Below are 72,089 nucleotides of genomic sequence, written 5' to 3' on the forward strand. Positions count from 1 at the left end.
GTAGTCAAATTTTGGATTTAAAGATCGCAAAATTTTCTCACATATCGTCATGTATATGAGATTCTCTCCATTTCTCCTCAATTGGTTTGAGACAACCATTACCTAAGTATAGTACTAGGTAATGGACTCAAATGACTTCATTTGCAAGGATTCAAATTCACCTTATAGAGTTTGGAGGTGAATCCTCTTCACTTTGTCAGCTCCTTTGTATGTTCGGTGGAGAGTTTTCCTGACTTCTTGGGACGTCTTTGTGGAAGCGATGATTTCAAGGGTGGCCTCATCAAGGCCCTAGTATATTATGGACTTGGCTTTATAAGCCCTTTTCTAATTGGCGCGGAGTGTCGTTCGTTGAGTATCAGACATAGATGCTTTGGCTTCTTTTGATGGGGCTTCTTCGTAACCATTTTCAACTATGTTCATGACATCTTGAGCACCTAGTAGGGCTCCCATTTGAATGCACTAGTTGTCGTAGTTGTCCTTTGTTAGCTTTGGAATGAGCGCTTGTGCATTACCGTTCGCCATCAGGTTTGATAACACTAAACTGGCTAAAAAAGCATCCTGGACCGATTTTGGCTAGCTCGATTTTTTCCTAATGGTAGATTAATGGCATCATTTAAGGCCGTTAGGCCACGTGGCATCCTCTAGGCAAGCTGTGTGTCATGACGATCCACACACTTGGCTACGGGTTTGTCTCCTGGTCGAGTCGCATCTACGGTTCAGGTTGCTAGTTTCTGGGCTGGGTCATGAATCAAGTGTGGGTTTTTGGGTTGGGTTGTTTCAGTCGGGTGAAGAAGGTGTATGAGGTTGTCGGTCAACACCTGTGCCGGAGCATATAACGCATCTTGATGAGGCAGTACCAACAGGTGACCCGTGTGAATGCATGGGAAGGCCTCTTGACTCCATTTGAGACACAGTTTTCACCTATGGACTCATTTTAACGCATTCTACGTGATGGTATGCTCAAAAATTGATTTCTAATAACTTCAAATCTGGGAAAAAATTTGAAATCCTCCATGTTTGCATCTATTTGGAGAATTTTGGTAAACCTTGGTGCTCTAATACCACTGATGGGTGGAGGGAACACGCTCAATCATTGGTTGTGATTGAACTCAGTGAGAAAACACTCAATTGCACACAAAACACTTTTTGATTTCAATAATAAACTGAAAATTATAGAGGATTCTCAATACACAAATGTTTTTTTCTCTCATTGCTTACTCTTCCTCTACTATACCACATGAATTACACACACATTCTCTCTCTCTCTCTCTCTCTCTCTCTCTCTCTCTCTCTCTCTCTCTCTCTCTCTCTCTCTCTCTCTCTCTCTCTCTCTCTCTCTCTCTCTCTCTTTCTGTGTGTATATATCAGTGAATGGAATAGAAGGTGGAGATTAATTTCAACAAAAGTGGGCTTGTTGGTGGAGGTGGCTACCTGCCAAGTTTAATCTTCAAAAAAAATCATGATCTTTTAAGTTTGTTGTCTCAGACGGCAACCTAGGGGGGTGAATTGGGTTGAAGAGAAATTAATTAAGAAATTTTTAAAAAACTCAACAACATAAGCAATTCTACTCAAGTATTATAGAAATTGAAGAAAGAGTAGGAAAGATAGATGCAGACTTTATTTATAATGATTCCAATTAAGAAAAATTAAACCTTACTAATGACTAAAATCCAATTTTTTTTGTCCACTAATATGTTACATAATTTTTTCTTCACTTTCCTAGATAATTAAACATGAAAAAACATGTTTCTTTGAGTTTTCTTATTCATTTCCTTAAAGTTTTTCAAGTTTCTAAATGAGGCCTTAATTAATATACCGATATTTAGAAATTAAAATTTGAAAAATGCATATTAATTTCATGGCTACTTATTTAAGAGTATGTATTTCAGATCTTCAATATGAATTTGTGCATGCATAAATAGAATTTGATTGGAATTTTGTACTACATACTATACAAATCCATATAAATTAAATTCAAAACTAAAAATTTAGACTAGGTGGGAATTTTTCCCTTTCATATTTTGAGTTTTGAATTCAATGTCTGTGGATTTGTATAGAATATTGTACAAAGTTATATCAAGTTCTTAAAATTATATGCATACATAGTTTTATTTTTTCTATGAAAAATTGTCCTTCGTGCAAAAAATTGTGATGCATGAATTTGACATGGAGTCGGATAAAATAGACATTCTTGGTGAAATTTTAAAATGGTCATTGCCATATAATTTGGTTCTAGTTACAATTGGCAAAATCTTTTGCATAGTCATTTATTTTCCTATGACAACATATCTTCTTGTCAATCGTTCCACTCGAGAGTATATAGAGTCCAAAGGGAGGGGGGGGGGGGGGTGAATGGACTCTTTTCACGTATTTTCACTTTCCCTACAAAATAAAAACTCTTGGCAAGATTGCAAGCAATTGTATCACAATTTATGAAATGTAAATCAAGCACAAGACATAAATAAAAGAGCGATAGGAGAGAAAACTTAACACCAAAGATTTAATGTGGTTCGGCACCAAACCTATGTCCACGCTTTAGCACCAAGCCAAGGACTCCACAATCCACTATAAATACTCCTTAGACGATAGAGCAAGCCTTATAACTTGAATACCAAACCCTACACTCGGGAACAAATCCCTACCCACTGACAAAGAGCCTTTGCTTCACCAAGAATTTTCACCAAACAGTTCACAAAGAACCTTTACAACCTAGAAGATGATTACAATGGAATTCTCCTTAAATAAGCTGAAATCAATTACAAACAAATCCTTACACTACTCTCTCAATAAATGATTGAAACAAGATAAATAAGCAAGAGAGGATTGAGCACCTATGATGAATGACTAAAATGTAAAGTGCAAAGTGCTTAAGTTTTGGATAAAATGATATTTTTCACAAATATGATCAACAATGCTCAAAACCATGTCTAAACAATCCTAATAGATTTTATTTACAGCCAAAAAGCCAATATGAATGTTAACTAGTAGTTGGAAGTGAATCTTATGTGATTTTCTTGAGAACTAACCATTTTCTAGCTATCGGCGTCACTCTGCTTGTTGGACTCGTCGACTAGTGCCATGCAATTGTCGACTAGTTTCAACTAGTGACTCATCGACTAGTATCCCCCAATCATTGATGATCGCCTTGAATTAGAAACATTCATTAACATGAAAGTTGTGGGGTTTTTTCTTGGCTTTCCTAGGACACCAAGATCGTCCTTTTTGGACTTTTCTAGCAAAATTTATGTCTTAAATACCAAAGGATGTTCAGGAGACATTTGATAGGTGCATAACTTGGGTTTTAAACCCAACCAAAAAGCCTTTTAAACACTTAAAAAATATTTGGACAAAAGAACTTGAAATATATTAAGTCCAATTAAGTTAAATACCTGTCCAAAAGAGTTTCCCCATGAATATAAGATATCTTATTTATGAAAATACATTTGAAAGCTCGTTTTGATCTCTTATAACCTTCCATGTCCTTTATGAAAATATTCTTGGCTTTCATGAAGCTCTAGGACATAAAAACTGTTTTGTTAAAACCAAGACTAAGTATGAAGAATATTTTAAAACCAAGATGTTTAAAACTTGTCCTTTTGAAAAACAACTTTGAGTTTAGGATTCTTTTGACAAACTCTTTGAGTTAACTTTGAAAATCATGAATGTTGAGTTTGTGACTTTAGGTGAAATCCTATAAACTCATGTGTCGTAGTATGCATGCATTTGCTTAACTCTTACTCAAAAATCATGCAAGAAACACTACATCAAGAGTTTCAAAAATTTTTCTTGATGAGTCCCTAAAATGCATGATTTTAGACCCTCATTTACCTTTGTTTTGTCTTCTTTTATTATGTATATGCCCTTTGTTATCATAGTTCGGAGTTACACAAGGTTTTTTCATGTTTCAGGAAAAAACAGGTTAAAACCAAGGAGTTAGGCATTATGAGAAGTGAAAGGAGAATTTAGAAGATTTAAAGCACAACTTGGATGTTCAACCAAGTCCCTAGAGCCTCAAATCACCAAAAGGAAGAAAAGATCTTGATCGACCATGTGGTGCGACCAACTACACAGGGGCGACCAATGCAACATATGCAGATTCCAAGGCTCAGGCTTGAGATAGAAATACTGCAAGGGTCGACCAAGTGATCTACCAGGTGACCCTTTGGCACGACCTCATTTAATGTGTGAAGCTGATTGAGCCAGAAATACCGAGAGGATAGACGAAGTGGTCAACTAAGAAGACCATGAAGGGCGATGAAGTCGAGTTTCTGAGATTTCTTGAAGATCGAGATCCTGGAATTCTCGACCATTCTATTGACCACCAAGATCAAATGGTCCACCTATGTTGAAGAGATCTGATTTTGAATTCATTCTTTCTCAGTAGAATCGACTAGGGCACAACCATGGGAAAGTATGGATGCAACCTGGTTGGAACTGATGATCTGCGTTGCGAGATACTTGCAGTAGTTTCCATTTTTTGAATACCAAACCTTTTTAACCCTAATGGTTATATATAGTAGCTTTGAAAATGAGCTTAGGGCTCCTCTTTGGCCTCTCTTAGGTTTATGACAAACTTAAGACATCATTAAGAGCCAAGTTAGATTAGGACTAGAGTAGATTTTCAATACCTATTCTAGTTTATGCATGAAGTATTCAGAGACCTGTGACAACTAACGAAGCTCTTGTACTTTTCGTGTATATTAAATAGTCATTCAACTGTATTTTCTAGCGTTATTGATAGTCACTCTGATTACAAAGGAATTATCTTTTACTGCTTTCGTTTACTATTTTCATCGTTATATGCTTTCCTTACTACTTTATTTACTAGCTTTGCCACTTTTTATGTGTTGATTATGATGAAATATTATAGATAGGATAGAACTATTATTAATTTAGTCAAATATACATAGAAGGCTACGATTTCCTATAGAAGTTATCGTTGTCATTGTGATAGAGTATACTCCTATTCTCGGCTTTGCTCTAGATGGTTGGTGCACCCTTACTACCCTATGCCATCGAGTGGCTCCTTTAATCATCTAGCTTGATACGGATAATTAACCAAACATAATTTACGCACATGACATCCTAAGTTTGATTTATGATTGAGCATTGCTTTGTAGGAGTAGAGTTAACTTATACTTTACATGCTTTCATTAAGATTGTTAGAAAAATTCCACCTTTAAACTCTCATTTTACACAAGGCTATAATAAACTAATTTGGAAGTGGTTTGATTACTATGCTTTAAGTCCCTGAGGATCGACACTCGACTTCCCCCACTTTCTACTGAACTTGGGATTAGTTAGGTTCTATAAATATTATTTTTGGTAGTTAAAGACCCAAGCCTTGGCGAGCCTACCATTCATACCTCACACAACCCATATTACATATAGTTCAATTTAAAATATCCTTTGGTTGTACTTGGGTCCTTCTGAGTACGTGTCCATTTGGTTTTCCTATTTGAATGTCAACTTGGTCCGATCTTTGCCTTTGACTTGGTACTTTAAGTATTTGTCACTTGTACCTATACTAAACATGATCTGCAAAGATGGAATGCACTAGGAAAAATAAATAGGTTAATATCATCAAAACATATAAACCACGATAGTGTAGCCACCGAGGCTAACATTGTCCCCCTTTTTAATGATATCTAACCTATTAAGAATCTACTTAATCTTTGTAATTTAAGTTTGGCTTCCCATAACTTATTATGCAAAGATAAGCTTACATAGAATCACTAATGGGTTGTTGTCATCAAAACAAGACAATTAAGCTACGGTTATAAGCCAACTTCCATTTTAAAGTATTCTTGCTTTGTCTTTATTTGTTTTATTTTTATTTTTGCTTTTGTTTGCTTTTCTGAAGTCTTAATTTTGTGTACTTCAAGTGGGCATGCTTGGTCTATGTTCATTGGAGCCAGAGATAGTTTCCCTAGATCCTGAGATTGAGAGATCTCATAGGTCCTCTAAGAAACCTACCTCTAATCTTTACATAGTTGAGTCATCCGAACTTAAACTCATGGCTAAACAACCACCGATTCCCACTTATCAATTCCTGAAACCCTAAGTTCCCTGCCTACCTGTAGTGAGAGAGCAACAACTTTGGCCTCTTAAGGATTACTTTATGCCTAATGCATACACCTCGCTGCCTTGCATCCGATTCCCGGATGTTCAGGCGGCGCAATTCGAGATAAAGAATTCTATCATCTCGATGCTACCCACTTTTTATGGGAACTCCACTAAAAATCCTTACTAGCATCTAGATGAATTCTCGAAAATCTGTTCCACCATCCATATACCCAATTTTAGTGATTATGTCCTTCATCTAAGACTTTTCTTGTTCTCTTTGAAGGATAAGGCCAAATATTGGCTAATGTCCTTAGAGCCAAATTCGGTGGCCAATTGGGTCACCATGCAGCACAAGTTCCTAAAAAAGTATTTCCCAATTAGGAAGATGAACCAGCTTTGGAGAGCCATCAAGAGTTTCTCAAAGATGGATGGGGAACTCTTTTTCGAGACCTGCTGTCCACATCATTAGGTCCTTAATTGGCAATTAGTTCAGATTTTCTATGAAGGGTTAGCCGAGAGATAGAGGTCAATGGTAGATGCATCATGTAGAGGTACTTTCCTCACCAAGCATGAGAATGAAGCATTGGTTCTCTTTGAGAACCAAGCCGAAAACTCGTAGCAACATGTCGTTACTGCTCATAAACCCTCCATCCCTTCCACTTCCACATCCAAACCTAAGGGCGTTTACGAGCTAGCCGCAGGCCATGACCTTACACCCACTTTGCACACCATCATTTTAAAGCTAGATCAGTTATTGTCCTTAGGATAGCAACCACAACCTATGATGTGTGTAGAGGTGTGTGTCATTTGTCCTGATCATTCACCTACTTGCTACAATTGCCCTCATGCACCTTCTCAGCCTAAGCTTGTGCAAGAGGAAGTTAGGGATACCCACAATTGGTACGATAGGCCATCTAATTACCCATATTCAAACATGTACAATCTTGGGTGGAACAACATCCTAACTTCTCTTGGAGGCCACAAGCTCTGGGATTTCAATCCCAAAGACCTCAACAAAACCCTAATGCTCATCCTCTTCACCCATATCATAATTCTCAAAGTCATCCTAGTTCTGTTCCTAGAACTTCATCATTTCAGTAGCCATCTCCCACTCAACCTAAATATGATCCTTTCTAGGTGACGGTGTTGAAAGCCCTCAAGGGCTTTGAGGCGGATTTCCAGGTCAATCGGCAGCTCCTTCACTCTCACTCCCAATCCATTACAAAGCTAGAAGCCACTATGGGGCAACTGCTAGCACCTTGAGTCAGAGAGATGAGGGAAAGTTGTCAAATCAGCCCTTAGCGAACCCCAAGGGTCAATATGGGGTAGAATGTGAATCGGACATTGGGCCCTCGTCATATAACAAGCAGGCCCAGGCAGTGACCACTATTCAGGGTGGTAGGATGATAGACAATAGGGAAAAGGATCAATTAATAAATGGAGAGAATGAGGAGGAGAAGGGCATAGAACCTAATGTTGAAACATGTGCCACCTCCTCCTCTAGCTTGGGGAAAAGCCCTGATATTCCCTCACCTACTACTGGAGGGACGAAGCCACACTATGCACCTCATAAGGCATTTCATGTCTCTCCAGTATTAGACCCTGTAGCTCTTCAAGCACCTTCTTTATCTAAGAATGAGATTATCACTGAGTCCATCCAGGACATATTTAGACAAACTAAGGTCCACAAGCCTCTCTTAAATGATATTAAGCACACACTTGAGTATGCCAAAGTTCTTAAGGAATTGTACATGCTAAAGCAAAAATCGAGGTTGTATATGAATAAAAAAGTATAGTTGGACGAGCACATGCGCTCAATGGTACTAAGTGACCTCCCTCTTAAGTTGAAAGACCCCAGCACACCAACCATCTCGTGTGTGATTGGCACTCACACCATTGATAGGTGTAGAGACCCAAAAAATTGTAATTAATGAAATAATAAAGGAAATAAAGGAGTTGGTTTGGCACAGGTCTGAATCGTCAACGGTTTGAGGCGATTTCAGAAAATCGTCGACGGTTATAACAACCGAGAGCATTTTAAGTGCCAAACCATCGACGGTCTCGTCAAGCCAGGAAAATTGTCGACGATTTTGAGTTAATACGGTCAGGTAAAGGTAAAACAATAGAAATGGTTTGGTTAAAAGGCCAAACCATTGACGATTTCAGGGAAATCGTCGATGATTTCAGGGAAACCATCGACGGTTTCCCCTGAACCAGCAACCCTCTATAAAGAGTTTAAGTTCATTTTATGTTTAGAAGATCAAAACTTTATCCTCTCTCTCTCTCTCTCTCTCTCTCTCTCTCTCTCTCTCTCTCTCTCTCTCTCTCTCTTTCTCTTTCTCTCTCTAGTTTCAGATCCCTCTCTCACTCTCTCTCTCTTCGATTTTTCTCCCAAAACAAGCCTGACTCAACTAATAAACATCATTTCTAGAAACCTGCTACGATTCTCCGCTATTTAACCGGAGTGATTTCACTGTTCAGGTTCCTAGGCACCACTCCAAACCTGGTGTAAGGAAGCTATTTTTCAAGTTTAATTAATTATTGGAATATGTGGGCCTTGGGGATTTTAAAATGATAAATATACTGGGGTTGAAATGATTGAGTTAGGGTAAATGGATACAGGGTTTATGCGAGCACCGCAGGCATAGTTTTGGGATCCTTATAGGCATAACTCCAAGAAACAAGTAAGTGGAATAGGTTATGTTAGGTGTTTTTAGAAAATTTACTGAGTAAATTATCGAATGTGATTTCCATATAATATAGATATTTTATGAGTATACAGATTTGTAAAAATGGGAACTTTGGAAATTATATACAAACATATATGTTCCAAAATAGTTGGGTCATTGGGTTGAGTAAAACCCTAGAGATAGTCATAGGATTATTTTCAACAAAAAAGTATAGTATAAAGTATCACTCAATCCGTGTGGCATAAGTTTGAATGTATGTATTTTATGGAGATATACATATACAAAGATACGATTTTATACAGTACAAATTTCATACAGTATTATAGCATCCTATTAAGGACTACAATATAGATTTCATACAGTATTATACCGTCCTATTAAGGGCTGCAGTACAGATTTCATAGAGTATTACAATGTCCTATAAAAGACTACAACATTCTATATAGAACTACAGTACAACATTTGACACAGAAATGCAGAATGATAGTGTTCTATATAAAACTACGGTATTATAGTATTTTATACTAAATTACAGTATTTTAATGGTTTTATACAGATTTATAGTATAACAGATTATACTGATTTTTGAAATGAAATCATATGATTATATTGTTCTGGAAATCACATTATATGGTTTTAGAACCCTGATGGACCATAGCTAGGCATGGTATCGTAGCCCCATAGTTGTTAGTGCATCCACACTTCCTAGATAGAGTATTGGTGGCATAGTCGATTGTGCCATAGAAGTGTAGAGATTACCCCCTGGAGTTCGGACCAGCTGGGTAGGCCAATTGTACTCATAGTTACAAATACAGATACAGATATAGTTGACCTAGCCTAGTTAGGCCAACCATGGCTAGGTCCAGCCTTCGAGCTGCACAACTCGGATCATGCAAGGTTAATACATGACATTATTGTTTAACCATCCAGAGTAGTTCTTCTATGCATATATGCACATTTACTTACACAGAGTTATTGTTTTATACATAGTTATATGTTTTATACAGAGTATGATGAGAAAGGAAAGTATGTATTTCGAAATATATTTGTATATATGTGATTACATTTTTACATGATTTCACAGTGAAAAAAAAGAGTAAATAATGGTTTTGGAACACTAAAACTCGTATTGCCACACACTAATAATAACATATTCCCACTTACTAAGAGGTGTCTTACACAAAAAATTCAAACATTTCAGGACATCTAGACAAATGAGCGGAGTGAGCTTCGAGGTAGAGGAGGTTGTGCTACTGCCCTAGTTTCAGGATAAGTGTTTAAGCTAGGGAATATGTTTTTGTTTAATCCTGAGGACGTTTTATGGATTTTGGGGATATATATGTATAATTATGGAGATAGTAAAACTCTGGTATTGTATATAAGATTCAGGTACTTTACGTTTTTTGCTACATAGATAGTATGTATTTATGGATAGGTATATCCCTAGTACCCTACTTTGGGTTTGGGTTGACTTTGTTGATATTTTGTGGTACTAGAGTTTATTATTACAAAAAAAAATAATAATAATATAGTAGAAATTTTGGGTTGTTATAGTTTGGTATCAGAGCCTAGGTTGCTAGATTCTGTAAACTTTAATGCACAGCGGAAAAGCAATACCAGAGTATAGGAATGGTTCTTGATGAGAGTAGGAACTGGGTAGATTAGGATATCAATAAGTCGTTGTTGGAGGTTAAGATGAGAATTTAGGGTTTTGTCTTATAGCTTGGAGGCAGGAATTCCGTGACTGTTTCTGTGACTTTTCTAAAATGATAATTTTAGGAGAATCATGGTAAACTATCATTGGTTTTTGTTTCTAAGTGGTAAGACTAAACCTTAAATTAGGGATAAGCATGTTAAGTTGATTAATCATAAAACGATATTTTATGGTTCATAGTTAGATTAATGTATAAGTTGTGTTATGAAGGTAGGATTCTTAGACTATGTTGTTATATTTTCAAGATGAACCCTAGGAATGGCAATACTTATGCTGCTGGTGGTGATGATGCAAGGCTTTCTAGTATGGGCGGTAGAGATTCTGATGTAGTGTTACCTAGCAGCATCCAATAAGTAATGGCTGAGATAGCGAGAAATTCTAGGGAGCAGGGCTACCCACTAGCTCATCAAGGCTACACGATCGAGCAGTTCACTCAAATGAATCCCTCGACATTCTTTGGAGGAGCTAACTTGTTCATGGCAGATAACTGGGTTTAGAAGATTAAGGAGACGTTGTTAGTTCTCCCTTGCACTGAGGAGCAAAAAGTATCATTTGCCACTTTTAAGTTGACATAGGAGGCAAAACGATGGTAGAGGATAGTGAAATTGCTGGAGAAGCAGAGGCCGGTGCCTATAAATTTGACCTAGAGTCGCTTCGGGAGGTATTCTTCGAGCAGTATTTCCCCACTACTACCAGAAATGCTAAAGCGGCATAATTTCTAGATTTGACTTAGGGACATCTGACAGTACATCAATACATAGCCAGATTCATTGAGCTATCTTGGTTTGCCCTATACATGGTGTTAGATGAAAAGAAGAAGGCGAGGAAGTTTTAGGAGGGCTTGAGACAAAGCATTTATGAGTAGGTCGTGGCATTCCCGGTGCAGACTCTTTTAAAGCTAGTGGATAAAGCCATAGTGATAGAGACCAGCTTGGAGAGAGGTGCCAGAGTATAGAGTCAAAGGAAGAGGCCTATGCCTCCTAATATCCAAGCAAGCACCAGTCAGGGTCAGCGGAGGAGATATGATATGCGCCAGTGATAGGTTGGGGGATGTCGAGCCCCTGAGGGTAATCTAGCACCCCCTATTTGTACTAGGTGTGGTCGGAGGCATTAGGGGGATTGCCAAATCAGGTCGAATGGCTACTATCAGTGTGGTATGCCTGGCCATATTGTAAGGGATTGTTGTGTACCACCAGCTAATGCACCCACTCCTAATCGCTACCTGGGAAACAATTAAGCACCTCGACGCAACCAGCAAAGGAATACTGCCCCAATGCGCGTCTATGCACTGACACCGGGAAACGTAGAGGCGTCTGGCGACATGGTGAAAGGTATTATTTCTATATCTTCAAATAAAGTTGTTGTTTTGTTTGATTCAGAAGCCACACACTCTTTTGTATCTTTGGGGTACATTAAGTTGTGTGCAATAGAAACCTAGTTGTTAGACATCGAGTTATTAGTAGCCACACTAACAGGGTCAATGACGATATGTAGAAGGGTGCTTAAAGATTATCTAGTGGACATTCAAGGGAAAATGCTACCATCCAATCTAGTGGCATATTACATGCATGGATTCGATATGATTTTGGGAATGGACTAACTAGCTGCCAACTATGCTAGCATGGATTGTCATATGAAATAAGTAGTATACAGACCTCCTGGGGAGCGGGAGTGCAGATTTTTGGGGTCATGTGTGTGCTCCTCATCACAGCTATTATCAGCTATTCAGGCGAGGAGGCTACTATTAGATGGGTGCCAGGGATACTTAGCTTGTCTAAAGGAAGTGTCAGGAAAGGAATTGAAACTTGTAGGTATTCCAGTATTAAGGGAGTTCTCAAATATCTTTCGAGAAGATTTACTAGGATTGCCTCCCGACAGTGAGGTTGAATTTGTTATTGATCTACTTCTAGGGACGGCGTTTATATCTAAAGCTCCCTTTTGAATGGCTCCAGAAGAGTTGAGTGATTTAAAAGAATACTTGTAGGAATTACTAGATAAAGGGTTTATCAGACCTAGTGTATCGCCCTGTGGAGCACCACTTTTGTTTCTAAAGAAGAAATACAGGATGATGAGGATGTGTATCGATTGTAGAGAGAAAAATAAAGTGACAGTTAAGAACAAGTATCCTCTTCCCCATATTGATGATCTATTTGATCAGCTCCAAGGAACTCGGGTTTACTTAAAGCTTGATCTTTGATTCGGGTACCCTCAAGTGAAGGTATGAGTAGAGGATGTATCAAAGACAGTGTTCCAAACTTGGTATGACCATTATGAGTTTTTAGTCATGCCATTCGAACTGATGAATGCTCTTGCTGCATTCATGGACCTGATGAACTAGGTTTTCCATGAGTACCTAGATCAATTTGTAGTGGTTTTCATCGATGATATTCTGGTCTATTCAAAGAGTCCCAAGGAGCATGAGATACATTTGAGGATAGTTCTTTAGATATTGAGAGAAAGGAGGTTGTATGCCAAACTCAAGAAGTGTGAATTTTGGTTGGAATGAGTTAGTTTCTTAGGCATGTGATAACTGGGGATGGTATCTCTGTAGATCCAAGTAAGATAGAGGTAGTAGCTAATTGGGCGAGATTGAAGAATTTTTAAGAGATCAAAAATTTCTTCGGCCTGGTAGGATACTATCATAGGTTCATAGAGGGATTTTCTAGGCTATCAAGGGCTCTGACACGACTAACAAGGAAGAATGTTAAGTTTGAGTGGAATGATGATTGTGAGTAGAGCTTCTAGGAATTGAAGCAGCAACTCATCACTGCACCAATTTGGACTATTCCATCATAAGGTGGTGGATTTGTGATCTACAGTGACACATCTCAAAAAGGGCTTGGGTGTATATTGATGCAGCAGTGGAAGGGTATTGCATACGCTTCTCGGCAACTTAAAGAATATGAAAAGAACTACCCTACGCATAATTTAGATTTAGTTGTAGTGATGTATGCACTGAAAATCTGGAGGCATTATCTGTATGGTGGGAGTGTGAAATATTTACAAATCATCAAAAGTTTGAAATATTTCCTCACGTAGAAGGAGTTGAATATGAGGTAGAGGAGATGGCTGGAATTGATAAAACATTACGATTGCACCATCAGTTACCACATAGGAAAGGCTAATGTGATAGCTGATGCTTTGAACTAGAAGTCAAGAAGTGCCTCAATATCAGCAGTGATGAGGCAAAATCAGATCAGTATAGACTTGGAAAGACTTGGTGTGGAGCTAGTAGAGGGTAGCCATCAAGCGTTCATTGCTAATCTGGTACTTCAGCTGACTTTGCTAAAGAGAGTTAAGACTGCCCAGATGCAAGATGCGAAATTAGTAAGGATCAAAGATAGAATGCAGAGTGGATAGGGAGCCAATTTTAATATTTTAAATAATGGAGCTCTGAGGTTTCATAGTAGGTTTGTGTACCCGATGACGCTGAAATTAAAAGGACTATTTTGGAAGAGGAGCATCATTCTCTATAATCAGTACATCCAGGAAGTACGAAAATGTACAGAGATTTGTGGGTATCCTTATGGTGGAGCAATATGAAAAGAGAAATAGCCCAATATGTAGAGTGATATTTGACTTGTCAGCAGATAAAGGCTGAGCACCAGAGGCCAATAGGATCATTACAACCACTTCATATTTCGAAATGGAAGTGGGAGCATATTTCCATGGACTTTGTCACAGGATTACCACTAGCACATCTTGGGGAAAATGCCACATGGGTCGTTGTAGGTCAATTGACAAATACTGCCCATTTTCTTCCCATCATAGTTAACTACTCCATGGGTAGATTAGCAAGGCTATATATATAGGAGATAGTTAGACTACATGGCGTGCCTGTGTCCATCATTTCTAACCAATACCCGTGATTCACATCTCAGTTTTGGAAAAGCTTACAGAGAGCTTTGGGTTCCCAGTTGGCTTTTAGCACAACCTTTCATCCTCAAACCAAGGGATAGACAAAGAGGACCATACAAATGCTAGAAGATATGCTATGAGCCTATGTGTTAGATTTTGGAGACGACTAGATTCAGTATCTACCACTAGTGGAGTTTGCTTATAACAACAGCTATTAGACAAGTATTGAAATGGTACTATATAAAGCACTATATGCTCGAAGGTGTCGAACTTCACTATACTAGGATGAAGTGAGTGAAAGACAAATTTTTGGGCTAGAGATTGTACAACAAACTTATGAGAAAATCAAACTTATCTAGGAAAGAATTAAAACAACTCAGAGTTGACAAAAAAGCTACACAGACACCCACTGACGAGAGTTGGAATTTGGTGAGGAGATAATGTATTTTTGAGAATTGCACCGATGAAATGAGTAATGAGATTTAAGAAGAAGGGTAAGCTTAGTCCTAGGTACATTGGGCCATTTGAGATACTAAAAAGAATCATTCAGTTGTCTACAGGTTAGCATTACCCCCAGTGTTACCCAAAATCCATGATGTATTTCATGTATCTATGTTATAGAAATGTGTCCCATATCCATCACATATTATAAGTTACGAGGCTCTGGAGCTCAAAGAAACTTTATCGTATAAAGAAGTGTCAGTTCAGATCTTAGATCATAAAGAACAGGAGCTACGCACCAAGAAAATTCTACTGGTAAAAGTACTTTGAAGAAACCAGGTGGTTGAGGAAGCTTCATGGCATCTAGGGAGGAAATCCGTCAGAAGTACCCACATCTATTTAGTGGGGCCCAGCATTTTCCAGAAAAGGAAATGGTTCAGGTAAAGATTGTTGTAGGTAAGTAGGTTTTGTGCAAGTTAAGTAATTCAAGTGTGTTTAATGATAGATTTTCAAGTAATAGTTTTTTTTTTTTTTTGAATTTTGAATTGGTTTTGGGAGTTTTGATTTAGTTTATTGTAATCTCTTAGAGTCGTATATGTAACCACGGTATTCCTCTGCCATAAGTGGGGGAAATTAATAAAGATTTGGTGGTTTGTTTTTTAGTTGATGGTATAAGTGTCAATTAGCAAATTTTGAGGACGAAATTTTTATAAGGTGAGGAGGATGTAGAGACCCAAAAAATAGTAATTAATGAAATAATAAAGGAAAGAAAGGAGTTGGTTTGGCACATGTCCAAACCGTAAATGGTTTGAGGCCATCTCAGAAAATTGTCGATAGTTATAACAACTGAGAGCATTTTAAGTGCCAAACCATCGATGGTTTCGTCAAGCCTAGGAAAACCTTCGACGGTTTTGAGTTACTGAGGTCAGGTAAAGGTAAAACAGTAAAAATAGTTTAGTTAAAAGGCCAAACTATCGACGGTTTCCCTTGTGCCAGCAACCCTATATAAAGGGTTTAAGTTCATTTTATGTTTAGAAAATCAAAACTCTCTTCTCTCACACTTTGATTTTTCTCCCAAAACAAGCCTAAATCAGCTAATAAACATCATTTCGAGATCCTTGCTATGATTCTTCGCTGTTTAACTGGAGCAATTTTGTTGTTTAGGCTTCCCAGACACCACTCCAAACCTGGGGTAAATTATTTTTCAGGTTTAATTAATTATTGGAATATGTGGGCCTTGGGGATGTTAAAATGATTAATATTCTGGGGGTTGAACTCATTGAGTTAGGGTATATGGATACAAGGTTTGTGCGAGCACCATAGGCATAGTTTTGGGATCCCTACATGCATAGCTCTAGGAAACAGGTAAGGGGAATAGGTTATGTCAGGTGTTTTCATATATTTTCCTAAGTAAATTATAATATGTGATTTCTGAGTATACTGATTTGTGAAAAATGGGAACTTTGGAAATGATATACAAACATATATGTTTTGAGATAGTTGGGGTATTGGGTTGAGTAAAACCCTAGAGATAGTCATAGCATTATTTCTAATAGAAAAGTATAGTATAAAGTAGCACTCAATCTGTGTGGCATGAGTTTGAATGTATGTATAAATAAATTTTTAGTTTTTATGGAGAAATATATATATATATATATATATATTATAGTGTCCTATTAAGGACTACAGTATAGATTTCATACAGTATTATACCGTCCTATTAAGGAGTGCAGTACAGATTTCATAGAGTATTACAGTGTCCTATAAAAGACTATAGCGTTCTATATAGAACTACAGTACAACATTTGATATAGAAATACAAAATGATAGTGTTCTATATAAAACTATAGTATTATAGTATTTTATACTAAATTATAGTATTTTAGTGGTTTTATATAGATTTATAGTATAATAGATTATACTGTTTTGTGAAATGAAATCATGTGATTATATTTTTTTGGAAATCAAATTATATGGTTTTAGAACCCTAATGGACCATAGCTAGGCACAGTATCGTAGCCCCATAGTTGCTAGTGCAGCCACACTTCTTAAACAGAGTGTTGGTAGCATGGTCAATTGTGCCATAGAAGTGTAGAGATTACCCCCTGGAGTGCGGATCAGCTGGGTAGGCCAATCATACTCATAGTTACAAATATAGATGCAAATATAGTTGACTTAGCTTGGTTAGGCCAACCATGGCTAGGTCCATCCTTTGGGCCGCACAACTCAAATCATGCAGGGTTAATACGTAACATTGTTGTTATAACATCCCGGGCAGTTCTTCTTTGCATTTATGCACATTTACTTATACAGAGTTATTTTTTTATACATAGTTTTATGTTTTATATAGAGTATGATGAGAAAGGAAAGTATGTATTTTGAAATATATTTGTATATACGTGATTACAATTTTACATGATTTCACAGTGAAAGAAAAGGTAAATACTGGTTGTATATTTGGAACGCTAAAACTCATATTGTCACACACTGATAATAACATATTCCCACTTATTGAGAGGTGTCTCACCCCAAAAATTAAACATTTTAGGAGATCTAGACAGACAAGCGGAGCAAGCTCCGAGGTAGAGGAGGTTGTGGTACTGCCCTAGTTTCAGGGTAAGTATTTGAGTTGGGGAATATGTTTTTTGTGTAATCCTAAGGATGTTTAATGGATTTTGGGGATGTATATGTTTAATTATGGAGATATTTGAACTCTGGCAGTGTATATGAGATTCAAGCACTTTACGTTCTATGCTACATAGATAGTATGTATTTATGGACAGGTATATCCCTCGTACCCCACTTTGGGTCCGGGTTGAATTTGTTGATATTTTGTGGTATCAGAATTTATTATTATAAAAAAAAAATAATATAGCAAAGTTTTGGATCGTTACAATAGAGCTCTCTTAGATTTAGGATCGAGTGTGAACATCCTCTTGTACTTCATACACTAGCAATTTCACTTAGGAAAGTTGAAGCCCACCCTGGTCACCTTGTGTTTTGCAGGGCAATCAATAAAAAGGCCCTGGGGTGTAATGAAAGATGTGTTGATAAAAGTGGAAGAATGATAATACCTAGTAGATTACATCATCTTAGATATATAATCTTCCAACCTAGTCAATAATCCAATCTCTGTCCTTTTAGGACGTTTATTCTTAGCCATGGCTAACACCTGCATTCAATGTAGGATATGGATTAAGGATATTTCCTTTGGCTATATGCAACTCCAGATAAACGTATTCCATGACGCCCAATATCCTCTTAAAGTCATCCAAGTTGTGGACGATGACATGAACGATACATATGTTAAGGAGGCTGCTTCCTCAGTTCTGTGGAGGGACCCCTTTGCAAATACGCTTCAACGCGAGAGCCCATCTACATTTGGCCTAGAGAACTCCTATGAGCAAATTCTTGCAACTCATGATTTGACTTCTTGTTTAGAGGTCAAGTTGAGGGTATACTAGACAGGGTTTGATGAAGGAATGAGGGAGGACACTCTGAGCTCTGAACCTGACTGAGTTCGATAATGAGCTTTAATGCATCTGGCAGAAGACGGTAAAATTAGCACTTTCGAGAGGCAACCTAAGTATTTTTCTTTTCCTTCTGAGTCTGTCCGATGTACATATTAGGATAATTAGGGTATAAAGTCTTTAGGATAAGTCCTAGGTCACCTTGTGTCCCGCTCTGCCGGTGTATTGTGCTTCGGCACTTTTTTTGTTTTTATTTTCTTTTCTTTGTATTTTCTTCGGCGCCACCATGTTTTTTCAGATTGAATATGTGCTATTACTGCATCATCCGTAGTATACTGCCTTTGAATATTAATGAAATTACATGGCGCTTTTGGTTTATATCTCTTTTGTGTTGTGGTGTATCTATGCTTGTCTTTTTTTTTTTTTTTTTTCTTCTGGATTCTATATGATAATAACTGATGTAGGTACACCAATTGAGATTCATTGCACCACACCATGCAATGTCCTCTCCCATTCCCAGGTTTTTTTTCTTTTCTTTCCAAACTTCAGTGAGGACATTGAAGTTTTTAAGTTGAGGGTCGGGGGTAGGAAACACTACATGGCACATTTAACCACAAAAAAAAAAAAGACGAATTTAAAATTTGCAATGAACAATGTTTCTTTTATGCCATGCTAGCACTATTTATACCATTCACATACTTTTATATCACTTACATGTTACATGCATAAGCTTATCAGTTATATGAATTTGTTATGCTCATTAATGAAGTAGTGAGTTACTTCTGTTTGGTCTTACATAATATGGTCAATATATGTTTTGAAACTCTAGGATAATTCACTAATATATCATTCACTTTAATATGGTTGTGTAAAGGCTAGTATTACATGGTACTTCATGAGGCTAAAAGCACACTTCCACACGATTTGTAGCATTTAGGGTTCTTTGAGAGCACTAAGAGAACAATCGTGGCGACTATGACACTTTTTGAGGTATTGTTGAGTCGTTCGTTCATTTCTTGAGTTGTTAACGTCAAACTCTGAGTTTATAAAACTCAATTTTCCTTCTATTTTCTAGATATTCCTTGTACACTAGTATTTGTTCTTGCATTTTCTAGCCTTGAGATGACATTTAATGGGGAGATATAAACCTAGGTCTTGTAGCTTACTCAAGACATGAAAATTGAGCCACCCCTCGAGAAAAAATTATTTTATAGACTCCTGTTTGAGCATTAATTTCCATTGGTAGTATGAAGACGCCAAAAGAGTGTAATGATTGTCCAAGCTAACCATGAAAATAAAGGAAATGAAAAGAATGAGCAAAAGAAAGAAAAAGAGATACAGAAATGCAAAAGAATGAAATGAAAAATATATATACCTGCTCCAAATGAATATAAAAAGGTCAAGCTAGGGACGCAGCACCACACTTCTACACGTATGAAGAGTTTTTAGCTGACCAATGCATTTGTTGTATTCATGGCTATTCTATGCATAAGTCAATGTAGGGAGATCTTGGGTGGATGTGGTGAGTAACTGAGAAGATACTAGGGTGAAGGACTCGACACCTCATAAATAGGGTGGATTCCTTTCGAGACTAGTTCACTCCATATTTTAGTGTTGTTTCTTAAAATATGTGGGATGTTTGATAATGACACTATTCCTTATGTATGAGAGTGAACCTATTTTCTTGAAATTTTTTTAGGGTATACCAGTGAGGCTGAGTCTAGATGACCATTCTATAGGTGTCTGGGAATATCCTGAGTGTAACAAGTTATGCACTTTACACATGCCTTGTGATATTGCCTATTTATACTTGGATTTACATCTCTATATTAACTCTGAATTGCAATTGCTGGTTGATCATCTATGATTTATGTTTTTCTTGAAGACTATATTATGCTGAGGCTTGCATAAGTGATTCGTTTATGAGTTGTGTATATAATGAAGTCATATATGGAAGAACCTGTATGTAATTAGGTGATATATCTGTATGTAAAATGGTATGACTGTGTTGCATATGCTATTATTTGATGTTCATTGGAACTGCTGTTTGTTGGTATTGCCCTGGAAACCCTCACGAAACTACAAATCATCCACTAGGATCAACATAGGGGTCGAAAGCCTTATTGCATACGGTAAATGCAACCATGTTTCCCATGAAAGAGGAGGTAGATAGGATTTTGTAGTTTTCTTAGGTTTTGCTGACTAGCAAAGTGTAAGTTGGGGGTTGTGATGAGTCCCTAAAATGCATGATTTTAGACCTTTATTTACCTTTGTTTTATCTTCTTTTATCATGTATATGCCCTTTGTTATCATAGTTCAGAATTATGCAAGGTTTGTTCGTGTTTTAGGAAAAATAGGTTAAAACCAGGGAGTTAGGCATTATGATAAGCCAAGGGAGAATTGGGAAGACTTAAAGCTCAACTCGTATGTTTAATCAAGTCCCTAGAGTCCTGAATCATCAAAAGGAAGAAAAGATCTTGATCAACCATGTTGTGCAACCAACTACACAAAGGCGACCAAGGCAACATATGCAGATTCCAAGGTTCAGGCCTGAGACAGAAATACTGCAAGGGTCGACAAAGTGATCAACCAAGTGACCCTCTGGGGCTACCTCATCTAATTTCTGAAGTTAACTAAACCAGAACTACCAATACGATAGATGAGCTAGTCGACTTAGTAGACCATGAAGGACAACGAAGTCAAGTTCTTGAGATTTTACGAAGATTAAGATTTTGCAAGTCTCGACCATTCTACTGACCATCAAGACCCAATGGTGCCACTATGTTGACAAGATCTAATTTTGAATTCCTGCTTTCCAGGGAGAATCGATCGGGTGCATCCATAGGAAAGTATGGATGCGACCTATTCAGAACTGATGATCTGCATCATGAGACACATGCAGCAATTTCCATTTTTTGAATTCCAAACCTTGTAAACCCTAATGGGTATATATACTAACTTCGACAATAAGCTTAGGCCTCCTCTTTGGCCTCTCTTAGGTTAGTAACAGACTTAAGACATCATTGAGAGCCAAGTTAGAGAAGGAGTAGAGTAGATTTTCAATACATGTTCTGGTTTGTGCATGAAGTATTAAGAGGCATGTGACAACTGATGAAGCTTTTGTACTTTCTATGTATATTAAATGATCATTCGGTTGTATATTCTGGCATTAGTGATAGATGCTTTAATTGCAAAGGAATGATCTTTTATGGCTTACATTTACTGCTTTCATCTTTATATGCTTTCCTTACTGCTTTCTTTACCAGCTTTGCCACATTTTATGCTTTGATTATGATGAAGTCTTGGAGATAGGATAACATTATTATTGATTTAGTCAAATATACACATAAGGCTTCGGTTCCCGACCATGCTTCGAACGATTGGTGCACCCTTGCTACCCTATGCCATCGAATGGCTCCTTTAATTGTCTAACCTAATACAGATAATTGACCAAACAAAATTTATGCACATGACATCTTAAGTTTGATTAATAATTGAGTACTGCGCTCAATAATTGACTGAACATAATTTAAGCACAAGACATCTTAGGATCGACACCTAACTTCCCCCACTTTCTACTGAACTTGGGATTAGTTAGGTTCTATAAATATTATTTTTGGTAGTTAAGGATGCAAGCCATGGCGAGCCTACCATTCCTACCTCACACAACCCATATTACATATAATTCAATATACAACATCCTTGGGTTATACTTGGGTCCTTCCGACTACGTGTCCATTTAGTCTTCCTATTTGAATGTCAACTTGGTCCAATCTTTGTCTTTAACTTGGTACTTCAAGTATGTCACTTGTACCTATACTAAACATGATCTGCAAACATAGAATGCACTAGAAACAACAGATAGATTAATATCATCAAAATACATAAACCATGATAGTGTAGCCACCGAGGCTAACATTCTCCCCCTTTTTGATGATGTCTAACCTATTAAGAATCTACTTAATCTTTGCAATTTGAGTTTGACTTCCAACAACTTATTATGCTAAGATAAGCTTACCTAAAACCACTAATGGGTTGTTATCATCGAAACAAGACAATTAAGCTCATGTAGCCTCCAAAACTAACACCCTCCGCCTTTTTGATGATGACAAACCATTGGTGTTCTTTATAGGGTATGATTTAAAGATCCCCCTTAATTTATGCATATTTTTAAGTAAGACTAAAATATGCTCCCTCTTATTATATGTCATGCCCCGAACCCACAAATGGGTCCCATGGGTGAATATAGTAACCTAACCTATCTATGTATCAGTTAAAACATACATGATACAACACAATAAGAGGGTTTTACCCCATGGGGTACACAGATGCCCTATACACATACACAAATACATCCATACTCCTTAGTTACACAGCGAAAAATGCTTCATCTATCTATATAACATACCATACCAGAGTTTGTACAAAGTTAGGATACACAAACCCATACAACACTAAGGTATACAATCCTATAAATACCGTACATACTCTGGGTGTCTACAAAGACCATCATGACCACCCAGTTACAAAATCTCGTACCTAATCAAGTACTAACAGCAGCTAATGACACCCCCGCTTCCAATTGCTAGGATGCTAAACATGGCTACCTAATGGACCTGAAAACATTGTACGTACATTCGGGGTGAGACACCTCTCAGTAAGGAAGAAAGTAGGTTATATCAGTGTATGGCATACCAGTGTTATTTTACGCAAAACATAACACTATACAATACGATACAATTCAAAAACATTTCCATACAGTTCCAAACAGTTCTAGTATTTTCACAAATTCATTCCTATACATACGATACCCAAAATATATGGTCAGTGTCGTCACACTAATACGTAACTATGCTATGAAACCCGAAGCTTCACAGCGATTACATTGCCAATACGATGTAGCTCACACTAGTACACAACTACTCCATGAATCTAAAGCCTCATAACGATTACATTGCCCATACGCAACTACTCCATGAAACCCAAAACTTCACAGTGATTACATTGCCAATACAGTGTAGCTCACACCCCTCGGTGACCAGCCGGGATACGTAGTGATATTTCACACCCTCGGATATAGAGCCGGACACTCTCGCCCACGGTTTCCACACCGGTACATAGCACAGTGTACGGTAATTAGCCACCACATAGCTGTTTCTGTGTACGGTAATTAGCCGCCACTAGCCGATTTCACAAAACCTGGAATCATTTTGGAGCTCACACTCCTATACATTTCAGCATACGGTAATTAGCTGCCACATGACTTTTTTACAAAAATACCTGGAACAATTACATATAACCATACATACCACACTTATTTGGTTTACGGAAAATCATATCATTTTCCAATTCAAGTATACAGTTTCTACAAATATGGATAAGAATCATCTCAATAATATAGTTTAAACAAAACAAACGGTTTTCCAAACAAAATAGAGATGATACCCGAAATCCCCAAATTTTCTTGAAAACTGTAACTTGAAAATCCTGTATTTTTACTTGATAGATTTCCTCAAATAAGTTACCAAAACATACATACGATTGTAGTCTCCTGATTTCGAAAATAAACTGATATAAACTGAATCCCCTTACCTTAACCCAAATTCCAACTACGAATTCTACGGTCCCCAAAACTACGAACCGAGACTCAAAAACTTACAAACCACAATACAATACATGCTTACAACTCATACTACTACACATATTTCGAATTAGAAATAGAAACCGAGCCTTACCTCGATTTAGCCCAAAACCCAAAAATCCTGAATGAGATTTCGATCCACTAGAAACGTAGAGAATCCTTTCCTGATCCTCACAGTAATGTTAGATTTATGAATCAAGTGATGAATGGTGAAGGAAACTAGAGAGAGAGAGAGAGTTCTTCAAGTTCTAGAGAGAAAGGGAGAGGATATTTTTATATTACTTAGCTTAGAAGCAATAGAAACTGATATTTATAGCCCTTGACTCGACCGCCCTCATCGATGAATTGGTGTCCTCGTCGACAAGTCTACCATTACCTTCGTCAACGAGACGGTGGCCTTGTCGATGAGCTAAGGTTCTAGATTTTTCCCCCCTCATCAATGAGACACTGAATTTCGTCGCCGAGAATAGAAGGGACTTCATCAACGAACTTTAGCTTCGTTAATGAAGCTTGCCCAATTTACCACTTTACCCTTCTTTCAAATATTAAATCCACATACCACGGTTTAGGTTCTTACAACCTCTCCTTCTTAAAAAAATTTCGTCCTCGAAATTTACAATCTCTCATTACGAACATATTCATACTACTACATACATACACCCTCTGAGGTGAAACGGCGGCCATTTATACGCAGCCCCTCTACGATACATACATACTCTAAAGGAAATGGTGGCCATTTATACGCAACCCCGTTACGATACATACATACTCTAAGGAAAATGGCAGCCATTTATATGCAACCCGTCATGATAGATACATACATACTCTAGAGAAAACGGTGGCCATTTATACGCAGCCCCGTCGTGATACATACATACATATATACTATAGAGAAAATGGCGGCTATTTATACGCAGCTCCATCATGATACATACATACATACATACATACTCTAGAGAAAACGGCGGCCATTTATACGCAGCCCCATTGTGATACCTACATACCTACATACATTCCCTCACTTATGGCGGAGGAATACCGTGGTTACATACATACACGGTCTCAGGAGCTCACAATACTACAAGACTCTCCCAGAGACTAACCACTCAATACTAATACGATAATAGAGTATTACATACATACATACATACTTATACCACCCTGCTATCCAACTACTACTTCGAACAACTGAGGATACTTCCGGTGTATTTCTGCCTCTAATTCCCAAGAAGCTTGCTTAACCGCATGATTCCCCCACAATACCTTTACTAAGGGTATTTCCTTGGTACGCAACTTTTGAACCTTCCAGTTTACAATCTGAATAGGTACTTCCTCATATGCCAAAGTATCCCCAAGTCTCAAAGACTCGTAATTGATAACATGTGATGGATCTGACACGTACCTCCTCAACATGGATACGTGAAATACATCATGGATCCTCGAGAGCACATGGGGAAATGCAATCTAGTAGGCTACTGGACCCACTCCTTCTAGAATCTCGAATGGTCCGATAAACCTCAAGCTAAGCTTGCCCTGCTTTCTAAATCTCATCACTCCCTTCATCAGAGCAATTCTAAGGAATACCTTACCCCCCACCTTGAACTCCAACTCATGGCAGTGAACATCTACGTAACTCTTCTGCTAACTCTGAGTTGATCTAATCCTCTCACGGATTAAACCCACCTTCTCAGACGCCTACTGCATGAGTTTAGGTCCTAAAACCTGATGTTCACGAACCTCATCCCAATACAGAGGAGATCGTCACCTCCAACAATACAAAGCCTCGAACGGCGCCATCCTGATACTAGCCTGGAAGCTGTTGTTATAGGCAAACTCCACTAGTGGAAGAAACTAAATCTAATTACCACCGAGGTCTAATACACAAGCCCGTAACATATCCTCCAAGATCTGTATCGTCCTCTCCGACTCTCCATCATTCTGGGGGTGGAACGCTGTATTGAAAGTAAGCTTCATCCCCAGTGCTTCCTACAAGCTCTTCCAAAATCAAGAAGTAAACCTCAGATCCCGATTTAAAACATTGGACACTGGTACCTCGTGCGTTCTCACTATCTCATGCACATACTAGTCTGCTAACTTACTCAAAGGGTAGCTAACCTTTGTCGATACAAAGTGAGTAGATTTTGTTAACCTGTCCACGATTACCCAAATAGCATTCTGCCCTTGAAGCACTGGCGGCAATCTGGTAACAAAGTCCATGGAAATGTGCTCCCATTTCCACACTGGAATAGGCAAAGGTTGCAATGGCCCCGCCGACCTCTAATGCTCAACTTTCACCTGCTGACACGTCAGACATTGCTCCACGAACCGGACAATATCCCTTTTCATACCACTCCACCAAAAGGACTCGTGCAAATCCCGATACATCTTTATACTACCTGGATGTACCGTATACAAAGAACGATGCGCTTCCTACAGAATCATCCTTCTGATCTCATCATCATTTGGAACACACAGTCTGGTCCCAAACCTCAACACACCTCTGTCAGAGATGTTAAAATCCACAGTCAAACCCTACTGCACTTTCTCCACAATCTCAGCTAACTCTGCATCACTAGCCTGTGTGGCTTTAATACACTTAAACAAGGTCAGCTGGATCACCAAGCTAGCAATGAAAGCCTGATGATCACCAGTCACCAACTCCATGCCAAGGCTTTCCAGATCTTATCTGACATGATGCTGAGCTACAACTGCTGATACTACTGCATGTTCTGACTTCTGACTCAATGCATCCACTACCACATTAGCCTTCCTCGAGTGATAACTAATCGTGCAATCGTAGTCCTTAATCAACTCTAGCCACCACCTCTGCCTCATATTTAGCTCCTTCTATGTGAAAAAGTACCTGAGGCTTTTGTGGTCAGTGAAAATATCATACTAAACACCGTACAGGTAGTGTCGCCAGATCTTTAAGGCATAAATTACAGCAACCAATTCCAGATCATGTGTAGGGTAATTTTTCTCATACTCCTTAAGTTGCTGAGAAGCATAAGCTACCACCTTACCTTATTGCATTAGCACACATCCTAAACCCTTCAAGGACACGTCACTATAGATCACAAAACCCCTATCTCCCGAAGGAATGGTCAATACTGGAGCAGTAACCAGCTGATGCTTCAATCGAGAAAGCACTGCTCGCAATCACTAGTCCAATCAAACTTCACCCCCTTCTTAGTCAACCATGTCAGAGGTCCAGACAGTTTAGAGAAACCCTCTACGAACTGACGATAGTAACCTGCCAATCCTAGAAAACTCTGAACCTCCTACACACTCTTCGATCTCGCCTAGTTGACTACAGTTTCAACCTTGCTTGGATCAATTGAGATACCACCCTTAGACACCACATGGCCTAAGAACGCGACTTGATTCAACTAGAACTCACACTTCTTCAGCTTAGCATACAACTTTTTCTCTCGCATAATCTATAGCATTGTCCCTAGATGATTCTCATGCTTTTCTGGACTCCTCAAGTATACCAGAATGTCATCGATGAACACCACTACGAACTGATCCTGGTACTTATGAAACACCCTGTTCATCAGATCCATGAACACTGCCGGTGCATTGGTCAACCCAAACGGCATAACCAAGAACTTATAGTGGCCGTATCTGATTCGAAAAGCAATCTTCGCTACATCCTCAGATATAACCCTCGCCTAATGATACCCTGACCATAGGTCGATCTTCGAAAAGACCTGTGTTCCCTGCAACTGGTCAAAGAGATCATCTATACGAGGCAAAGGGTAATGGTTCTTCACCATCACTTTGTTGATCTCATGGTAGTTAATGCACATACGCATCGACCCGTCCTTCTTCTTCACAAAAAAAACTGGAGCTCTCAAGGAGAAACACTCGGTCAACTAAAACCCTAGTCTAGTAGTTCTTGCAACTACTCTTTGAACTCTTGAAGTTCTGTTGGAGCCATTCGGTATGAAGCTTTAGAGATCGGTGCCTTACTAGACAGCAACTCTATCGCAAACTCCACCTCACAATCCGGAGGTAAATTGGCTAAATCATCATGAAACACATTTGGAAATTCGTTGACTACTCGAATATCCTCGAGTCTCAACTCCTCCCGCGGCGATTCCTTCACGCAAGCTAGGTATCCCTAACATCCATCCAAGAGTAGCCTCCTCACCTGTAATGTTGATAGAATCTGTAGCATCAAACGCACACACGATCATACAAAATCGTACTCCTGCTCCCTAGGAGGTCTGAACACTACTACCTTCTTACGACAATCAATCACCGCAAAACTGGAGAATAGTAAATCGATCCCCAGTATGACATCAAAACCATACATGTTGTATACTACAAGATTCGCTGGTAGCAGTCTCCCCTAGATTCCTAATGGACAGTTCCTTAACATCTTACTACAGATCGTTACACCCCCAGTTGGCGTAGTCACAAACAACATCTCATTTATCACATAGGTTTCAGCCCCACACAACTTCACAAAACTAGCAGATATCAACGAATGGGTTGCCCCCGAATCAAATAAAACAACAGCTCTATTCAAAAGCAATAACATGGTACCTGTCACCACATTCCAAACATGTTCCGCATCTGCTAGAGTTAGTGAATATACCCTTGCCAGAGCCGTGGTTTCCTGGTAGTTCCCCCGAGGCATTTGATTACTCCCACGGTTCTGGTTCTTTGCAGGCGTATCTCTCCTCGGTGCCCGGTAACTCCGTGACATATGGCCTGACTTGCCATAGTTGTAGCAGTTTCCCCAGAACGGCTGACATTCACCATCGTGCCTTTTATGGCACTTGGCGCACAGGGCGAGAGATGGATCCCCCTAATAACTCTGCCACTCAGTGTTCTGCCGATAACTGGAACTGTAGCTCTTCTTCTTTTTGCACTATCCCTGCCGAGGACCACCCTAAGGACCAGAAGATACTGACCTCTTCCCCTAATCCTACACTACCTCATCTCCCAGAAGGTTGGTCTCAACTATGGTGGCTTTATCCACTAGGATAGAGAACTCACAGATCCGCAGCATCCTCATAAGATGGCAGATGTCTTTCCTCAGACCCCTCTCAAGCCTCCGAGCCTTCTCGTGCTTATTCAAAACCAAGTACGGCACGAATCGAGACAACTCGATAAACCTGGCAGCATACCTCTACACCGTCTGAGTTCCCTACATCAAGCCCGAGAACTCATCGGCCTTCGCATCTCGAGTGGAGACCGAAAAATATCTCTAAAAAAAAAACCTCTTTAAAGTGGCCCCACATCATACCGGATGGACTAGCTTTCTGCCTCTTAAGCAAACTCACCGCCGTCCACCAACGCCCTGCCTCCCCAGTCAGCTAGAAGGTAGCATACAAGACCTTCTGCTTCTCAATGCAGTGGAGGACTTCCAAAATCCTCTTGGTCTTCTTGACCCAGTCCTCTACCACTATCAGATCAGGTCCTCCCATAAATGTCAAAGGGTGCATGCGTGTGAACCTCTCGATGGTACACCTCGCATCAGTAGGAGAGCTTTTGCGTTGCCTAACACTTTGCCCAATCTCTTGGATCACCTGTCTTGCCAAACCATGAGACACAGAAGGAGACTCATCACTTGCCGTCTCCTTGGAACCACTCTCCAAGTTATTATCCTTGGGCTCCATTCTGAAAACAAAATAGGAATCGGTTAGACTTCCTATACCGTACACAGTGAACACAATTATAAGCCTAATCATGTCAACTATTACTCTCACCGGTGTAAGCCTGCCCGTCACACCGACATGAATCCATCAATTGTTTGCCCTGCCTTTACTGGAATCGTCATCCCAGGAAAAATACGAAATATCGTCGACAAATCCCGATTTAGCAACAGAACAACCCTTGACCAACACTACCCATTTCCTACATCCTATACTCTGGTATGTACACATCAATACTCCTAACCAAGTCTACAAGACCTAGTAACCTGGTTAGCTCTGATACCAAGTTGTCATGCCCCGAACTCGCAGATGGGTCCCAGGGGTGAATATAGTAACCTAACCTGTCTCTGTATCAATTAAAACATACATGATACAACATAATAAGAGGGTCCGACCCTGTGGGGTACACGGATGCCCTATACACATACACAAATATATCCATACTCCTCAGTTACACAGTGGAAAATGTTTCATCTATCTATATAACATACCATACCAGAATCTGTACAAAGCTAGGACACACGAACCCATACAATACTAAGGTATACAATCCCAGAAATACCATACATACTCTAGGTGTCTACAAAGACCATCACGACCACCGGGTTACAAAATCTCGTTCCTAATCAGATACTAACAGCAGCTAATGGCACCCCCACTTCCGATTTCTAGGATACTAAACACGGCTACCTGATGGACCTCAAAACATTGTACGTACATTTGGGGGTGAGACACCACTCAGTAAGGAAGAAAGCAGGTTATATCAGTGTGTGGCATACCAGTGTTATTTTACGTAAAACATAACACTATACAATATGATGTAGTTCGAAAACATTTCCATATAGTTCCATACAGTTCCAGTATTTTCAAAAATTCATTTTAGTACATACGATACCCCAAAACATACGGTCAGTGTCATCACACTAATATGCAACTACGCTTTGAAACCCAAGGCTTCACAGTGATTACATTGCCAATACGATGTAGCTCACACTAGTACGCAATTACTCCATGAATCCGAAGCCTCAAAACGATTACATTGCCCATACGCAACTACTCTGTGAAACATGAAACTTCATAGTGATTACACTACCAATACAGTATAGCTCACACCCCTCGGTGACCAGTCGGGATACGTAGTGATATTTCACACCTTCGAATATAGAGCCAGACACTATCGCCCACAATTTTCACATCGGTACATGGCACAGTATATGGTAATTAGCCACCACTAGCTGATTTCACAAAACCTGGAATCATTTTGGAGCTCACACTCCAATACATTTCAACTTCTGGTAATTAGCCACCACATAACAGTTTTACAAAATACCTTAAACAATTACATACAACCATACATACCACACTTATTTGGTTTACGGCAAATCATATCGTTTTCCAATTCAAGTATACATTTTCTACAAATATGGATAACAGTCATCTCAATACTACAGTTTAAACAAAACAAACGATTTTCCAAACAAAGTAGAGATGATACCCGAAATCCCCAAATTTTCCTGAAAACTGTACCCAAAAATCCCGTATTTTTACCCTATAGATTTCCCCAAACAAGTTACCAAAACATACATACGATCATAGCCTACAAGCTTACCGATCCTTATTTTGAAAATAAACTGATATAAATCCCGTACCTTAACCCGAATTCCAACTGCAAGCTCTACGGTCCCCAAAACTACAAATCGAGACTCCAAAACTTACAAACCACAGTAGAATACATGCTTACAACTCATACTACTACACGTGTTTCCTTTGAGTACCCATTCTTCCTTGGGTGCCAATTCATCTTTCTTCACTACCCATTCTAACTTCTTTTGTTTGCCTCTATTTCCTCTATAAGGGCAAAAATAATGAATGTGACCTTTTCTTTCACAATATAAGCAAATTTTGTTTGCGTGTGAGGGTCTTGATTTATTTGCTTTATTTTTACTCGTAGAGGCATAACCGTGTGATATATATGAGAATTTCAAATTCTTTTTGTACAATTATTTCTTTTAACTCCCAACAAATTATTTGAGTTTTCTTTTTCTCTTATAATTTTATCATGATCCTCATTTTTCTTTTTCAAAGAAGTATTCTCTTTTGAAATATTTTCAATTTGATTTTTCAAATTTTCTACTTCTTCTTTAAAAATTTCATGGTCTTTTTGAGCTTTTTCAGTAAGCTCCTCATTTTCCTTTTTAAGGGAAATATTTGCCTCTTTTTAAGGTGGAACAAAGGCATGATTCATTCCCTTTGCATTTTAATAATTTATTCTCGAAGCATTTTATTTTTACTTCTAAAGTTTTATGCTCTTCATTTTCCCTTTTAAGGGATTCATTTTCTTCTTTCAAAAATATTCCCTTTGTTTTGACAAAGCAAACCTTTTCTCAACATTTTTGTTCTTCCTTTTACTAAAAGTAAATCATCAAACAATTTAGCACAATTATTTACAACTTCATCATGTGAAGGTGCATAATCCTCCTCATCTAAACTTACTTCATTTTCTTGTTTGTTAGCCATTAAGCATGGATGTGCTTCTTTCTCATTTTTGCTTATTTCTTCTTTTCTAAAGTGTTGTTTTTCTACAAGGAATTTCCTAAAGTCTCTTATGAGTGATTCCATAGCATCCTTACTATCTTCATCTTCTATAATTTCTTTGAATTTTGGAGTATGAGAATTTCGGTGTTGTCCCAAGAGGAGGGGTGAATTGGGTATTTTAAAAATTAATTTTTTCAAGTTCTAATTTTGAAAACTATCAATTACAAACTTGCCAGGTACTTACAACTACCTCAATGTTTTTCAATTCATCAACCTTATAAGTGATTTTGTCAATCCACCTAATTTACCCAATTACTTTGTAGACCTACCATATAATTAAAATATTCACAATATTCACCCATATAAGATTACACGAAAATTAAATAGAGGTAAGGGTAAGAGAGATGCAAACTCGATTTTTATGAGGTTTGGCCTACCCCACCCTATGTCCTTGCCTTGAGCAACCCACTTAAGGATTCCACTAAAAATCCGCTCCTTTAATTAGGATGGAGTTTCCCTTAGAATCTATTACTTACAAGAGGCGTAGCTTCCTCCTCAACCCCGGTTCACAGCCCGAACCGTGAATACAAAATAATGAATACAACTTTTGCAAAACTCAAAATGCTACCAAGCTAGTGAGTACAAGATAAATCCTAGTACATAATCATATGATAAAACATGAAGCTCAATATGTATGTAATGATAAAATCGTTATATGAGTAATGTGATGCTTCCCAATTTTATTTTTTATTAATATCTCCCAAAACTAATTTATTCAAAATAAAAACTTTGGTGGTCTTAGGGTTTGATTTCAACTCACTTTATACAAGAACAACAAATAAGATCTTTAAAAGAATAGTCTTGAATAATATGCAGATCTAAGTTCTCGCTATCAAATAGCTTGTAAGATTAAATCCTTGAATAAAAAATATGACTTTGAATATTGCAAAGATTTAACCAATACTTTAAAAAAAAATTAGTCCTTAAGAATATGTATCTAGAAGCTTTTAAACATTGCAATCAGATAGTTTTTGTACTAACCAAATACCAAATCTTTGAATGAAAATATAGTTTTGAATATCTCAAAGATTTTAGTTTTAGAAAATTTTTCTCAAGTATTTTATTCAATCAATTAATATAAAATACACAACAATATTTTTGCTCCTAAGAAAATATTAAATATAATGAATGTGGGAAACAAGAAAATAGAATTTGAATGCTCAAACTACTCAAGCCTCAATACCAATGACTACTGCAAAATATGTGCGTGAATGCCTTTTGATCAACGTAACAAATGCCCAAAACTTGATGTAAAATCTTTGGAGTGCATGCACAAGTTTAGAAATATGTTCAAGGCTCTCAAAATGTAGGCAAAAAGTTCAACGCTCTCAATAATATGCAAAAAGTTGTTCTTCTAGGGTTTAGAGGTTATTTTTATAAGTGCTATCGGCCCTAGATTAAGTTCTGGCCCATTAGATCAATTAGATTAAGTCATTTTCGTGCGTATCCTCGCTGAGATGCGTTTAGCGTCGTGACCTTCGTTGACGAATAGGTACGTTCGTCGATGAGTGTACAACACTCGTTAGTCGAAGAGGCTATGAGTTCATCGACGAGAGCACTGTCTGAACTTTTTGGGCTCTCAGTACTTTTTCGTTGAGGAGACAAAACTTTTCATCTCCAAGTGGCCTTCATGCATTTGTCGAATAGGCCATGGGGTTCGTCAACGGGGCCTCTAAAATTTTGCCTCTAAAAAATTTATTCAACCTAGAACTAATGTAAATGTATCTTTTATGAAATGCATGAGTCCTAAGGTCTGTCTAGGGTATATTTGAGCTTCGAATTATATCATATGACATATGTAAATACATTCAATTCTAAATACTCATTCCTATTGAAGATCTTGAACTTGAAGTTTGCTTCTTCATCCTTTTATTACTTAGTTCCATGAATTGAGCCAAGTGATGTGTACTTTTGGTTCCTCCTGGCTTCCATATCAAGCTTACCATTCGTGCATTCTAAATCATGATCATGTTTACAAACTGAATTGTACAGGTCAAATACCAAGTGATTTGTCATTATCAAAATAGGATTTGACTCATAAAGTCAACAGAGTAGATGATTTAAAAGCAATGCATTTATCCTTCCTAGGCTTTTTAGGATCCGAAGTCAAGTATTTCTTAATTTCATAGGTCATAAGTGACCCAATCAACTCATCAAGTGTGACTTGTGTTAGCTCATTTGCTTCCTCAATGGCAGTTTGTTGGAATTGGTATATTCCCAAGACGGGGGTGAATTGGAATTTTAAAAGTTTCTTCCTAGTTTTAACTAGATATCAGCAATAAACAATGACTCACCCAAAAAATGAGCAGCTCGAAAGTTATCCCAAGTATAGGAGTTCTGTTGTGTAATATTAAGCCCAAGGGCTAGATCTTCTCCTCAGGAAATGCGTTTTAATCTCAACTTTCACGTTCTCCCAATCGAAAATAAAATTGTACTGAACTCAGTTCAAATTCGAGATTTTTAAGATTGTTTGAATTATTTTGACCAATTAAATAAACACACAAATTAAAGTCCTAACATGCATCAAATTAAAAGTAAGAATGGAAACCCTAGTCTACTCAAGGAAACATCGAAACATGCGTTAATTAAAATGACAACTTAGAATATGGAATTAAACACGCAATGGAGACGCAGTCAATATTAAACACACTCGCAAATAGTAAAAATTGAACCTTTAACAAAATTACAAAATTGGATCAAACCAACCTTCAAGGGCAACCAAGAACTCAGACAAAAATTAACCCTAACAACCTAAACTAGACTGAACACAGTAAAAATGAAAACTTTAATACGACTTGACCCTAAACTAAATCAAGTTTCAACAAAAAATTTAAATTTGAAAATATCAACTAAATTAAAACGGGATTTAAATTAAAAGAACGATAAATAAAAACTACTAAATTAAATCTAATAATAACTTGAATTAAATACAAGATAAGTAAATAAGAATTAAACTTAAAAAAAAATTAAAATCACTTAACAAGTATTCAAACTCTAAATTTTCAATAAACTATAATAAATAAATTAAAAAAAACATTATTCAATTGCAATAAAAGGAGAGAGAGAGAGAGAGAGAGAGAGAGAGAGAGAGAGAGAGAGAGAGAGAGAGAGAGAGAGAGAGAAAGCCGTGGCAGAGGAACGTGGTGCAGCCTCGGGTTGATGTGGTGGGGCTTGGAGCTGCTATTCCCTGGACTAGCATGCTAGTGTTGTCGGGTTCAGAGGGGAGTCTGGCTCGGCTGCTACCTTGGTGTAGCCGGAGGTTGCTTCGGCTGGAGCTTCTGTAGGATGGCCATGGGGGAGCAAAGCAGAAACTTTAGGTGCTCCACGACAACAATGGAAGCCTGTGGTCTGAGTTGCATAGGGACAACCTCTTTGCTGCTGCTGGAGTTTTTGTGCTGGGCTGGAGGCAGTGGTCTGCTCAGGTCTGGTGGAGAGGCTGGGCTCGTGCGTGGAGAGCAAAGGAAAGGGCAGAGTAGAGGGAGAGTAAGAGAGGGCAAGAGAAACAAAGAAAGGGAGAGAGTTCAGAGAGGGCAAAGATGAGGGGAAGAATAGAGAAAAAAGGAACGGAAGGGAGCAGAGGGAAAGAGGAGGGTGCCGGAGGCATTGCCCATCGGGTAGAAGAAGAGAAAAAAATATTAAAAGGGAGGAGATGGCTGCCCTACAACCCAGATACAACTAACCCGACCCGGCCATGCATGGTCGGGTCACATCAAATGTCCTTATTATATATATATATATATTTTTTCATTTTTTGTTCTCTGCCAATACGGTCTGTTTTGACCTTCTTGGAATCTGTTTCTTGCAAAACTTGAAACACAAAAGTTATAGATAATCCTTTCCTCTTTCTCTAGAAATTTGAATCGTTTCGATCCAAACTTGGATGGAAAAGTTATGCATGAAATACGAATAGATGCTGGTTTTGGTTTTTGATTACGCGTCAAAACAGCGTAATTGGGCACTTTAATCCGGTCTTTACGGCTTATATTTTTAATTAAATGTCCAATTATGTCTAATATTTTAAAAAAGTGTCGAATTTAGTATTCTTGAGTTTCATTGCACAATTTATGAATTTTTGGTAATTTTTTTGTCGCAGGAAAAGTCCTGGGAACCAAAACTTACACCTGTTCGTATTTCATGCATAACCTTTTTTTCAGAACTCCGATTGAGGTGATTCAAATTTCAGAGAAATAGCAAAGGATTATCTACAACTTTTGTGTTTTGTATTTCATGAGACACTGGCTTCAGAAGGGTCAAATATTGCGGTGAACAGAGAACAAAAATGTGACCCGACCAAGCAAGTCGGGTCGGGTCAAGTTGTCGAGTCGGGTTGGCTAAACCGGCTCTAGGGCTTCCCCCAATATCTTTTAAATTATTCTTATTTTCTCCCTTTTTTTGCAGACAGCCCTGAGGGCTGCTCTCCATCTTTCTCTTCTTCTCCCTCTTATTCTTCTTCTTCTTCTTCTTCTTCTTCATTCTCTTCTTCTTCTCTTACTTTAGTTTTCTTTTATTCTTGCCCCTCTGCTCTACCCTATGCAACCTCTCTACGCCACAATAGCCGTGTGTCTTCTCCAGCCCATGAACCAGCTCCCCCCTCTTGCTACCGAAAGCCATCACAGCCGCCAGCCCCCGTGAAGACCACCAGCAGCATCTCCTTCACAGCAGCAGCCAGCATCTTCTCCCGCACCAGCCACACAGAGCAGCCGCAGCAACTTCACCTTCTGCTCTGCGACACCAACTGAAACTCCAGCAAACACAGCAACTGTTCCTGCTGCAACTCCAGCAAACACAGCAGCAACCGGAGCTCCCCTGTTCCAACCTCCATCTTCAACACTCCTACTCAACCTGCTGCAAGACCCGTGAAGCACCCACGGCTCTTCTCCAACCGGCAGCAGATCCACACGAACCAGCCAGCAGACCCGTGTGCTTCTCCCCTACAGCTTCTCTCTCTCTCTCTCTCTCTCTCTCTCTCTCTCTCTCTCTCTCTCTCTCTCTTTCTCTCTTTTATCTTTTCTCTTTCTTTTATTATTACTAATTAATCTGTTGAATATTGTTAACTTTTTATTTGAGTTTATTGTTATTTTTAGATTTTGAATATTATTTGGGGTGTTTCATTATTATTGAAGTTTAATTATTATTTTTTTATTCTCTTTCGGTTAAATTTTTTTTCCGTAGATTAGTTTAATGTTCCAAGTTATTTAATTAATTTAGTTAAGGTCAGTTTCGTCAAAGTTTAGATTTTTGATGTGTTTGCATTTTTGTTCGAGTTCTTGGTTTGAATTATTGATCCATATTAAAGGTTTGATTTTTAGTGTGTGTGTGTGTGTGTGTGTGTGTTTGATTGAGTTTCCATTGCATGTTTTAATTCCTTGTTTGTAGTTGCCATCTTTAATAATGCGTGTTTAGATATTTCCTTAAGTAGACTAGGATTTCCATACTTGTTTTTTTTCTATTGCAAGCATAAGTGGCTAAGTTCGGTAACTCGGGTTATGGGTCGATGTCGTTTGCGTTCCATGGTTTATTAGTTATCCTATGATATCATTGTTAAACTTTTATTTGGTTAAAACCGAAAATTGAAGGAATCGTTGATAAATCGCTAGCTCTTGCTTCTTGTTTTGTTGTTGACGTTAGGCACATCAAAACCTTGATTTAATCTAGGATTTTAATCAACTTATTTTTACATAAAATTCGGTTGATGTGTAATAAGAGTTTTTATTTTCTTCCGTTTGGATGTGGCCAATTTATTCGATCGTTAGTAATAAAATTTCATCTTATTAATGCCTTGATTGGATTAACAAGAAAAGGAGTAGGGCCTAGGAAATTAGTAAACGGTGGAAGCAAACAGACGTTGAACCCGTAACCCGAGTGTTTGGTAAAATTGTTTCAGTTAATCTGTTTAGTTTTGGTTGCGTTATTAGATTTACATTTTTTGGAAAATTGATAAAATTTCAGTTTCATTTTGATAGTTTACTCAAGCTTCTCTCACTTTGTTTATAGTTTTCAAAATCGTAAAAGACAAAAAAGATTTTCAAAACCGATTTTTCAGCAACAGGATTTCACAAAACTTTTATAAATACTTTGATACTCAGTGGTCCCTGTGGAATACGATCCTGGACTCATCCTTGATACAACTTGACACTTCTGCACTTGGAAGCATAACTCAAAACGAGTCAAGTTTTTGGCGCCATTGCCGGGGACTAATTAGTGTCATCGAAGTGTTTCTCATATTTCAGAGTGGTGTTTTAGAGCTGTGAACGTCTTCACAGTCTGGGTGATATCTACTTCCTCTCCTTTGACCTGTTTGCTTTTATTGAATTTATACTAAGTTTGTATGACTAGTTGGGCTAGAGATAACACATTTAGACTAGTCAGGACAAACTCATCCATCTCATCATCGAGTGAGCCTGTTTCACTTGAATCACTTGAATCACCATCTGACACGCGTAGCATCATGGCTGAAAATGAACCTCATGATATGGAGAACCCTAATAGGACACTCAGAGAATATTTGCAACCTGTTAGGACCAGCACCCCATCTTGCATTATTCTACCTTTGAATGCAAATGCTTTTAATTTTAAACTTGGGATGATTCCATTGTTACCTCATTTTCATGGCATTGAATCTGAAAATCCATATTTGCATATTAAAGAGTTTGAAGAAGTTTGTTCCACATTCATGGATAGAACATGCACTGAAGAGGTAACAAGACTGAAATTGTTTCCCTTTTCTTTAAAAGACAAGGCAAAAACCTAGTTTTATTCCTTAAGGCCAAGATCCATTGGGACTTGGCAAGAAATGCAAACTGAGTTTTTAAAGAAATTTTTTCCCATGCAAAGAACTAATGCTTTGAAAAGACAAATCATGAATTTTTTCCAAAAGGATGTGGAAACATTTTATCAATGTTGGGAACGTTTCAAAGACCTCTTAAATGCATGTCCTCACCATGGGTATGAGAATTGGAGGGTTATCAGTTTTTTCTATGAGGGGTTGCAACCAAAGATGAGGCAATTTATAGAAACAATGTGCAATGGTGAGTTTTTCAATGAAGGGCCCGAAGAAGCTTTTGACTATTTTGATTATTTGGCTAAAAACGCCCAATCTTGGGATGTCTCTGATGTGTATGATAGATCTGAAGAACAAAAATGTATTAGTGGGGGTGGTAAGTATCAATTGGAAGAAGTAGATGATTTGAATGCCAGGCTTGCATTGATGTCCAAAAGGTTAGATTCCATTGAGCTTAAGGAGGTAAATGAAATGCATGTTTTACCATCATCTTCTAAAAAATGCAGCATATGTGAGGATCCAGGGCATGCGACTGATGCATGTCCAACTATTCATGCTCTTAAGGAAGTTTTTCTTGATCAATCTAACCCGGTGTATATGGTTTCTAAGATTTCTTATGAACTTTATTCTGATACTTACAATGTAGGTTGTAGAAGTCATTCAAATTTCAGTTGGACGAATGACCAAGTGGAGCCATCTCCCCAGGAACAAAGTCAATACATTCTTTATGCAGCATCTGGCCAAGACTCAAGACCCTCTTACTTTGCAAATTAACGTCCTCCAATGCAAAGAAGGGAAATGGAAGATTCCATACAGCAGCTAACCGTTAGCTTGCAACAGTTCATGGCAAGCCAAAATGTGATCAACTCTCAAACTTCTCAAGCCATCAATGAGATAAGCACCGATTTCACTAGGCTGAACACATTATTGAATGCTTTGGAGATAGAGGAATCTAAATTTCAAGCCCAGCTAGATACTCAAGTGCAGATTGCAATCAGGGAACCGTTATCCCCTATTGAAGCAAATGTCAATGATTGCAATGCTGAAGCAAATCTCAGTTATGGTAAGGTGACTGGTGCACTAGATGAAGAAGTTGAGCAGAATGGTGAGAGTTTAACCTTCAAGGAATCAGGTACAAATTTTAATGTTAATGCTTCTGAAGAACCAAAGGTAATTGTTCCGAAAACTTTTCCTCAAAGACTGGTTCTTAAAGAAGTATATTTCCTGGAAACTATACTGGATAAGAATCCTTTCTTGTTAAAACAAGAAAGACAATTTGAAAATGTGTTGTCTGATATTGTGGAAAGTATTGATTTATTCATAGATAACTTCTGTGTAGATAACAAAACTGACCCATTGTGGTGTCTCAAATTTGGAGACCCACCAGTTCAATTTATAAATCTGCACCCATCGGACAAAATTCCTCCTGAGCCTCCTCCAGACGCACTATGATGTTTTTCTTTCCTTTGTTTTCATTTTGTTTCATTCTGTCTTATTTTTAGTTTATTGATAGGTACAATTTCCTTTAGTTTAGTTTTCCTTTTCCATTATTTCTTCATCCAGGTACGCCCCACTTTTCCCGTGCACAGTTTTTCTATTTCCTCTATGCTTTCATATTGAGGACAATGTTCCATTCTAGTTGGGTGGGTGAGCATTTGCATGTGACACTGCACGTATACGTACTGGGTTTTATATTTTTTTTAAAAAAAAAAACCAAAAACAAAAAAAAAAACCAAAAACAAAAAAAAAAAATCATCAAAAATCAAAAAGAAGGAAAGAAAGAAAGGAAGAGTAGTGAGGAATTACATTGAATTATGCTATGCTTAACATTGACTTGTACCCTTCACATACCTGCATATAACCTAAGAACTACACACTTGAGTCATTTATGCGTAGTTTCTCTTTATATGATTTTATGACTCCATGAATAATTGATTGGTAGTACATTCGTGTTAATTTGGTTATATAATTTTTTGTATTTACATGACATCTCACGAGGTTGAATACACACTCACATGATTCATTGCATTTAGGGTTTCTTGTGAGCATTAAGAGAACATTCGTGGCAACTATGACACCTTGTGAGATATCCTTGAGCTATGTATCATCCTTTTGAGCGTTAATATCAAATCAGAGTTCATGGAACTCAATTCTCTTTTTTCTGGATGATTCCTTGTACACTAGTCTTTGTTTTTGATTTGCTAGCCTAGAGGTGACTTCTAGTGGGGAGATAGAAACCTAAGTCTTGTAGCCTACTCAAGATGTGAAGGCTGAGCCACGCCTAGAGACAAACTTAGTTCATGGACCACTATTCGAACTCAATTCTCGTTGATGGTATGAAGATAATAAACGAAGTGTAATGATTGTCTTAATTGTTCAAGAAAAGGCAGAAAAATAAAGAATGAGCAGAAGAAACGATAAGAAATAAAAATGTGCATGAAATGAAATGCTAATGTCTGCTCCACAGAAATATCACAAAAAGTCAAGGACACAACACATGTTCTTTACGTACGAAGATTCTTCAACCAGTTAATGCCTCAGAAGTGTTCACGACAAGTTTGTGAATAAGTCGATCTAGGGTGGTCTCAGTTGGATGTGGCGAGTAGGTGAGAAGATGTTAGGGTGAAGGACCCGACACCTCATAGATAGCCTAGATCCTTTCCAGACTAGTCCACTCCGTACATTTACCATTGTTCCTTTTATTATGTGGGATGTTTGATCGCAACACTCCTCCTCACATATAATGAGCGAACCCACTTCTTTCTTTTTGAGTATTTTTTAGGGTATACCGGTTAGGCCGAGTTAAAGCGACCGTTCTGTAGGTGTCCACTGGTATCCTAGGTGTATTGAGTCATACATACACACACCTCGAGAGTCTACCTATTTATACTCGGACTTATATGACTGCATTAACTCTGAATGTGCCACTAACTAACTTCAGGTGAGTATACTGCACTTAAATGACATATAAATGATGAAACTTGCATGAGTGATGTGCCTTGGAGAATGTGCATTGATTTCATGATCACTGGAGTTTGAAGTTGTAGGCACCGCCCTGAGATTCATTAGAGACTAGCAAAACGTTAGTTAGGGGTGTGATTACGCATCAAAACTGCGTAATTGGACACTTTAATCCGGTCTTTACGGCTTATATTTTTAATTAAATGTCCAATTATGTCTAATATTTTAATAAAGTGTCAAATTTAGTATTCTTGAGTTTCATTGCACAATTTATGAATTTTTGGTAATTTTTTGTCGCAGGAAAAGTCCCGGGAACCAAAACTGACACCTGTTCGTATTTCATACATAACTTTTCCGTCCAAACTCCAATTGAGACGATTAAAATTTATAGAGAAAGAAAAAACGATTATCTACAACTTTTGTGTTTTGGGTTTTGTGAGAAACTAGCTTTAGAAAGGCCAAATATTGCAGTGAACAGAGAGCAAAAATGTGACCCGACCAAGCAAGCCGGGTCGGGTCAAGTTGTCGGGTCGGGTTGGCTAAACTGGGTCTAGGGCTTCCCCCAATATCTTTTAAATTATTCTTCTTTTCTCCCTTTTTTTGTAGACAGCCCTGCGGGTTGCTCTCCATCTTTAATAATGCGTGTTTAGGTATTTCCTTAAACTTTTATTTGGTTAAAACCGAAAATTGAAGGAATGGTTGATAAATCGCTAGCTGTTGCTTCTTGTTTTGTTGTTGACGTTAGGCACATCAAAACCTTGATTTAATCTAGGATTTTAATCAACTTATTTTTACATAAAATTCGGTTGATGCTTAATAAGAGTTTTTATTTTCTTTCGTTTGGATGTGGCCAATTTACTCGATCGTTAGTAATAAAATTTCATCTTATTAATGCCTTGATTGGATTAACAAGAAAAGGAGTAGGGCCTACGAAATTAGTAAACAGTGGAAGCAAACAGACGTTGAACCCGTAACCCGAGTGTTTGGTAAAATTGTTTCAGTTAATCTGTTTAGTTTTGGTTGCGTTATTAGATTTACATTTTTTAGAAAATTGATAAAATTTCAGTTTCATTTTGATAGTTTACTCAAGCTTCTCTCACTTTGTTTAGAGTTTTCAAAATCGTAAAAGACAAAAAAGATTTTCAAAACCCATTTTTCAGCAACAGGATTTCACAAAACTTTTATAAATACTTTGATACTCAGTGGTCCTTGTGGAATACGATCCTGGACTCATCCTTGATACAACTTGACACTTCTGCACTTGGAAGCACAACTCAGAACGAGTTAGTTTTCGAGAATTTTTCTACAATAAAAAATTACCCAAATTTCATAAATTGTACAATAAAATTCCAGAATGATAAATTCGGTACTTTATCAAAATATTAGACATAATTGGATATTTAATTAAAAATATAAGCCGTAAAGACCGAGTTAAGATGCCCAATTACGCAATTTTGGCTCGTAATCACCCCCCAACTAACGTTTTGCTAGTCTCTAGCAAATGATGTGAATGAATTTTAGGGTAGCGCTTACAATTACAAGCTCCAGTGATCATGAAATCAATGCACATGCAACACAAGTATACCATTTCACATACAAGAACATAACTGAATGTCACACAGGCTTATTCATATTCAATACACACAACTCCAAAGCACATCACGCATGCAAGTTTCATCGTTTATATGTCATTTAAGAACAGTATACTCACGTGAAGTTAATCGGTGACACAATTCAGAGTTAATGCAGTCATATAAGTCCGAGTATAACCAGGAGGTGTGTGTGATGTATATGACTCAGTACACCTAGGATATTAGTGGACACCTACAAAACGGTCACTTTGACTCAGCCTAACGGCTATACCCTCAAGAATACTCAAGGAAGATGGGTTCACTCATCATATGTGAGGAGGAGTGTCGCGATCAAATATCCCACATATTAAAAGGAACAAACGCTAAGTATATGAAGTTGACTAGTCTGGAAATGATCTAACCTATCTATGAGGTATCGGGTCCTTCACCCTAGCATCCTCTCACTTACTCACCATATCCAACCAAGACCACCCTAAATCAACTTATTCACAAACTTGTCGTGAATACATCTAAGACGTTAACCGGTTGAAGAATTTTCATATGTGGAAAATATGTGTCGTGTCCTTGACTTTTTGTGATATTTATGTGGAGCCGACATTAGCATTTCATTTCATGCGCATGTGTATTTCTTATTCTTTATTATGCTCATTCTTCATTTTCTGTCTTTTCTTGATCAATTATGACAATCTTAACACTTCTTTTGTAATCTTCATACCATCAATGGGAGTTGGGCTCAAATAGGGATCCATGAACTAAGTCTATCTCTAGGGGTGGCTCAACCTTCACATCTTGAGTAGGCTACAAGAGTTAGGTTTCCATCTCCCCACTAGGTGTCACCTCTAGGCTAGCAAATAAAAACATAGACTAGTGTACAAGGGATATCTATAAAAAGAGAGTTAAGTTCTGTGAACTCTAATTTGATATTAACGCTTAAAAGGATGATAAATAGCTCAAGGATATCTCACAAGGTGTCATAGTTGTTATGGTTGTTCTCTCAGTGCTCACAGGAAACCTTAAGTGCAATGAATTAAGTGAATATGTTTATTCAGTCTCGTGAGATGCCGTGTAAATACAAGAAATTATATAACTAGATTAACACGAGTGTACTACCAATCAATTCTTCATGAAGTCATAATAATCATATAAAGAGAAACTATGCATGATTGACTCAAGTGTGTCATTCTTAAGTTATACGCAAGTATGTGAAGGGTATGCCGCAATGTAAAGCATGGCATAATGCAGTATAATTCCTTAATTCTCTCTCTTTCTTTCTCTCTTTCTTTTTTTTTTCTTTTTTTTTTTGTTTTTTTTTATAATATAAAACCATATAAAACCCGGTATGTGTACGTGCACAGTGTCACATGCGAATGCTCACCCCCCCCCCCCAAAAAAAACTAAAGTGGAACATTGTCCTCAATATGAAAGCATAGGGGGAATAAAAAGGACTGTGCATGGGAAAAGTAAAGTGTACTTGAGTGACGGGGTAATGGAAAAGAAAGACTGAACTACGAGAAAATAGACCTGAAAACTAACTAAAAATAAAATAAAGTAAAATAAAAGGAAAAGAAGGGAAAGAAAAATATCACAATTGTCTAGTGGAGGCTCAAAAGGAATTTCGTCTGGTGGCCGCAGGTCTATATATTGCATTGGCGGTTCTCCAAATTTGAGCCACCACAATCGATCAGTTTTCAGACCTGCACGAAAATCAGCCTCAAATGAATTAATACTCGTTAAAATACCAAACAATATGTGTGCAAATCGACCCTCTTGTGTTGAAAAGAAAGGGTCTTCATTCAACATCATGTCCAGGAAATTTACTTCTTTACGAACTAACATGTGATGGAAAGTTATTAGAACAATTACCTATAGTTCTTCAGAGGCATTAACATTAAAATTTTTACCTAATTCCTTGAAAATTAGATGCTCACCAGACTAGTCACCCTCTTTATCGGGTGTACATATCATCTTACCACTGCAAGGGTCTGCTTCTACATTGGGTTCTTTGACATCTGATTCAAGCGGGAGTGACGGTTCCACGGTTTCTAGGCTCTAAGAGTGAGGTACCGCAGGTTGGTACTCTGTATTGGTATCAGTCTCCTCATTAACTAATTGCTCTGCTTCTAGGCTCGTTTCCTTTGATTTTTCTTTGAATTCATCTATTTCAGCCGTAACTTCTAGTGTTAGGACAACTGGTTGCCTGGCAATGAGCATCTCAGGTTAAGGAACTTCTTTCTCACTTCTCGGAGTAATAGCGGTCTCTGTTGTCTCAAAGAGAACATCGTGCATTTGTTGTTGTGGCTACTGGTACTCTTGAGGACTAGGCTGATGTTCCACAAGCAATTCTTATTTTTCTAAGATGTCCAACTATGTGCTTATCGCATTAATGGTATTCCGCAATTCATTTTAATGATTGACTTGAGTTTGCATGAATTGCTGGAGCATGCTCGCCATCTGTGTCATGCTTTCCTCAAACAGGTCTGACGGCGTACAGCTCTAAGGGATCTGTTGTGGCTGGTATTGAGGCGGAGGAATATCTAGGTAGTTTGGTGGTTTGTATATATCTCCATCACCGATTGTGCTAATAGGGTGTGTAGTCATGGGTACTTGAGTGTATCGTGTGTTCCACTGTGGGACATTTTCAGCTAAGTAATCAAAGAATGATAATACCTGATCTGGATCCTCACTGATGGGCTCTCCATTAGACATGGTCTGGAAAAGTACTTGCAATCAGGGGTAAGAGCAGTATAAAAACAATCAGCTAACCTCCATGAGTCAATCCCATGATGTGGACAAGTACATAGCAGATCCTTGAATCGCTCTCAGTAAACCCGAAATGTCTCGTCATCCTATTGCACAAAATTAAGAATTTGTTCCTGCAAAAATTGAGTTTTCTGTGAGGAACAAAAAGCATGTAGAAATTCATGCTCCATATCAGACCAATTAGTGATAGAGTGAGGTCTCAAGGACTGAAACCACATCTGCGCTCTATCCTTCAAAGAGCCAAGAAATAAATGCAGTTTAGTAGATTCAACAGTTTTAGCACGAGAGAAAAAAATATTGCAAGTCAACTCGAACTCTGACAGGTGTTGATAAAGGCACTCAGATTTCCTCCCATAGAACAGAGGTAGGAACAACTTCCTCCCGCGCTGCCTCATGAAATCAAGTTCTTCATTAGGCAAAGTGAAAGAGGATGCAATAGCGTATTCAAGTTACAAAAAGTCCATTATCGAGCCCGGTGCAGGTGCAACCATTTTTTTTTTTCAAAACTCAAATATTTTTTTTCTGTCGTTCTGTTTTCTTCTTCTTCTTTTTTTGTTTCTTTTTCATAAAACTAATAAAAATGATGGGAAAAATGCTAATTTGAGACTATGACCGACATTCCCCAACAACGGCACCAAAAACTTGACTCACTTGAAAAATGAGCAACTCGAAAGCTATCCCAAGTATAGGAGTTTTGTCGTATAATATTAAGCCCAAGGGCTACATTGTCTCCTCAGGGAATGTGTTTTAATCTCAACTCTCACGTTCTCCCAATTGAAAATAAAATTGTACTAAACTCAGTTCAGATTCGGGATTTTCAAGATTGTTTGACTTATTTTGACCAATTAAATAAACACACAAATTAAAGTCCTAACATGCATCGAATTAAAGAGTAAGAATGGAAACCCTAGTCTACTCAAGGAAACATCGAAACACGCGTCAATTAAAGATGACAACTTAGAATATGGAATTAAACACGCAATGGAGATGCAGTCAAAATTAAACACACTCGCAAATAGTAAAAATCAAATCTTTAACAAAATTATGAAATTGGATCAAAACCAAACTTCAAGGACAACCAAGAACTTAGACAAAAATTAACCCTAACAACCTAAACTAGACTGAACACGGTAAAAATGAAAACTTTAATACGACTTGACCCTAAACTAAATCAAGTTTCAACAAGAAATTTAAATTTGAAAATATCAACTAAATTAAAATGGGATTTAAATTAAAAGAACGATAAATAAAAACTACTAAATTAAATCTAATAATAACTTGAATTAAATACAAGATAAGTAAATAAGAATTAAACTTTAAAAAAAATTAAAATCACTTAACAAGTATTCAAACTCTAAATTTTCAATAAACTGCAATAAATAAATAAATAACCATTATTCAATTGCAATAAAAGGAGAGAGAGAGAGAGAGAGAGAGAGAGAGAGAGAGAGAGAGAGAGAGAGAGAGAGAGAGAGAGAGTTGTGGCAGAGGAAGGTGGTGCATCCTCGGGTTGCTGTGGTGGGGCTTGGAGCTGCTGTTCCCTGGACTAGCATGCTGGTGTTGTTGGGTTCAGAGGGGAGTTTGGCTCGGCTGCTACCTTGGTGTGGCCGGAGGTTGCTTCGGCTGGAGCTGCTGCAGGATGACCTTGGGGGAGCAAGGCAGAGACTTTAGGTGCTCCACGACAACAATGGAAGCCTGTGGTCTGAGTTGCAAAGGGACGACCTCTCTGCTGCTGCTGGAGTTTCTGTGCGAGCTGGAGGCAGTGGTCTGCTCGGGTCTGGTGGAGAGGCTGGGCTCGTGCGTGGAGAGCAAAGGAAAGGGCAGAGCAGAGGGAGAGTAAGAGAGGGCAAGAGAAACAAAGAAAGGGAGAGAGTTCAGAGAGGGCAGAGATGAGGGGAAGAATAGAGAAAGAAGGAAGGAAAGGGAGCAAAGGGAGAGAGGAGGGTGCCGGAGGCACTGCCCATCAGGAAGAAGAAGAGAAAAAAATATTTAAAAGGGAGGAGATGGCTGCCCTACAACCCAGACACAACTAACTCGCACATCAAGTGTCCTTATTATATTTTTTTTTCTTTTTTTTTTCTTTTTTTGTTCTCTGTCAATATGGTCCTTTTGACCTTCTTGGAACCTGTTTCTCGCAAAACTTGAAACACAAAAGTTATAGGAAATCCTTTCCTATTTTTTTAGAAATTTGAATCATTTCGATCAGAGCTCGGACGGAAAAGTTATGCATGAAATACGAACAGGTGCCGGTTTTGGTTTTTGAGAATTTTCCTGTGACAAAAAATTACCCAAAATTCATAAATTGCACAATAAAACTCCAGAATGATAAATTTGGCACTTTATCAAAATATTGGATGTAATTGGACATTTAATTAAAAATATAAGCCGTAAAGACCGAATTAAGATGCCCAATTACGCAGTTTTGGCGCGTAATCAAACAACCTAGGGTATTTCTAATCATATACCAATTGTGCAGATAACAATATGTGAAAATTAAATCATGCGCAGGAATATAAAGTGTTGGAAATTAAAGTGGATGCATGATATGTTATCGGGGTTCGACTAATACTGCCTACATCCTCGCCTCAGCTCGCAAGCCCAAGAATTCTACTAATGCTCACTTAACGGGTGGAGTGGCACCGATTACAACACCAGGTCAAATTACCAGGGTTGACCTCAACCTTTACAACCAGATCCTTATGGGCTAGATTAACACCCCCTCAGACCACGCTTGGAATACAATAATGAATATAAAAAAAAAATATGCGTACAAATAAATATGCTTCTAACACAAGAAGATTTGTACAGATATGCACAAGTAATAACCAATTGCACTTCAATAGGATAGGAAGTATAAGCTCCGTGAAGATATGTGAATCTACTCTCAATATTGTGTCAATATGCAATCAAAGTGTGAGAGTGTGTTAGAAAAGTTTCTTTGAAACAATCCATATAAATATATCAACCACAAATAATGTTTCAAAGATGTCAAGTGTATAATCAAATATCTCAAAAAGGATTTCCAAAAGTTTAAGCACAAGAGATATTTAGCAACCAAACTTGTCAAAAATATTTTCTACAAAACACAAGACAAGCTCAAGACTCTTGCAATAAAGATGCAAAGACTCACAAGCTTAAGAAGATTTCCCCAAAAATGAATTTATGAATTAAATCACCGGAGAAGACCTCTTGCCTTACTCTCATGAAAATCAACAATCAATTCACGTATTTGAGAGTATAAGCACGTATAAACAATATGGGGTATCTAAAAATACTCTCACCAAAGATGTTTTAACAAAGGAATGATAATGGGTGGAGTATATGGGCTTGTATGGAAATGAAAGGCACAAGAAATTTCAAAGAAATTTTTGGCTAATGATTTCCCCATTTCATACTTAATCTTTCCAAATGAACGAGTATATATAGACATACTCAAAATTATAACCGTTGGGGACTCATTCAATATTTTTGAAAAAGTTTAAGTATAATTAATAAAACATAACCCCTATTTTGCCTCGGTAAAAATTGGGCAACCTAAGAGTTTTGGTTGACCATATTCAAGGTTCGGTCAACCATAATACTGAGTTCGATTGACCGTGGCCATTTTGAACTGGAGATATGGTCAGCTGTATTAAGGCGATTTTGAACCGTTCAAGGTTCGGTCGACCAACAAGGAGGACGGTCAGCTACTCATATAGTTCAGTCGACCGTGACCAAAAAGAACTAAAAATTTGGTCGACTGAGTGTACGGGGTGTCAGGCACATGGCGATTCGGTTGACCGAGGACATTATGTTCAAAAACTGGACGATCGACCATGCAAAGTCAAAATGTTGACTTTCGTACGGTTCGGTCCATCGTAGCATTCATACTGCACAAGTTTGGTCGACCGAAGCTTAATTTCCTTATCCAACAGTGGTTTGGCCGACCCAACGTAGTATAACTAGACTAGTTTGGTCAACCGAGACCCTTTCAATGGTCATTTTAGGTCCTGGTTTTTATTTGAAGTCACCCCAATTCACATGAGTATAACTTCTAAGTTTATAGGGGATTTTTCATGTGGTGTGTAGGGACCTATGGTCAGTCTATGACCTAGGCTTTTTAATTTAGCCTAAAAAACCTGGCATCAGTTGACCGAAGGTCGACCGAAGTCTTTTCTATGGTAATTGATTTCCCAATTTTCATTTGAGCTTATAGTCCTACCATGCATGTCATACATTAATTATTACAACCCAAGGATTATTACATACCCAAAGAAAAGTAGAATGAAATACAATACAACTTCAAACAAACAAGAAACTTCATGCTCTGCTCCTTTACAATTTCATAAATTGCACCGAATGGTGTTCGCATTCAAATACATTTCAGCTTCCATTTCTTATCTGTCATCCGTGCTTATAAAGTTAAATTTGTCCATACACTTAGCACACAAATGAAATACTGTGGTTTGTCATAATCAAAACAGGAAACAAACTTAAAAAGTCAACATAGTTGATTTAGCATGTCATGACTTGAGTAAAGATTTTGAACATTATCCTCTATAGAATAAGTTCTACTGGGTGCTTTTAATTCATTTAAGATCAATGTGTGTGAACCAAGTGAAGATAGATGTGATAGATTCTCTCTCATCCATTTTAAACATTTCATACTCATTAACTAGCATGTAAATTTTGGACTTTCTAACTTGAGATGTCCCTTCATGAGTGATTTAAAGCTTATCCCAAATTTATTTACCGGTATCACAACCACAAACATGATTGTTTTCATTGTCACTCAAGGCACAATAAAGAAAATTTTTGGTTTGAAAGTTAAGCTCAACTAACCTTATTTCGGTGTCCAACATCTCTTCAAGTTGTTTTGGTTCACTTTTGGCATTTTTGAATTCATAATCTCCCTCTGAGATGACCCACCACATCTTGAGATCGTGTGCTTTGATGAAGATAGTCATTCGATTTTTCCAAGCTGGGTGGTTTGAACCGTTGAACAATGGTGGTCTAGTCACGGATTGTCCTTGGGAAGAGGTACTCACCAAATACTCCATTTGATTTTTATGCTCTGAATTTTACTCCAAAAAATGCAAGCATCAAGCTCTAATACCACTTGTTAATCGTCCCACTTGGGAGTGTATAGAATCTAAAGTGGGGGGGGGGGTGAATGGACTCCTTTCGCGTATTTACGCTTTCTCTACAAAATAAAAACTTTTGCCAAGATTGCAAGCAATTATATCACAATTTATGAAATGTAAATCAAGCACAAGACATAAATAAATGAGTGAAGGGAGAGAAATCTTAACACCAGAGATTTAACGAGGTTCGGCACCAAGCCTACGTCCATGCCTTAGTACCAAACCAAGGGTTCCACAATCCACTATAAAAACTCCTTTGTCGGTGGAGCAAGCCTTACAACTCAGGTACCAAACCTTACACTTGGGAATAAATCTCTACCCGCTCACAAAGAGCCTTTGATTCACCAAGAACCTTCACCAAACGATTCACAAAAAATCCTTAACAACCAAGAAGATGATTACAATGGAATGCTCATTAAATGAGCTAAAATCAATTACAAAAAAATCCTTACACTACTCTCTCAAGAAATGACTCAAACAAGATAAATTAAGGAGTAAGATAGGATTGAGCACTTGTGATGAATGACTAAAATGCAAAGTGCAAAGTTCGGATAAAATGATATTTTCCACAAATATGATCAATAATTCTCAGAACCATGTCTAAACAAGTCTAATAGCTTGTATTTATAGTCAAAGAGCCAATATTAACATTAACTAGCTGTTGAGAGTGAATCCCATGTGACTTGCTTGAGAATAAGTCATTTTTTAATCGTCAGCATCGTTCTGCCCGTTAGACTCGTCGACTAGTGCCCTGTACTTGTAGACTAGTGTCAACTAGTGACTTGTCGACAAGTGCCTTGAATCAAAAAAAGTCATCAACATGAAAGTTGTGGGATTTTTTCTTAACCTTTTAGAGGCACCAAGATTGTACTTTTTTGTACTTTTCTAGAAAAAGTTATGCCGCAAATACCGAAAGGTGTTCAGGATATTTGATAGGTGCATAACTTAGCTTTTAAACCCAACCAAAAAGCCTTTTAAACACCTAAAATATATTTGGACGAAAGAACTTGAAATATATTTAGTCTAATTAAATTAAATACTTGTCCAAAAGAGTTTCCCCATGAATATAAGATATCTTGTTTATGAAAATACATTTGAAAGCTCGTTTCGATATCTAATAACCTTCCATGTCCTTTATGAAAAAAATTCTTGACTTTCATGAAGCTCTTGGACATAAAACTCGTTTTGTTAAAACCGAGACAAAGTATGAAGAAGATTATAAAACCAAGATATTTAAAACTTGCCCCTTTGAAAAACAAGTTTGAGTTTAGGATTCCTTTGACAAACTCTTGGAGTTAACTTTGAAAACCATGAATGTTGAGTTTGTGACTTTAAGTAAAATCCTATAAACTCATGTGTCCTAATATCCATGCATTTGCCCAACTCTTACTCGAAAATCATGTAAGAAACACAACTGCAAGAGTTACAAAAAGTTCCTACCTCACACAACCCATATTACATATAATTCAATATAAAACATCCTTTGGTTGTGCTTGGGTCTTTCCGAGTACATGTCCATTTGGTCTTCCTATTTGAATGTCAACTCGGTCCAATCTTTGCCTTTGACTTGGTACTTCAAGTATTTGCCACTCTTACCTATACTAAACATGATCTGCAAAGATAGAATGCACTAGGAACAACAGATATATTAATATCATCAAAACACATAAACCATGATAGTGTAGCCATCAAGGCTAACACTTTCTTTATGAACTATCAAATTCTTACATTATAAATCCATTCTATTGTTACAAATAACAATTTTGTGAACCGAATGTATGACAATTCTATGAAGCTAATTTAAACTTACAATTTTTTTGTAAACTATTATTTTTATATTTAAAAATAAATTAAGTGGTTAATCTTCAACAAAAACACATGAGTACAAAACAAAGTAAGATTCTAATAAAGTGTGCAACACATCCATGCAATAGTTGAGGGGATAAAAAGTAAAATTATCTTCTAGCAAGATTTAAATTGGGGCTATGGGCATCACATCCATGCAATAGTTGAGGGAAAGAAAAAAGGTGAAATTATCTTCTAGCCAGATTTAAATTGGGGTTCTTGATGACCAATTGCCCCATCACAAATAGTGACTTAGAGAGTGTGTTTGCATGAGAACCATATATAGTTGCATGGGAGGAGATTAGTGTTGTCTCTTAGTTGTTTGATTTTCACAAGAATTATAAGGTATAGGAATGAATGTGTTGTGTCTTTCCTTTTTTCCTTGACGTAGAACTTACATTAAGAATGAGATAAATCCATATTATGTGCCTTTAGTAGGTGTGATGACATCTTTTTACCATGTAAATCATCCCTTTGAAGACTTTTTTTTCTAATTTTAGACCCCAAAAGTTTTGTTTTTTTTTTTGGCTTGGCTCTCTTTCTCTTTCTTCCTCCCTCAAAAATTTAATATGAAATTACTATTCTTTTTCCTACTACATAATGTGCTTGGTTTCTAAGTTGATGGTGACAATTTAAACAATTAGAGTACTTCATGTTTTTAAAAGTTCTTTATATATATAGTGCAGCAATTATGATGAATAGTATGAAAAAAATATAAAGATAAAGTAATAAAAATACACAGATTTAACATGGTTCGGCAATACGCCTACATACACAAGAGCGAGCGGCGACTGGATTTCATTCTATAAAAGTAGGGTTATATCATATGTATTTATACTAATCCTAGTCATACAGAAGTATTAGAAAAATTCCTCAAATACCCCTATATCGTACATGTGTTCCACCCGACATGAGCCACATACTACAACAATATATATATATATATATATATATATATATATATATAATATTATTTTCGTGGTTTGTAAAATTAAATTACCATGCCCCCAAAATTACCATCAAGGGGGAGTGTTTTTCCAAAGCCCAATTCAGAGTATTATTATATTTGATTTATCATATTCTACTTCTCCTTGAACAACCATAGTCTATCTACATGAATATGGATTTAAAAAAAAAAAATTAAAATTATAAAGCTCAATTTGAAAACAATGTAATCCTTGAGTTGAATTTGAAGTCCGACTAGTCATATCTCAATTCATAAACCATGATCTTTTTACTTTGTTGTCTCAAACGACAACCTAAGGGGGCTAATTGGGTCTAATAGAAAGAAAGTTCAACAATATAAGCAAATCTACTCAAGTATTATAGCAATTGGAGAAAGAGTAGGAAAGATAGATGCAAACTTTATTTATAATAATTCCAATTAAGAAAATTAAACATTATTGATGACTAAAATCAAAATTTTTCCTTCACTAATTTATTACATATTACTCTCCTTGATAACCAAATATGAAAATATATATTTCTTTGAGTTTTTCTTTTCATTTTCTTAAAGTTTTTCAAGTTTCTAGATGAGGCCTTAATTAATATACTCAATATCTAGAAATTAAAAATTGAAAAATGCCTATTTAAGAGTATATATTTCGGATCTTCAATTTGAATTTGTGCATGAATAAATAGAATTTGAAATAATTTTGTACTACACACTACACAAATCCATATGAATGGAATTCAAAATTTTAAATTCAAACCATTAGAGGGCGAGAGTTTTTCCCTTTCATATTCTGAGTTTTAAATTCAATTTATATGGATTTGCATAGAATATTGTACAAAATTATATCAAATTTGGTAGTCCTTAATGTATTGATGCGTGTAGGAGCTGCTTTTTGTCTTCTTTGAAAAAAAAAATTAAAAACGTTATTTTTAGTTACCTAGTCCATGTTTAACTATAGTCCAAAACATAAACGTACAATTATCCAAAGTCGGAACCAAATTTGGGCCAAAACATTAGCAAGGCTCTTTGTGGGCTGGCATGGGCCACCTCGGCCCAATTTATTTTCATTTTTTGCAACGGCATGATTTCTTAGCCATCTTCGGTGATGAAGGGTAAATAGGTAATTTTGAGTGAAAATGCCCGAAATTCTCTAAAATGTTAATTCTAATTTTTTTTATTGAATTTAAATATTCAAATTTCTTTAAATTTTATTTAAAATTAAAATTCCCTTCATGTCCTATAACCCAGACTTAAACTATTTGTTTTTATTTTTTATTTTTCTCTTTTTTTGATCAGTAAATGCAAATTGTATTGATAGAAAATGGATATGTACAGAAGCTTTGGACGGACCCAGAAGAAGGGATGACATAGCTACCAATTAAGGAAACAAGAAAGTAAATACAATCCATCTTGGCATACCCGGGACCTCCCAGGCCATACCAAGGTAGATCAAAACAAAACAGTAGCTCACAATCAAGTAGATCGATCGACCGAATATAGTGATCAGTCGACTGAATTTGACAAGTCGGTCGACCGAACCCAAATAAGGGTCAACCGAACAGCTCACAATCCGACTAGGCCTAACAAAAACAAGAAACCCGGGCATCCCTAGGGGCAACAGGGGTAAGCTATTTGTTTTTCTTTATCCATTCCTTGTTCAGCTCCTGTGCCTACTTAAAGCCAACTTCAACCACGAACTTTACCTCCCACAAGGCCCTTCACCTGGTCTCAGCCATTGTCTGCAATATCTGTGCAAGGCAAAGATTCATTCAACAAAATAGTAATCTCCATTATAAATTAGCAAGATAACTTTTTTCTTGAACCAAAAAAAAAAAAGGAAGAAGAAATATATACTTATTATAATTCTCTATACACTAATAACAATATTTATGCATGGATTGCAGTAAAATCATTGTGGTTTACTTGGAAAAATAATTGAAAACTTAAATCTAATGAAAATATGAATTTCTTTACCTTTTCTATGTGATATTTTATTTTTAATAAGATTTATTAAAATATTAATGTGTATATACTTATAATAATATTTTTGCATTCAGCCGTTCTTATTTCAATTGTTCAGAAATTAGTCAGCCATTTTAAAATTATTTTAGCGATGTTAATGTGATACTAAATAAACTATATTAAATTAATTTTTTAAGTCTATTTGCACAAACACATTTAATAAAGGAAGTAGACCTTCGTCTTGAATATAAATTATGTAAAAGTTATATAAAATCCATTTTCAATCATAAGAACATAAATTTGTACGTACTATTATGTAAAAGAACTTATATAACAGAACCATGTATGCACAATTTCTTTATAATAAATTTTAAAATTACGAGTTGTTATTACATGGGTCATAAATTAATAAATAATATTTATTTATTTAATTACACTTGACATATCGTTGTAGACACCCTAATTTAACCGTGTCTTATATTACAAAAATAAAAGGTAAAAGAAAATTTATTATTTTTTCAAATTTAAATACAAAAAAAAAATACAAGTCAGCCACTCGACTACCCAAGCCAAGCCAACTACTGGAGCCCAACCTGACTTGATCCGTTTACCTAAACCCAATCTTAGACCTACGCCCAAAAACATTGGTCCAAGACCCAGAATAACCAGCCTTGCCCAACAACCTAACCTAACCTAACCTATCTTAAGCCTAGGTCCAAATTTAACTTAGAGCTTGAAGTCCCTAGAGCCAAAATTAAATAGGCCGAATTTAACCCGAGCCTATAACCCAACCTAGAGCTCCAAGTCCTTAAGCCCAAAACCTGGCCTATGCTGAACCTGAAATGAGCCCTTAATTGAGCCCTTGACTCAAGCCCAAACCTAACCTAGTTAGTCTAACCCTGACCCTAGTTAACCCAAATTCCTACCTTGTCAATTTGGCTTACAATAAAAAAAAAATTTGAGAAAACCCAAGAAAACAGAAAAGAGAGTATATTGAGAACAATGTTGAATAGAGTGTAGGGAAATCAAAATAATATACCTGCATTTAGATCTAGGGTCAGTTGGCAAAGATCATGAAGCTCTCTGCTTTGCTTTTAAATCTCTGTCTGTAGAAAAGAAAGAGAATAGTGAGATCGAGAGAGATTCAAAAGAAAAGAAAGTGAAGGAATAATGTGATATAATTGGTGTAATCCCAAGAGGGGGGTGAAATAGAGATTTAAAAAAAAATTCCTAGGTTAGGTTTAAATTTACAATCAGTAATTCGTAACCTAAGGTCTGTCTAAGTAAATATCAATTACCTAACAATATAAAACTGAGCAAATAAATAAAATAGATCATGCATGTTCAGTACTTCCCAATCATTCACAATACTTAAGATATAAACATTCAAGTGCGGAAATTTAAATTGCATAGAGAAGAAAAAACACAACACGATATGATATCAGGGTTCGGCCAATAGTGCTCACGTCCCCGCCTCAAGCTCACAAGGAAGAGGATTCCATTAATGCTCACTTACGGGTGGAGCGACACTGATTACAACCTCCTCTCCTTACTAAGCGAGGAATACCCTAAGTCACATTACAAGGTTGACCCCAACCTAGCCACACCTTACGGGACGGTGCACCTAGTTCTTCTAACCGGGTCTGAACTAATCCAAAACTCTTCTAATTGGGTCTGAGCCAATCTGGTGAACTTTACAAACTAGTGCAATCCTCTTCCAACCACACGTCGGGAATACAACAGAAATAAAAATTATGCATACAAATAAATGCTTTTACAAAATCAGTGATGTACACAATGAAGCACGGTGCACTCACATATGATATGAAATTAAGTTCAAGTGAGTATATGTATTTTTCACCCAAAATGATTTTGCAATCTTTGAATTTAATATATATGATAAAGACTCAAAGATTTAACCCTAATCGATTTTTCTCCAAAAATATTTTTCAATAAGAGTGAAGGAGAACTTAGGGTTTTTGCTCTCAACAAATTTTTCAAACAAAAATTATATGATCTTTGATTTCAAAGTGGAGAATGCAATAACTACTTCAAAGATCTTAAATCCCTAAGAAATATTCCCAACAAATTAAGATTTCTAAAAATATGGTTTAAGGGAATCAGGGCTTTAGCTCAAAATGGTTTTTGCAATGAAGAACAATATGAGCTTTCAAATCTTGCAATGAATATGCAAGATTCACTAGCAAGGAAAGGTATTTCCAAAACTACTTATCACAAAAAAAAAAATCTGGAGAACCTTTGGATTCACTCTCTAAGAAAGATTTGTAAAGTGAATAATAAATAAGAGTAAGATGATTTTTGGTGTAAAAAATATATGCCCAAATGAGTGCTCTCTTGAAAATATTTTTAAAGGAATGATGAAAAGAGCGTTAAAATGAATGAAGATAAAAAAAAAAATTCAGGAGGATTTTCTCTCTCTAATCACCCTTGTTAAAATTTTAGTATGAGGGGGTATATATAGAGTCTAGAAAAAATTTGACCGTTAGGGACATAATAGGAATAATTAAATTTGTTTAATGAAAAATTTAAGCCTTGATTAGCGTAGAAAATTAAGTCAACCCAAGAGGTTCGGTCAACTGACAAATATGTCGGTCGATCGTCCTTAACAAATTTTGAATTTTAACACCGAGGTCGGTCGGGTGTGTAAGGTGTGGTTCAACCGAACGAAGGTGATTTCCGAACCTTTGTAGCTTCAGTCGGCTGAAGATCAAGGCCGGTCTGCTGTTACTTAAGGTCGGTCAATTGTGGTTGTTTTAAACTAAATGGTTAGTCAGCCGAGGAGTCAAAACGTGGGCAATTTTGAAAAAACCGGTCTACTAGGCAATTTAAGTTTAAAAATGGGTCGGTTGGTTGAGGTTGGTCGACTAAGGCAATTTTGAACATGCCAAGGTCGGTCGACTGAGGTTGCTTTTAAACTCAATTTTAGCCCTAATTTTGACCTCAAATTCATTTTAAAACCTTTCTAAGATCTTATCCTTTTAGGAAAAGGTTTTTCATGAAGGTGTTGGGTTGCTCTATGATCAGTCTATGGTTTGTCTGAGTTTCATTCATATCATGCATGCAATGCATTATTACAAACCAAATACAAAATAAAAATGCATTACAATATAAAACAAATGTCTCCTTTTCTTCTTCTTTACTCTTCTGACTTTATGGAATACACCAGACAATATTCTTCTTTAAGTCCTTTAGGCTTCCATTTTCCAGTGTCTTATGTTCATTATGAAATGTGAACCTGTTCAAGCACTAAATGCACATGTAAGATACTTGTACTTTATTAACATCAAAACAGGGATTAGAGTCAAAAAGTCAACATAATAAGATTGAGAGAGACCTAAAAGAAAAAAGAAAGAGAAAAGTGATATCCAAAGAGATCCAAAAGAAAAAGAAGAGAGGAAAGAGTGAGATTCAAAGAGACCCAAAAGAAAAGAAAAGAGAAAGGCTTACCTGAGAGCTTCGCCGGAGGTGGCCAAGATCATTGGTCGTGGTGGCAATCACTAGTGGTTGCAAGCCATGGCAGCCAAAAAAGGCTGTAGAAATAAGAGAGAAAAGAGATAGAGGGGGTGAGAGCTGAGAAAGGAAAGAATGAGAATGAGAGAGAGAGAGAGAGAGAGAGAGAGAGAGAGAGAATTCAAAAAAAAGAAAAGGAATAAATATATAAATTTAAGATTTTTTAAAAAAATGCATAATGGGCCATGTTTCACTCATTGGTAGTGACACTAAGCTTGTCCTAATTTGTGCATTCTGCGTGACCTCACCCGATGACATAGCGTGATCCATGTTGTTGATCCTATTGGTCACATCTCGTTTTGATCATGACAAATACCTTGGTATTTAATGTCTGACAAGTTTGTGTGCAGGTTTATATTATCAGATCATATGCTAGCACATGAGAAGACTTGAAGACTAAAGACCCCAAAGACTCATTGTGATTTATATTTTGTATAATTTGGGTATATAATAGTAATATAGGAATGGTCTGTAATAATTAATGCATTACATGCATATAGGAGCTAAAGCTCAAGACCGTAGTTTGACCTTAGGAATCACCCTTTCGTTAACTGACGTCGGATTTTTTCGGCAAGCAAAATGACCTTAGATTGACCCCTAGGTCCTTGCACAAAACTTTGCATAGTCCCTAACATCACTTATTATATTTGGGGAATTAAATAAGGCAAAATTGGATTTAATTGGAAAAACTTGAGAGAGATTAGGCGATCGAACATATGGTGTTTTAAACACCTTAGGCAGTTGAACCCTGGACAGGTCAACTTGTTGACTTTCTGTTCAGGCGATCAAATAAATTTGAGTGTATCTCCCTCAGGCACCTGAACCTTCACGTTCATTATGGCTTCGGGTGACTGAATTGGTCAGTTTGGTTAATCGAACTTAGTTTTGGGCACCCAAACCTTTAAATTTTGATTTTTTTAACTGATTCTATTCAGATGACCAAATTGAAGATCAGTCACTCGAATCTCTCAGGTAAAATTAATTTTTACTGAAAATTAAATGGGGTAAATGGGGTTAATTTTTTTGAACCTATTTTAAACTTTTCTAATTATTCCCATTGAGTCCCTAACAGTCAAAAATTCCTCCTTACCTATGTATACATGTTCATTTGCAATAATTAAAAAGGATTAGCAATTTGATTAAAGCCAAACTTCTATCAAATTCAAAAATCTCTTTTTAGCCTATACTACTCCCAAATACTCATACACTCCATTTTCCTTGATCTTTTAAGTGTTGTGAGTATTTATAAAGTGATTGTGCCTAATCTAACTAGCTCATACTCTCATTAGATTATATTGATTGTTTGATTTTATTGAGAGTAGAAACATCAAGTTCTTCCACTGATTTAACTTGATAAATCTTGTGTGGGAAGACTTGAAAGGTTGTGGTTCTTGCATTGTTATTGCAAGACACCTAAGTCTATATTTTTTGTGTGCAAAATCATTTTCAAAACTTGTATTCAAACACTCTTTGTGCTTAGTACATTGAGAATATCTTGTTGAGTTTGTTTGAATCAACTAGCTAGCATATTTGAAACCTTGATATGATTTTGTGATATTCACATACTATGTTTCAAATATTGCTTTGATATACACTCTAGATCTGGACAAATAATCTATACTTATTTGAGTGTTTAGCACACATTACAGCACTGGGCATATTTACATATCATTCGTGCTTGCAATATTTCTTAAGCTATACTGGTGTACATATCTGCTTGTGAAGAAGCATATTTCTGTGTACAAAAATTTCATATCATTTGTTGTATTCCAAGCGTGGGTCTGAAGATGGAGACTAGCCCTATGGAATAGTCTCAAGTTGGCTTAGAACTAGTTAGAAAAGTTAGGTGGGTCATCCTGGTAAGGCGTATTGGTTGAAGTCAACCCCATCAATTAACCTAGTTGTAATCAGTGCTACTCCACTCGTTAAGTGAGCATTAGTGGAATCCTCAGTCTTGCGAGCTAGAGGTGGGGACGTTGGCAGTATTGGCCAAACCTCGATAACATATTGTGTGTCTATTTATACTTTCGTACTTTATATTTTCTACACATGTATGTTATATTGTGAATGTTGTGCATGATTTAATTTTCGCATATCATTATCTGCGTAATTGGTGTATGATTAAAAAGACCCTAGGTTGTGTTATACGGCTATCTCATTTAATTTAGGAGATAAATTTTAAAATTTCAATTCACCACCCCCCCCCCTCTGTTGGGAATACACCAAAACTAACACAAGCCATCCATTTTCTATTTTCAACAAATGGCTGGTCATTTATCTTCCCACACCAATAACATAATGCCACGTAGCGGGTGACGTTATGACAACATCACCTTTGTTAGAATTGGTGTATTCCCAAAAGGGAGGGGGGTGAATTGGAATTTAAAACTTTTTCACGTAGGTTAATTTATCTAACAACAGTAAATACACAACCTAGGGTCAGTCTATACAATTTCCAAATGCGTAGATAAGTATAATGTGAAAATTAAGTCATACACATCATTCACCCATAACATACATATGCGGTAAGTATAAACTGCAGAAATATAAACAAACACATGATATGTTATCGGGGTTTGGCCAACTGTGCCTACGTCCCCGCCTATAGCTCACAAGCCAGAGGATTCCACTAATAGCTCACTTAAGGGTGGAGCGGCACCATTTACAATCAGGTCAAATTAACATAGGGCTGACCTCAACCTTAACCAGGTCAATTGGCGGGGGTGACCTCAACCTACACGCCTTAACAGGACGATGCACCTAGCTTTTCTAACTGGGTCTAAGCCAATTCGGGACTATTCTAGGGCTAATCTCCCTCTTCAGGCCCGTGCCTAGATATACAACAAATGTGTATATAATTAAATGGTACAATGATTGTGCTTTCGTGTCAAGAAGATATGTACCCAAATACGCGCAATAACATACACCACAATATGATTCAATATGTAAGTTCAATGTGGTATAGATGGTTCAACTCTCAAAGTATTTTCTATCAGTGTAATGCGTACGTGAGAGTGTCAAACAAACAATCTTTGTATCATAAGATATGTTCAACATAATAGTTCACACAAAGATACTAGCCAGACAATATGTATATTTCAATGAGCAGGTTTCCTCAATCATATAATGCTCCAGTAATATATATATATATATATATATATATATATATATATATATTCGGTTTGCAAAAGATATTCAATTTTTGTATTCAGCAAAGGATATGTGAGTTGATGAATATTGCCACAAAGATCACTATCACAAACACATATATCTTTTCACAAATATATCAATATAAATCACACAAGATATCTGAGTATGTTCTGAAAATGATTTTGCAACCCAAAGACAAATACAAGCTTCCTAAGAAATTGCAATTCAAATGCAATACTCAGAGCTTAAGCAAGTCTTCTTAAGATAGGCTTATTAGAAAAAGCCCCCTAAGAATCCTTAGGTTTGGCTCTCACGAAAATCATGTCAAACAAATACAACCAAGAGAGCAAACCTTCCCAAACACACGCTTAATCCACTTACAAATGATGTATGCACTATTAAATGATAAGTATGAGTGAATGGGGCTAGAAAATGAGTAGTATAGGCTTTGGAAATTTCAAAGAATTTGTCCTAATCAAAGTGGTTAATCCATGACTAATTTTCTCAAATGATCTCTTATATATAGGCATGGGAGAAAATATGACCGTTGGGGACCTATTGGGTATTATTAGGAAAGTTTAATAATTTTAGAGCATTTTAACCCTATTTAAAAAATATTAACTGTGGTAAAAAATCAGGGCAACCCGAGAGGTTCGGTCGATCAAAATAGGTTCGGTCGACCAAGTCTTATATGGTTCGGTCGACCAGGGAACTTTTGAACTAAGGTCTCAGTCGACTAGGAGAAGAAGATTTCTCAATTTTTCGAGGTTCGGTCAACCAGACTATTGGGAATTCTCCCGAGGACCCTCCGGTCGACCAGGTGATTGGAGTACAAAAGTGCTCGGTCGACCAGATGGTCAAATGTTAACCAAGGAGGGTTTCGGTCGATCAGGTATTTTTGAACAAATTGGTTCAATCGACCATGTGGTCAAAATTTTGACCCAGGGAGGTTTCGGTCGACCAGGGCTTTTTGAACAAACTGGTTCGGTCGACCAGATGGTCAAACTTTTGACCGAGGGAGGTTTCGATCGACCAGGGCCTTTTGAACTAACTTGATTGGTCCCGTTTCGAAACACATATGCCCTATTGAAGTGCCTAACAAATATATGTGAAAGTGTGTGTATCCTAGGGGCACTTGAAGTCCAATTTGAAGGCACCAAAAAAGTCCGGTGTCGGTCGACCAACACTAAGGTCACACTAAGGTCATTTTGCATTCATGGTTTGTTTGAGCTTATGTATTATCATACATGTGATGTGTGTGAGTTTATTACAAATCAGATAGCCCTAATTAATATTACAGACCAATTACCCAAACGAATTACATATTACAACACAACGTAATTGGGTCTTCAATCTTTGCTTGCTTTGTGCACATATTGATCTTAACAATTTTGGTTACTGCACAAAACCTCAAACACGCATTAGATACAATGAGTATTTGTCATAATCAAAACCGGGCATGACCAATAAGGTCAACAACCTTGCTATGTCTCACCTCCTTGTTTCCTAAAAAAATGGTTGTTTATAATGCACCATGTGGCACAATAGATGTGTGACACATGGCAAAACCCTTTGGCTTCTCCCTATCTTCTAAACTAGGTCAACCCCATTTGACTTGAGTAGACCAAGGTTTCCCCTGTTAACCTGGTTAAATTAGTTTGAATCGATTTAGTTCCCTTAACCACTCCACCCTTTTTTTATTTAAAATTAATTTTTAAGTCATGTAAAATCCAATAAAAATTATGAAAATTTGTAGAAAAATAAAACAAAAATTAAAGAAAATTCTCTAGGCCCTTTTTGACTTGGAGAACCAAAAAATAAAACAAAAAATCATAAATCACAAAATGAATAAAATTTGATAAAATCTTTTAAAATATTGAAAAATTACAAAACAAATCCTAAAAAATAGTGAAATTTTTTGGAAAAATTTTTGAACATTTTTTTTTTTTTTTCAATTTTGGTTATTTTTCAATGGTTTTTCTTTTGTGGCTTGCTTATTGTGTTTTTCTTGCTACATAAATGCATGTTTCTTCCTTTGTTTTATGTGTATGTGTGCTTGTATGCTTATGTGCATGTGTGCACTACCCCTATAAAGAATGCTTAGTAAATTGGGTTTCTTTTGTCCTTGATTAACTCCTAAGGAGTGGAGATTCTAACAAAATCATTTTGAATATTTTCATTAGTAGTTCCATTAGAATCTATAAATCATGATGCACACCTTATATGTAGTTTTTGCCTGATTATTAGTGTTAGTTGTGTGTTGTATGTATGTTTAATTTTCTTATTTATGTGTCTTTTCCTTGTTTATATGCTAGCTATTGAGTCAAAATCATAAGGAATTTTCCTCCAGTCTTGAATGTTGTGCCTTTGCATGCCTTTGAGCATTAGAGGTGGGAGGTCTTTGTCTAATTTAAGTCCTCCTAGCAAATAAAGGTCAAGTAAAATGCATTTTAAAAATAAGAAAAAATATTAAGTAAATAATCCTCAAAAGGATCATTGAAAGTTGTGTCCTTAGCACGCTTTCGAGGTCCTGAGGTGAGGATAGTCTCTATCCTTTGCAGCACTATCTAATATTTAAAGTTTAGTTAAATGAATACATAGGAGAATTAAAGTCTTGATCATTTAATTTTGAAAGTAATCCTAGACTAGTTGGGTACCATCCGTTGGACGGGTGTGAAGGGGTGCTTATACCTTCCCTTTGCATAATCGTAGTCCCGAATCCAACCTAGTGATGCAGACCATTGACTATTGGTTTCCTTTGATCTATAGATATAGTCTTGTGACTAATGAACTAGTGGTATGTTAAATAGGTGTTCTAACCACACCTATAAATAATAAAATTTTGGCAACTTCGTTGAATTTTTAATTAACTCATAATTTATACTAAGCTTCACATGATATTATTGAGTTTGTTGACCTTATAGGTCATATCCCATTTTGATTATGACATATACTCTGATATTTAATGATTGATGAGTTTGTGTGCAGAACTAATCGGAAGTATCATATTGTGCACGCACATGGCCTTAAAGAAGATGAACACTCAGAATTTTATTCATTGTAATTTATATTTATCATTTTGGGATTGTAATAGTAACTTAAGAACATGGTATGTAATAATTAATGTCTTACCTGCATGGTAGGATAGATAAGCTCAATGACCATAACTGGACCTTAGGGATCACCCTTCGGTCGACCAATGCCAGATTTTTGGGATTAATTTTCAAATGCCTTAGACTGACCATAGGACCCCCTATACTGCATAAAAATGTGTCCTATATTTTTAAATTTAATCATCATATGAATAGGGGTTATATACAAAGAGATTAGGACTAAAATGCACTTAAAATGCATGTTCGGTCGACCGAACCTGAATGCATAAGGAGCATTCAGTCGACTGAACTAGTCCGTGGTCAACAGTTTGACCACACTATGGTTGACCGAACCTAGCCAAGATAATATTGCTTGGTCGACCGAACCTTCACCAGGTCAACATGTTAACCGCTTAGTTGACCGACCAGAAGAATATATACAAGCTCTAGTCGACCGAACACCCTTGGGTCAACATATTGACTTTTCGGTCAACCGACTAAAAAATAAACTCCAACACTTTGGTCGACTGAACATCCTCGGGAGAAGCCCCAACTGCCTAGTCAACCAAACTACCTAACTCAAAGATTTTTTTTGCTATACCTTTTGATTGAGATTATCATTTTAATACAAAGATTAAATAAATTTTTACAAACCATTGTTGAATATCTCTTGTGGGTTATTTTGATAAAAACTTTTAATAAAATATTTGAAGTATACTTGTGATCTTTGCTAGTGCATTGTGATTGAGAATATTATTTTGACACAAAGATCTTTTACAACTCTCACTAGCTGATTGTTATATTTGCATTAAATTTTGGGAGTAGACATTAAGACTACATTGAGCTTATCAAATCCTATCTTTTGGTAGTGCATTGATTATACTGTGTATATTGTAGTACATACTTGCTTAATGTAAGAAGCATTTCCATATACGCAAAATTTTCATTTTTGTTATATTCCAGGCATAGACATGAAGAAGGAGACTAGCCCTGTTGAATAGTTCCAAATTGGCTTAGACTCGGTTAGGAAAGCTAGATGCACCATCTTGGTAAGGTGTAGGTTAAGGTCAGCCCCGATAATTAACCTGGTTGTAACCGGTGCCGCTCCACCCGTTAAGTGAGCATTAGTGGAATCCTCAGGCTTACGAGTTAAAGGCGGGGACGTAGGCAATGTTGGCCGAACCCTGATAACATATCGTGTGTGCATTTTATTTTTTCATAATTTATTTTTTGCAAGCATATGTTATTTTATGAATGTTGCGCATGATTTAACTTACACATATTATCTGTGCATTTGGGTTTATGTGTATAGAGAAAGACCCTAGGTTGTGAAATACTGTTGTTGGATTAGCTAAACTTAGGACAAAATTTTAAATACCCAATTCACCCTCCCTCTTGAGAATACACTAAAGTCAACAATTGGTGTCAAGAGTCTCGTAGCATTGATTTAAACGTTTTTACTAAAAGATCGAGATGGCTCTTATTGGTGTATCCCCAATCGGAGAGGGACGATCACCTTCCAGTCCTCCATTGTTTTGTGGTGTAAATTACACCAACTAGAAAATTAGAATGAGCATATTTATAAAATCAATGGACTAGAGGGTTTAGCAGGTGATTATTAGAGAAACTTGTATGCAAACGAATGAAAATGATACTACTTTTGAGCATGCAAATTCAATTGCCATAGACATGCTATATTGTGCTTTAGATTCTAACATCTTTATTAAGATTATGGCATGTAAGAGTGTGAAAGAAATTTGGGATGAGCTAGAAAGAAAATATGGAGAGTCCTAGGAAAAGGAAACCACAACTTCGGAAGTGTCAATTTCAAATGATCTAGAAATGGTAAATCACAGGGCTAATGCATCAACAAAATAGGAGGTATATGACTCTCACTCTAGCTCGATTGATGATTCGTATGTTGAATGGTGTGTTGTTTTATGTGCAGAATCATCCGTTGAATGTGATGAAAAGTTTGTTATTGATGCACTTGATGATTCTCAAGTAGAATACCGAAATATATTATGCGATGAATAATCTGTTAAATTTTGTGATAATCCTACTGATGACATATGCAATGATTCATGTAATGATTGTGGTAAATTTTGTGATGAATCATATGTTCAATTTTATGATGAAAGCATGCTTTTTAACAAAAGACTAGAAAAGGCTTTATTTAAAATGCAGAAGCTTCTACGTAGGGTACCTAAACATAAAATCTTCCTAAGAAATGAAAATAAAAAGGTGGCAAAACACTTAAAAGAATTAAAAGTATATCATGCCACTCTAGAGAGGAAAAAGGTTGAAAGATTTTTGAAAATCATTTGCTTAAAAAGGAAAACTAAAGATTACTTTGAAATGGTTTCCAAACTCACAAGTGAGGAAGATAACCAAAATAAACCCCTAGGAATCAAAAAGAAAAATCATTTCAAAAGGGATTCAAAATCAATACGTAAAACCCATAGTCATTCGTCTGCCTCATCTTGTAGAAACCGAATTAATAAGCATAATCTTTCACGCGTACACAAAATTTTCTTATTCTGTGAAATGTTATGGCACATTCAATTTACTTATCCATCTAGAGGTGCCAGAGGCTTAGATAAAGAGATGACATGAGTACTTATGAAAGCAACCCCCATAGGACTTAAGGAAAAATGGATTCAAATTGAAATTATCTTCCAGTTAATCTTTCCTAGTTTCTAGGTTTAGGGATTGTAATGACTGTAGGCTTAGGAAGTGACTAGTGCTTAAAATGAAATAAGATTTGCAAGAAAACTCAAAAATTAAATAAAATCCACTTCCAATTGGACTAGGCATCATTGCTAGGTAATATCTCCAAATGCTTAACCCATGCTTAAATATAATATTTTAAGTTAAGCCACTGTTGTCCTTTGCACAAAATTGAGTGGTAGGGTTTCATCTTATATCATATATCAATATACCCTAAACTCACTTTTGAATATGAAAAGCCTAAATCAAAATTGAGTCATCACTCTAGGTATAAGCACCGATCTTCATAAATTCCCATTCTACCCAGTGCTTAATTTAGAAGACATTTTTCATAATCAAAATTAGAGGCAACCACTAAGGGATTCAAAATCGAAATGATCCCTTTGAAGCTTTAAATATAAAATTCTCTAACTTTCATTCATGTAAATGCCTTTATCCTCCATAGGAACTCTTTGCTACACCACGATTATATCTTGTAAAGGTTTTCCAATTCCTTGGTTTGTATCATTGTTCCAAATCGTAATCATATCCTAAAGATACTCTCCAAACACCAAAGAGCACTGTTCAAGAAAGATCATATATCTCATGATGCTCTTTGCCTAAGAAGTTGGATATATTCACTTGCATGAAAATATTTTGTATATTGTCCTACTTATCAAAATACTCTCCTGAGCTTAATAAAGATTTAATCGTTAAGAGTATTTATGTAAACTTCCTCACAAACTCTTAAATCTTAAATTCAAATATTTTAGAGCATCAAATGATATTGAATGGCTAATATGATTGCACTAGGTCTCAATCTAGATGAATGCATAAAAATCAAGTAGGCCTATGCATGTTCTTTTTTAGATCGAAAGTCATTCTAACTTGTGTCTCTCATATGCATTAAAATTCATATCAATAGAGGCAATACTGGCTTAGCTCACTTTAAGAAATATATATTGTGACTTGTTGGTCCTCTAATCCTATTCATCCAAAGCCAAGCTAGAATTATTGAAAATATTATAAGTCTAGGTTTTTGAACTTGAAGATGAAAGAAAAAGCATAAAATGAGTTGAGTGCATAACTCAGGGGGAGCATATATTCTTTCATGGTTATATGAATTAAAATGCTCTCATATTTTTTATTTCATGCCTAAATGTCCATATGAGTACTGATATGAATTCATAACTATCCATTGTCATTTATTGTTCATGTTATCTTAATGGAAGGTATATTTTATATGTATTGCTGATTGAACTTCTTGACTGCATGTGTAGTCTAAAATGCCTCCTACATGGCGGATGCAGTTGATGTGAATTGCATGCTGGTAGTGGTTATAGGTTCTTGCATGCTTAAACTGAATTATATATTACTTGCTTGAATTTATTAGGTACATGTTTTAAGGGAAAATGTCCAATTTACAAACGACATGTTGCCGAAATTTCGGTAGACTTTTCCCAAATAAAACCATGTACAAAGATGATTATGATAAAATGAAAATAAAAATATTTTTAAAGGATAAGTGAAAACGAATTGAATATTAACTTTCATCCTTACATAATCATTAGATATTTAGACGAACCGAACTCCATCCCTATAGAAAGAACATAAAAGACTCAAATGCATCACTTTGCTTTTGAAAATATTAAGGCTCTTCTGATATCCTTGAACATTGTATCCTGCAGTTAAAGTTCTATGATTTGATATGAAATTTTTTTGAGTCATGAATTGCATAAAATGTCTTAATATCTATTTTCGGTGCATTTGTTGTCTATAGGGATGACTATACTGATTAGAGATAAATATTATTAATAAATATCCAGTATAGTTGTTGGAGAATGGTTTGTGTGCTCACGTACACTTTGGCATATTCAATGAAATCAATCCCTTACAAAGTATAAGTAATTTATTTCACCTAAGTTAGAATTCAAATTGATAGGGGGAGCATCTAAAATTAAAATGTCTATCATATTATGCTCACAAACTTTTGAGGCTTAGATATGTTTTAAATATAGTGTGGTAGGTGCTTAAATGAAATGATCTTTATGAAAATCTTAAGTTGATATTTATTACTTTGCCACAAGTTGTTTGTGTTTGTCATATGATCTTGCATGTGATTATTAAATCTTTAGGATTATCATGGTTGTGGTTTTTTGGTTATATTCTTGTATGTGCTTAATTGACCAACCAGAAAAATGTTACTTGCTTGTTTTAAGATTAAAGTTTCCTCTAGCAAGCACCCCCAGTACTTGTTGCAAATATCAAGGGGGATATATAAATATATATATATATATATATATATATACATATACTTTTTGGCAAGAACTAATTTCAAAACTAATTTTTTTTCTCTCTTGCCTTATTATTATTATTATTATTATTATTATTATTATTATTATTATTATTATTATTATTATATACATATATGGTGTTAAAATCACATAACTAGTTCAGTAACTACACATAAAAATGCATGCGAACTAGTGAGATCATATTTATGCTCAAACCTATTTTTTCATATCACATGTCTTCAAATTCCAATTTTCTGCGAGTCTTATGAAATGCTTCACTTGCCATGATTTGAGGATATTTCTGGTTTAACTACATTTTTCATGTCATTTAAATCATTTTAGTAACTAGTTATATAGTTTGTTTGCTTCATTGCTATATTTCATGCTTTGTGAATTTGATTATGTTTTGCAATGCATAATTCTCACATCTATTGCATAATAATAATTCTATTTATGTCTTAAGAATACTGAACTATTTGAGTAAGTAGTTGTGGATATCTTGAAAATATATTACTCAATCAGGTCATTTGTTTATTGAAATTTTTGGAAAATGTTCTATTTTCAAACGGCATGCTGTCGAATTTTCTAAAAATATTTTCCCAGACATTTCCTGTATTCAGACAATTATTTGCTTATATACTTAAATGCGTATTTAGGCCCTTTTTGTTGTTGTCAAATGGGAGAGAAGTAGCCAAATATTTGTCATCATAAAAAAGGGAGAGATTGTTGACCTTATAGGCCATATCCAATTTTGATTATGACAAATACTCTGATATTTAATGGTTGATGAGTTTGTGTGCAAGACCAATCGGAAGTATCATATAGTACACAGACATGGAGTTAAAGAAGATGGAGACTCAGAATGTTTATTCATTATATTTTATATTTATCATTTTGGATCTGTAATAATAACATAAGAATATGATTTATAATAATTAATGTCTTACTTGTATGGTAGGATAGATAAGCTTAATGACCATAGCTGGACCTTAAGGATCACCCTTCGGTCGACCGACGCCAAATTTTTGGAATTAATTATCAAATGCCTTAGATTGACCATAGGACCCCCTATATTATATAAAAATATGTCCTATATTTTTAAATTTAATCATCATATAAATAGGGTTTATGTATAAAGAAATTAGGACAGAAATGCACCTAAAATGCATGTTCGGTCGACTGAACTAGAA

The 72,089-nt window shown here is 36.6% G+C and overlaps 1 non-coding gene across 1 annotated transcript; it reads right to left on the bottom strand.

The window, feature by feature from the left end:
- Nucleotides 1–38,984: 38,984 nt before the first annotated feature.
- On the bottom strand, nucleotides 38,985–39,092 carry LOC131149991 (small nucleolar RNA R71). The gene has a single exon (XR_009135379.1). It is a non-coding gene; the product is annotated as a small nucleolar RNA R71 (small nucleolar RNA).
- Between the last annotated feature and the right edge of the window lie 32,997 nt (nucleotides 39,093–72,089).

This window comes from Malania oleifera, chromosome 2 (assembly GCF_029873635.1).
Source record: "Malania oleifera isolate guangnan ecotype guangnan chromosome 2, ASM2987363v1, whole genome shotgun sequence".
Classification (NCBI taxonomy): Eukaryota; Viridiplantae; Streptophyta; class Magnoliopsida; order Santalales; family Ximeniaceae; genus Malania; species Malania oleifera.